We start from the raw sequence: 72,089 nt of genomic DNA on the forward strand, positions 1-72,089 counted from the left end.
CAGTGACAGGCAGAGGATGAGCTGAGCTAGGGCATGACTAACCATGCAGAAGGGAAAGGCAGGAAAAAAACTTTTGCACGGATAGAGATTTCCTTATTTATTATTCATTGGGAAAAAATGCAGTGTCAAGAAGCTGTGGATTCTTGGCTGACTGCAGTGCTTTGAATCAAATGAAACAGAGTTTGCTCCAGGTAAGTTATAGCCAGAAACAACTGTCTGCCTTTGTCATCATGTCGTGTGAGTAAGTACAGAATCAAACAATGATAACAAATGGAGGAGAGAGAAGGGACCAAGATTTTTCCTATAACAGAGCATCTGGTACAAATGGGTAAAAGCTAGGGGTGGGGACAGGAAGAAGTAAAGCAGGAAAGGAAATATGTTCATTCTATCATCTATCTATCTATCTATCTATCTATCTATCTATCTATCTGTCTGTCTGTCTGTCTGTCTGTCTGTCTGTCTGTCTGTCTGTCTGTCTGTCTGCCTGTCTGTCTGTCTGTCTACCTACCTCTATATCTGTCTATCTATGTATGTCATTTATCTATCTCTTATCTATCTGTCTGTCCACCATATTGTTCAGTCATTTTTCAGTTGTGTCTCACTCTTTGAGGCCTCATTTTGGGACTTTCTTGGCTCTACTGGAGTAGTCTGCCATTTTCTTCTCCAGCTCATTTTACAGATAAGAAAACTTAGGTAAACAGGGTTAAGTGACTTGCCCAAGATCACACAGCTAGTAAGTGACTGACGCCAGATTTGAAATCAGTAGCATGAATCTTTCTGACTCCAGGCTTGGCACTATACTGTGCAACTTATGTGCCTAGATAAATAGATGGATCTACATAAACATCTGTATTAATATTGGAAACAAAGCTTTATATTCATACAAGTCCAGAGGCAAAACTACACTGCCACCAAAACTTATACTGAGAGGATGAGGTAGTTTCTGGCTTCTAAAGCTAGGCTTGTATTTGAAGCTCAATTTTAGAAAGTGTTCCAGGACCTATGAAATTAATCTAATCCCCAAATTAATATAGTAAAACTGTCTCAGTTATTCTCTTTGAGCCATAAAACTGATGTGACATTTGGAATTGGCAAACAGTCTTTGCCAGAGAAAGAACAAAATTCACTATACACTTCTCTATCTCCTCCATTCCTCTGATATCTTTTCATAGAGCATCAGGGCATATGGATAACCCTGAGCTTTCAAAGATCACATCAACTGAGCATGAGTTTTGGCAACCCCTGCCAAAGCTGAAGAGGCTTTGTTTATGAATCCAAGGAGACCCTGCAGACCTTTTCTATAAAGACAGGTGTAGCTATGTTCAGAAGAGCTTATCCGCAGGTTGGCCACAGATTGATGATTTTTTAAAACATGTATTAAGTTGTAGAGGTTTCTAATTTGTGTTGGTGGAAAGTCCTACCCTGAATCTGAAGGAGGACAGACTGAATTAACAAAGGGCTTCAAAACCATGCTTTATAAAAATCAATTCCAAAGATTAGAGATACACATGAAACTGAGGTTGTGTCTCAGGGAACTTGGACCAGACCTTTGCTGGCAATTTCTGGAGAGGCAAAAATCGGCAATTAAAGGACTCATTGTTTTGAAATGATAAAATAACCTCCTTTTTGGCCACTGATCAAGGAAAATTTATCATTTGGAGACCTTTAAAAAGGAATGGTTCCTCCTAAAGTGTCTTTCTGTCTTTCCATTGACTGAACATGACAGGGCCTTTAGGAGTTAATAGCACTTTATTTTTTTTCAATTCCATGCAATTACAATTACAAGTAGGATTTTGAGTTTCAAGTCATTTTTCTCCCTCCCTCTCCTTTCCCCTTTCCAAGATGGCAAACAATCTGATATAGACTATGCATATATAATCATATTAAACCTATTTCCACACTAGTCTTGTTGTGAAAGAAGAATCAGAACAAAAAGGAAAAGTCACAAGACAAAAAAAAAACAAATGATAAAATAGTATGCTTTGATCTGCCTTGAGACTCCATAGTTCTTTCTCTGTATATGAACAACATTATCCATCATGAGTGTTTTGAAATTGTATGGCTGTTACTGTGTACAATAGTCTCCTGGTTCTGCGCACTTCACTTAGCATCAATTATTGTAAACCTTCCCAATTTTTTCTGCAATTCAGCTTATCATCAGTTCTTGTAACACATTAGTATTCCATCGCGTTCATATACCACAACTTGTTCAGTCATTCCCCAATTGATAGGCATCCCCTCAATATCCAATTTTTTACCACCACCAAAAGAGCTTCTCTAAACATTTCTGTACATGTGGATTCTTTTCCCTTTTTTGATTATCTTTTTGGGATACAGACCTACTAGTGGTAACTGCTGGGTACACAGAGTCTTATAGCCCTTTGGGCACAGCTCTAAATTATTCTCCAAAATGGTTGGGCCAGTTCACAATGCCATGAACAATGCATTATGCTCACATCTTCTGCAATATTTATCATTTTCCTTTTTTTTTGTCATATTAGTCAATCTGATAGAGGTGAGATGGTACCTCAGAGTTGTTTCAATTTGCGTTTCTCTAATCAATAGTGATTAAGAGCATTTTTCATGTGATTATAGCTTTTAGTTTTTTCATCTGAGAATGCCTGTTCATATCCTTGGACTGTTTATCAATTGGAGAATTACTTGTGTTCTTATAAACTTGATTTATTTCTCTACAAATTTTAGAAATGAGGCCTTTATCAGAGACAGTGGATGTAGAACATGTTTCCTAGCTTTCTGATTGTCTTCTATCTTGGTTGCATTGGCTTTGTTTGCACTTAGGACTTTCATCTGTTGCGGGCAGGGGGAGGAGATGAAGCTGGGATCAGTGCCCCAGCAGAATGGAGGCTGTGAACACATGGCAGCTACAGTAAACACCTGCATTGGTCTGAGCCTGACTTGGAGGTTGTCTCTTCTAATGTATTTCATTTCCTGAGGATTAAGGACTGAACAGAGTCACTGTGATGGGTGTTTTCAGCCTTGGAAGCAACTGGCGACTTCAAGAGGACCTGAGATACCAGGTCCCTTACTAAGATCTGCCTGATTTCTGGTAGGGGCTTCCACAATTTTCCTAGGCTTTCTTGAAGAAGAAAACCCCTGGCAAGAAGAAGAATACAGCTTGACTTTTCAGAAAACTTATTTCTGAGGGGAATTGTTTGGTGAAAGCTGAAGTGAACTGGAAAGTGCCACTTGAGCAATCCCACAAAATGCCTTACACAAGAATATCCCAAAGGAATTTGTGCAGTTTTAGTTATTAAAATTTAAAACTACACTAAGATTTGTGGGATGCCCTCTATTTTGGTGGCTTGAAGTCTTGGAATACTGTAAAATAACAACAGAGATTACAAATTACTGTAGTCTATTTAAGTTCTATTTTCACATATGATTGTTAGCCTTTTTAGCTTAATATGTCACTTGTGTGAAGGAAATCAATAGCCATTCTATATTTGATTTATTTTGCATATTGTATAATTTTTTTCTCCAAGCTTCTGGGGACACTCTAGACATGAACTTAAAGTCTTTCATAATTTTCCCTGGGGCTCCAAGGTGGGGATGGATATCAAAAGTCCAAGGATACAAGGCTCTATCCTTGTCTTTTGAGGTCAGAATTCCCTAGGATTGCACCTAGTCTATGTGTTTCTGGTTCTAGAGTGGAGAACCCCCTTAGTGGAGAAGAAGATTGTGAGCACCCTATCCTCCTACAACCACCAACACCAGTCAGCATTGTTAGATAGATAAGAAAAGTCAGAGGAGACATGAAAGCTTCTGTTAAATATTAGAAAAGTTGAAGGTAGAAAAGAGATATATTCTGCTTGTCCTAGAGGATAGAAATGGTTGAAAGTTTCAATGTAGAAAACTTGATCCTGATGTCAGCAAAATCTTCCTAAGAGGGCTAATTAAAAGAGGAATGTGCTATTTCTTGAGATAAAGGGATCACTGAATTGGAGGTCTGCAAGAAAAGACCGAATGACCACTTGGAGGGTATGTTGTATCATCTGTCTACTTGTTTTAGCTGAAGCACACTTAGAGTAGGTTCCTGATTTTTAAATGCACATGATAATCCCTGTGATCACTAATCCAAACCCACCATTGGTCACCAACCCACAGAGCATACATGTTTCCATCATTCTATAGAATCGAAAACTACTTTGCAGGCAACAGGAATCCAGGCATTTGTCATTCTGCAGTGCTGAAGCCCAGCAGCCAGGGTGCCCCACTCTGACTCTCAGGGTGGCCTGCCTAGTATAATTAGCACACAGCTTGTTTGGGGACTGCTGAGCAATCCTGCTGTCCCATTCCTATGGAGTGCACCAGGAGGCCCAGCTCCCCAGTAGCGCACCCGATGGTATAGTCAGTGGGATATTCAGGCCCCTAGGGGAAACAATCCCACTCAAACAGGCAAGTACCATCTGGAAAGGGTTTGTAAGTGGGACAGAAAGAATCTTAAAGAGACAGTGTTAGAATGGAGGCAAGAAGCTTACTGTGTAGTATTTGGCATGGTGTTATCATGGAGTCTTGGGCTGGAAATGGCTTTCGTACATATAATATCAAATATTAGTGGTAAAACTGATTTAGAAAATAGAATGTTAAAGCTGGAAAGGACCTTAAAATATAAGATGTTAGACATGGAAGGGATTGTAAAGACCACCCTTTTGTTGATGAGAAAAATGTAGCTTTGAGGAATGAAATGACATTAAGAACATCAGTTGAATTGAAAAACATGATATACACATTTGTATGTAATATATACATATATGTACCTGTGGATATATATACACATATGAGCATATACATACATGCATACATACAAACAAGCAGTATATATGGAAAAGGATGATATCTGAAAATCAAATTTTAACAAGAAGTAGTGGAGACCAAAAGAATATGCCCAGGAGTCTGGGAGGGTAAAGGGGAAGTAGGTTTGTCATCAAAACCAAACACCAACATGACCCCATTTTACCAATGACCAGCTCTTCATATCTTCGTACATAGTGAGGAAGACTGCCGAAATCAGTGGTAATCACTCTCACATTGGATTTTCATTTCTGTCTTAGCTTTGTTTATGCTTCTCTGAGAGACAAATATTAAACCCAGGTTTGATGGACATCATTCTCTCCCTGCACTGACAATGAATGCTCCTTGGAAAGAACCTTGCTCTAAGAGGGTCAGAAGACCAGGGAGCTATCACTAGCTAGATTCATGACCCTGGGGAAGTCACATCACTTCACCAGTCCTCGGAGCCCCCCCTTCCTATTGGAGTTCAGCCTCACAGTTCACAGTTCCTTCCTATTTGTGATTCCTGATACATTCTCTAAAATCAATATGCAAAGCAGAACATGTTCATTCCATTTTCTAACTGCTGTTGGGTTATATTTCTTATCTTTATGGCTGCTCCCATGAGAAAGAGTAATTCATTATGGGAATTGTTTTTTTTTTTTAATTTTTATTTAATTTTTTTAGTTAAGCTCATTGCTTCAGTGTTGTTTTTTTTTTTAAACAAAAGTAACTCCCCAAGTCCCTTTCATCACTAATCTGTCATCTCAGCACACTTGTCAAGGATTTTTCTTAGCTCACACGTCAGAGTCTACACCCAATCCTTACTTAAGTGAAGTTAAGCTCAGATCAATATTTCCAAACTTTAATCACATCCTGTGTGTGCCATGACCACGATAATGAAACACTCCTAGGGTGAACAAGTTCATACTTGTCTTGATGAACATAAAACTGTTTTCTGGGATTTTAATGTTTTCTCTGAGTAATGAAAGAACTTCTCAGTGCTAATATAAGAGGAATGGGGATCAGATAATCACACTGCTGCATGATTTGTTACAGAGAGATATACACATACATATATACAGCTATATGTATCTATGTTTTGCATGTGTGCACACAAATATGTACACATACAAATGTACACCACTCACACACACATACATACACACACACACACATATATATATTTGGACATGCAGGTAGATATGTATATACGTCCTTGTGTAATTAAGCTTTAATAGTTTAAAATTTCACTAAGACTTTTAAAATAACCTGCACATATAATTAATAATAATGATAACTGACATCTATGTAGTTTGTATTACATGGCAGGCACCGTGCTAAGTGCTTCACAATCATAGTCATCTCATTTGATATTAATAACAACCCTGGGAAATAGGTACTATCATTTTTCTTATTTTACAGATCAGGAAATTGAGGCAAAGAGAGGTTAGTGACTTGCCTAGGCTCACACAGCAGGTGAAATGTTTGAGGCTAGATTTGAACATGGGTCTTCCTGACTCAAGGCCTGGTACTCCATCCCTTGTACCATCTCACTGCTGCTTTGTGCGTCAGTGTTGCTTTAAACATATGTGCGTATATCTGTGTATGTATACACACACCCATATATAATGTGTACATATATTTAAATACACAGGCCTTTAAGGTTTACAAAGTACTTTTATCCTTTAACTCAATCATTCATCACAACAATGCTGTGAGGTCATTCACGCAAGTATGATTATTCCTGTTTTAGAGATGATGAAATTTAGAGTCAGAGAGTTTAAAGGATGAATGAAGAAAAGCTCTTTTTACACGGTATGCTAAGCTCTAGAGATACAAATGCAGACACACACAAAAAATAATCCTTGTTCTTAAGAAGCTTACATTCTATTAAAGAGAGAAAATACCTATAAGGGGGTGGGAATAAACATTGTTGGTGAATGAACATGTTGGAAAGGGAGTGGGAGGGGAGGAGAGAACAGGCATTTATTAAGCACCTGCCATATTCCAGGCACTGGGCACTTTTAACAATTGTATCTGTTCTGTGCAACAACCATGAGAGGTAGATATTATTATTACAACTGGAGAAAATGAGGCAGAAGTTAAGTGACTTGCCCAGGGTCACACTGCTAGTAGGTATCTGAGGCTAGATTTGCCCTCAGTGCTTCCTGACTCCAGACCTTTATGCCTCTAACTGCTTCTAGAGAGTGGACTGATACAGAATCAATTTGATGATGGAAAAGGGATGGAGGACAGGTCAACGGCAGAAGCATGGTGACTAGTCATGTTTTGGGGATGGAAATGAAACATGTCTAGAGCCAGCCATAGAGACTGTGAAAAAGTTAAGCAATTGCCAGTCAGAATACTAGGGCTCCAGTGTAAGAGTTCTAGGTGTGAAAATGTTAGATATTTAAAGACTTAGTCTCGGTCAAAGCATTGGCCATACTACTATGCGACAAGTAAGTGTTAGAGGGAGAAACCAGATGGCATGGTTGATAGAGTACTGGGCCTGAAGTTGGTAAATATGATCTTGCTGTGTTCAAATCCAGCCTCAGATACTTACCAGCTGTGTGTCTCCAGGCAAGTCACGTAGCCCTGTTTGCTTCAGTTTTCTCATCTGTAAAGTGAGCTGGTGAAGGATATGGCAAACCACTCCAGTATCTTTGCCAAGAAAACCTCAAAGGAAGACTCAGACATGAATGACAATGATTAAATAACAAGAATGATTTTAGATGTGGATTTGAAGCCAAGGTCATTTTTTATTCCAAATTCAACATTCTTGCTAATAAACTGTTTTGTCCTTTAACTTAGAATATTAGACTGATATTCTGAGTCAACATTCAATAAATTGGAGTTCATTGTTTCTTTTGATGAGCTCTATGATAAAAATATTTTCTAATTTTCTCCATTTTTAGGTTAAAATATTGTTATCCAAACCAATGAATACATTTTGATAAAGACTGGATAGAACATTTCTTAGGTAGACTTTTGGTTAGCTTCTTGTCTGTCAACTTTGTTGATGTTTATCTCAAAGTGGCCCAACTAGATTCTTGTCCAGTAGCTTTTTGTCCTTTTAAAGAAATAATTCTGCATGCTGATTCATCTTTCATAAGATTTGGTCCAAGTTTCTTTGGTAAGATCTTGTGGGTTTTTAGATTCTCTTTTAGTCTTTATACATTATGTGGAAGAAAATCTCCTGGAGATATAAAGAGGCAACTATTGTCACTTTTATCCATTCACCATAGCTATCATCTTTGTGTCTAGTGTTCTGACACTTATACTCTAAGAAACTTAAGGACTAACCTTGGCATACACGTATTGATAGTGGTAACCATAGAGTGGCAGCTAGGTGGTGCAGTGGATAGACTGCTGGGCCTGGAATCAGGAAGACCTGAGTTCAAATCAGATGTCACTTAACTAGCTGTCTGATCCTGGGCCAGTCACTTAACCGCTTTTGGCTTAATTTCCTCATCTGTAAAATGAGTTGAAGAAGGAAATGCCAAACCACTCCAGTATTTTTGCCAAGAAAACTCCAAATGGGGTCATGAAGAGTTGGACACAACTGAAATGACTGAACAACAGTAAAATGTATGTTTTCTTTAATGTATCATTAAATGTATTTAATGCACAATACATAAATAATCTATATTTAATGTATTTTTAATGTATGGGTAACTCGTAGTTACTTGTGTATGTGTAGTGGGGGTCACTTACTTTATAAGCACTGCCCTTCTGACTGCGGACTTCTGAAGCAGTCCCTCTACTCTTAATATAAGGTCAGAAAACTTTTCTTCTTTTTGGAAGGCATCAAAGAACCTGACATTGCTGCCCTGTGTATTCTCAGCATGACCAAACTGACCGTCTAGCAACTCAAAACAAATGAGTGCCTTAACCCTGGAATACTGAATCTTCAAAAAATATATAAGATTAAAGGCATGTCCCTTGACACTTTCCATTACTTTTTTATGTTTCTTTGCCTCAGTCTCTCCTGTCACTTCTGAACCCCATCTATGACTAGTCAAGATGAAATGTTCCTTATTTGATGGAAGGAATTAGAATCCCTTGAGCAGGAGAATGATGGAGTGTAAGGGTCAGGGGAACATGACGAAAAACTGTAGCTTTTTTTATCTTATCCTTTTAATAGTACTGATTGGAGGACAACCTGCCCCCTGAGACTAGCTACTGCTGCTGGTACACTTGGTCCCTGGATGTGAAGAAACATTTTTCCATTTTGTAGATCTTTACATTGTCCTGAGTCCATCCTGTTCTTTCTACCACGGTGGTTTTAAAATCTTTAACAAGCCCCTACCTAGCCTCACAGGGCTTAATAAAGGACTTCCAGGCTCCCCTCTTAGTGGTTTTCTGTTTGAGACTCTGCAAAGGTCCCTGGCCATCATAGTTTCATACAGCTCACACAGAGCATCTACTGCAACATTCACCTTCCTATATGCTCAGGTCAAGTATTAATATTCTGTCCAAAAATAAAGCTTTGTGTAAAGTCCTTTCAGTATCCTTATTATTGAAGTCAGTGGACTACCTTCTAAAGTCACTTCAAGTGTCTCCTTTGAAAGAGGCCTTTTCTTATTCAGATCTTCAGAACACATCATGCCCAGGTGCAGCTATCTTCTCCCCACATACTCTGCTTTTCAGCTCCCTTTTATGTGTTGTTTTCTCCCCTTTGAATATAAGCTCCTTGAGACCAGGGAATGCCTTTCTCTTTGTATTTATATCACCTGAATTTACTTCGTAGTATGTGCTTAATGAATTCTCATTGCCTTCATACTTGATTCCCCCAGCTGTTGTCCCCCACTAAAAAAAGTTACCTTGTACTTATTTCATATATATTTTGAAAACATTTAGACATGATATATTATCTCCTGATTAGAATATAAGCTCCTTGAGGGCAGAAACTTTTCAAAAAAATATTCCTGGTGCCTAATACAATGCCTAGCATGCAATAGTTGTTTAATTAACACTGATTGATTGGTTAAAAAAAAATTTGGTCACCACAGGCCCTTGTAGCTCGTAGCTGTTCATTCCGACTTCCCTTATAGGATCCATTATGTTTAGAGTAGTAGAAAATACCTAGTTTACAAGTACTCAGTGACTTCTGTGTAATCCAGGGGTGAGAATATTTATCCTCATTTTACAGAAGCTATACAGTGCTATAGAAAAAGCACTGGGTTTGGTTTCAAGTGACCAGTGTTTGAATCTTTGATCTGTGATTTGCCCACTGCGGGAGCTTATCTTACACAAGGCATTTGACTTCCCAGAACCTTAAATAGGTATCTTCAAGCTTCAGGATCCCTGAGGTCTCTTTTGGCACTAAATCCATGAAACTCTGAGTATCTACTGTGTATCTAATGTTGTGTGGAAGGTCAAACAGCTATGCATGGGTAACTTTCTAAGGGAAAAAAGATTCTGTCCTTGGGACAGAACATATTATTGTCTCCTATTTTATACTGAATCATAGATTCTTAGTTTTATAAATTGTCTAAAAAAGTAATTATTTCTGCCCCCACTTCCAACCCTACTGGATAAAAACCAATGGTCATATCCCCAACAACTGGTAGTTCAACTTCTTTCTAGTTAATCTTCAAAGATGTTGTTGATCTTGAATCATTTCAATCATGCGTAACTCTTTGTGACCCCTTTTGGGGTTTTCTTGGCAAAGGTATTGGAGTGGTTTGCCATTTCCTTCTCCAGCTCATTTTACGGATAAGGAAACAGGCAAACAGGGTGAAGTGGTGTGCCCAGGGTCATAAAGCTAGTAAATGCCTAAGGCCAGGTTTGAAATAAGGAAGATGAGTCATTCTAACTCTTGACACAGCATTCTATCTACTGAGTGACCTAGTCATCAGTGACTGTTATTACCTCAATTTTATAGATGAAGAAACTGAAGCAAGGGCGACTTGCCAAGGGTCACACAGCTAGTAAGTGTCTGAGGCCAGATCTGAATTCAGAAAGATGAGTTTTTCTGAATCCATTCCCTGTGCTCTATCCATTGCACCAATTGGCTACCCAATACCTCCAGTGATAGAGAAATAACATTTCCTGAAGCAGCCTTAAGGGTACTGTTTAAGAATCAGTCAGGTCTCCTAGCCAGGTCTTCTACAACCAATGTTCTTTCCATGATTGTGAGCCAACTAATCAATTTTGTCCTTAATTTCCTTACCTATAAAATGTGAGACTTGGATAAGATGATTTCCAAGACTGATTCTAACTCTAAAACTTGAATCCTCAAATAAAAGTATGGAAGGGATGCTCATTCTATAAGGCTGAAAAGCTGGTAGAGATGCCTTTGATGATTGGTAGCGGATAGAGTAGATGGCTAGGTGGTGTAGTGGATAGAGCACTGGGCTTGGTTTCAGGAAACTCATTTTCCTTGTATAACCTCACTTATATTGATATGTCTTATCTTTTCCATGAGGATAAGCTCCTTGAGGATAGGGAATGCTTCATTTTGATCTTTGTACTTCCAACAATTAGTACAGTGTTGGTCACATGATGGATGCTTTTTTATCAAGTCCATCAATTGGCCTCCTTGCCATTTCAGAAATACGTCCTCCCTAGATGTCTGAATTTGTTGTACATCTCCGGCTGTCATCCAATCTTTGATGTCTGGTGATTATTTTATGTTCATGATCCTAGAGAGAACAGAGAACCCAGAGAGGTCATGGATCTTAAAAAAAAATGTAACGTTAGATCTCAAAGGAACTTGGGGATCACCTAACTCAACTGGGTTCATTTTGGAAATTGAATTCCTACACTCCTCTGGTTCCATGTGGTCCAATTCAGGGAGTGCCAGCCCTTTTGAATCAGAAATTTCCTTGTCTAGTTGTTTGAGCAACAGAGTCACATGAATATTGTGACGTCACTGCTTATAATCAGACACATAGGATGTGCCCATATGGAACTAAAGCTCAGATACCCATTAGAGATTAAATTATATCTTTAGTTTCAAAGGGAGAGGCTTGTTAAGTCATGAAGTAACAAATGTGTTGGGAAAGATCCAAGCTAAATCCAGGTCTGCTTGGGAAATCACAGGTCAGTACAAGAAGGTCAATAGATTTGATCAAAATCAAGAATCCTGAGCTGGGTACTTTAGAGGATTATGAGTTCTTCATTCTTCTCCTGGTGACTTAAACTCCTATTTCTGGGCACTAGAAAACATCAGACAAGATATCTGCAACAGTTGTTCCAGGCAGTGATAAATAACACAATCTGTTCCAGGGGGAATACAACAATAAATGAGACCCAGAAAGAGAAAGTGATTTGTCCTATGGCTCTAAACTTATGAAGGAAAGCTATGGCAAATTTGGATGGTATACTAACAAAGTAGAGACATCACCTCACCAGCAAAGGTCCGTATGGTCAAAGCTATGGTTTTTTCAATAGCAATTTATGACTGTGAGAGTTGGACTGTGAAGAAAGCTGAATATCACAGAATCAATTCTTTTGAATTATAGTACTTGAGAAGAGTTTTGAGAGTCCTTTGGATAGCAAGGAGATCAAATCAGTTAATACTTAAGGAATTTAATTCAAATCATTCATTGGAAGGCCAAATAATGAAGTTGAAGCTTAAATACTTGGGCCAAATAATGAGAAGACAGGACTCATTGAAAAAGACTGATGTTGGGAAAGATTGAAGGCAAAAGGAAAAGGGGATGGCAGAGGAAGTGATAGATAAATAGTATCATGGAAGCAAAAAACATAAGCTTGGACAGACTTAGGGAGATAATGGAGGACAGAAGGGCTTGGCATGTGATGGTCCATGGGGCCATAAAGAGTCAGACATGATTGAAAGACTGAAGAAAAGTGAAAAAAGCAACACTGGATTTGTGAAACTTAGAGCCAGAGGCCAGAGCCAGTTCTTTCAATTAAAATAAACAAACAAAACTTAATAAAAGATGAGACAAAGTGTGGCCAAGATATTTTCCGAAAAAACTTCTGAGGATTTTAACATACTACAAGCTCAATGTGAAGTCAACAGTGTGATAAAACTAATGCCACTTTAGAAAGCATTTAGAAATACAGCTTCTAAGAATAAGAATACAATAGTCCCACTGTGCTCAGACTTGGAAAAGATTGTACCCTGAATGGCACCTTCGGTTCTGGGCCTCACATAGTAGGAATAACTTTTATAATTGGAAGAGTTTTCAAAGAAAGATAACCAAAATCTGGAAATGTCTCAAGTGTGTGCCATTGACTAAAGGAACTTGGAGTCTTTAGAATGAAGAAGTATGTGCGCACGTGCTTGCGTGCATGGGTGCGTGCATGAGTGTGCACGTGTGTGTGTGTGTGTGTGTGTGTGTGTGTGTGTGTGTGTGTAAGTGGGGTGTGGTTAGTGTCTGTTCTCAAGTATTTTGAAGGGTTCTAATGGGGAAAGGGTATTAGGTTTGCTCTGCTTGACCTTAGAAGGCAGAACTGGTAGAAATGAGTAGAAGCTGCAAAGATACAAGTTTAGACAGAAAAAAACATTCTGACAATTACAGGTGTAAAAAAGTCAGTTTAATGGGTATTGGGCACCAGCTCAGTGGAGTTCTTCAAGCAAAGACTGAATGACCACTTGTTGGTTATTATTTTGGGGTGAGGGTGTCATTTAGATCTGGGTAGGACCAGATGATCTCTAAAATTCCCTTCCAACTCTGAACTTCTGTGACTCCTGATGCAGTCATCCTGATGTGGTACTACATATCACATCTGATGTTAGGTTCCTAATCCAGGCTAATTACTTTCTTTCTTAATCCTATGTTATGATTCTTTTCTGTTATGCACTCTGTGATTCCCCAGCTGAGCTAGTCCCTTAACCTTTTCTAGCAACTGAATTCCATGAGAGGACATCAATCCCATTCTAGGAAAGCTGAATTATAACTGATAATGCTTGAGAACCGCTGCTGGGAGAGTTCCATTGTACTCTGGGGGAAGAGAAAAAGAAAGATAAGGGGAGAAATTGTACGGGAGGGGATAAATTTTCATTAAGTTGAATTTCAGTAGTAAAATGAGGAGTCATGAAAACATAGACTAAGAAAACTCCAGAACCCTCATCACAGTTGTTATAAGGAGATTAGGACAGACCTGTTGACAAACTGGGTTAAGCTCCAAGTGTGGCAAGAGGGCTGGCAGATATTTTAGTCAGACTTTTGTCTAAAAGGAACCAATTTCAATCAGACTGACCACAATATCTTTTTGCTCAGTGAGTCATAGATGGCTTGATTTCATCTTTTGAAACTGCTCACCAATTAACTATTATTTAAATGAATCAAGGAAACTGGGGTGTGGGATCTCATTGATATATTGAATTTGCTATGCTCCTTTCAGCCCTTCCTCAATGCCCAGGGATAGATAGACTTTCCCTTCTTCAGGAGAGATTACTTTAAAATCTTCAAGGGGGGTGACAGAGTAGCAGGATCTCAGAGTTGGAAGGAATCTCAGAAGCCAGTCAACCAGTCCAATCATACCTGAACAGAAAACCACTCTGTTCATTCTTGATAGCTCATTCCTCTTTTGGGGCACCTCTAGTTATTAGGAAGTTTTTCCTTACATAGTATTATAACTTACACCAATTGTGCTGTGTCCTCTGGGACCTAAGCAGAACACATTTTTATCCCTTTTCTGTGGGACAACCCTTCAGATAATCAAAGGTATCTATCTCCAGCAGCCCCCTAAAGTCTTTCCTTCTCCAGGCTAAACACCCAAATTCCTACAACCAATTGTCCAATATCATGATTTCCTTACCATCCTAGATGAGCTCCATTTTGTCAATGTCTTTTCTAAAATGTGACATCCACAATTCAGTATAATTAATAATAATAATAATAATAATAATAATAATAATAATAATAATGATAATATTTTGTCTGATCAAGGGAGAAAGTACAGGGCTGTCACCTCCATCATTCTAGACCATCTCTCTATTAATGCATCCTGAATTCACATTAGAAGTTTTAGCTGCCATAGTCACTGTTCATAAGATCATAGGTTTAGACCTAAGGAACCTTAGATGTCACCTAAGACAATCTTCTTATTTTTACAGATGAGAAAACTTGGGAAAAGATTAAACAAATGACCCAAAATCACATAGGTAGTTAATGTCAGGATTTGAACCTGGGTCCTCTGACTTCAAATCCAACACTTTTTCCATTACTTAATGATTCTTTTTTGAGTTTTTAGTTCACAAATACTTCCCCTTCCTGGCAGATACTTCTCATGACTACTACTTATATTTACCCATCCTGTGTCCTTGGGAAGTTGTTTTTGTTTTTTTTTTTCTCCTCAAGAGTAGAATTTTACATTTATCCCTACTAAATTCCTTATCAGATATTATCTATTGAAAATAAGATTGCGTGACAATGCCATGCAAGAACTGGTTGTTCAAGAGAACTTTGGTTTTTGCACCAACTGTAGAGCTGTCTCAGCAGCTTTGTGGGTCAAGTCAACAAACATTTATTAAATACCTACTATGTGCCAGGTACTGCGCTCAATTGTTAAATGATTTGATTACTTCAAATAATCTCTGCAGAAGAAAAATTAATAGAAGTCTCCATCCTTTTTCCATAAGCAATTTGCCTGAATTTCTGTGGATACAAGAAATTGATGGAAGAGCACTTAGAACCTCAGTTCATCTCCATCCCTGGGGCTGTGTCATCACATGCAGGGAATTTTGTCTCTCTAGGTCTTACTTTTTTCTCTCCTAGAAAGATAAGTCCCAAAGTCTCTTCCAGGTCCAAGGCATCATAAATCTATCACTGAAAAGTATCTTTGGCACCATCAAAGCCAACTCCCTCACATTTTAAGTATGAGACGACTGAGGTTAAGTAAAGTTAATGACTTAGGCAGTGCCACACAGCTATTTGAAGACTTTCCTGAGTCAGAATTCAAACTCAAGTCTTGATTTTAAGTCTAGGTTCCTATTGACTCTGTCATATAGCTTTATAGCAGATACAGGAGCTCTTTTAATTTTAGAACAATAAGATTTATTGTAATTGTAGGGAAGGGGGAAAGGAACAATTATTTATTAAGTGCCTATGAGGTCCCAGGCATTGTGCTGAACACTTTACAAATATAATTTCATTTGTTCCTCAAAGCAACTCTGGGAAGTAAGTGCTATTATTTTTCCCATTTTGTGGTTGGGGAAATTGAGGCAAACAGAGGTTAAGTGACTTGCACCAGGTCATGCAGCTAGTAGGTGTTTAGGTCAGATTTGAACTCAAGTGTTCCTACCTCCAGGACCATTGTGCCACCTAGCTGTAATTCTTTCGAATCTTTCCAGGTCTAGGACCTCAGTCCCCTGACACGAGGGTCTTTCCCATTCTACTATGCTAATATCAGTCTTTTTTTTAAGTTTGCTTGAAGTAGAGTAGATAGTTAAAGTATGTTCTAGGCAGAAGTCTGACATAGCCACGTTTGGGATGTTCCTTACTACTTACACTGGCATGCTCATCAAACATCTATCTACATGAGGTGGTTTAAGGAAAAGAAATCATCTTCCTGTAGTAAAATCTTCTTCTGATGTCTCCACCAGGGCAGAGATGGCTGTGGATTCTCAAAGTCAGGACAGCAGAGGTCCAGGCTTGACAGGTGCCATCAAGCTAGAAAGTCGTCAAGCACGACAATGGTGACAGACAATTTATGTGTGGATGAACAATGAGACAGGTCCCAAAGGGTTCTTCACCTGGTTTGCTACAAGCACAGTCAACACTTGAACCATAAATACTCCTGAAGAGTATTGCCTGAATTGCAGAGAGATCCCAATTTCCCTCAGGGAAAGTGATGGCATTATTCACAGAGACACAAGAACAGATTTTTGAGGTGCAGACACCATTGCTTAGAGTTCATTCTCAACCAGAGTCAGAGAAGGTGTATGCCAGAAATCAATATTTTTCCAATGAGAACATCCCCTTCCTCTTTAAGCCAAATGGAAATGAAACAACAGAAAAGAGTGTACTTTGGGGGTCCTACTAATTAGTATTTTAGACCTCAGGGCTTCATTTCTACGAAAATTTACATTTGTAAAGTCACATATTTCTTAAGTTCCCATTTCCTTTCAAGTACCAGGGAGGAGGAGAGTCCCTCAGAGAATAAAAGAAGTTTCTGAAATAGATCTGTAGGAAGCACTTCAAGGCTATTTGAATAACATTAATAGTGGTGCAAATTTATACAAAGCATACATAATATGCCATAGGTTTACATCAAAGTCCTATACAATGTCTTTCATATCAGTAGGATTAAAAAAAAAGTGTCTGAACAGCCAGAACCTTTTTTATATTTTTTTTCTTCCTCGTTAAGTATCAAGTAAACTCGCTGAGTAAGTTTGAGAAATTATTGCTTGGCTCTCTGCAATTCCACAACTTCTTAATGCACCTGAGCTCTTATCATGATTAGCTGGCTTCCTTTTCTCTAGTTATCTCCCTGGAATGGGTCCTGATAATATGTGACTTATTAACTGGCAGGGCAGCTATATTGCTCTCCTATCTTCCACTTTATTAAGTTACTTCTCAGGCTTTAGTTGCTCCAAAATCAGCTGCTTTTTCCTTTTATTTCCCAGGGCCCTTTGGAAAGTCTCACCCCCCATTTTTTTCCCCTTAATATTTCCACAGTGTAACTGATATTGAAATTATATTATTTACTTATTTGCCTCAACTATATAAACACATCCCTAGTACCTTCATTTTACACACACACATACACACACACACCACATCACTCACACACACACACACCTGGACAGGAGCAGACTCTTCTTTACTCTGGTATTGTTGATGGTCATGGTCACTTTCTTTTGGTGAATGTCCTCAGGTAGCAAACTGTTCCTGAAGTTCTCTGATTAAAATTCTATAGATAGTCTTCACTTCTTCCACCCTTTAAAATAGCAGAGCAGAAACTCAGGGAGAGCCTATTAAGCTGAGCAGGCACGCTTAGAAGACAAAGTCCTCTCCAGGTTGACCACAGACAGATGGATGGTTGAACCATATTGACTCTGGAAGACTGTCTCATCGGGCATGAAGAGGTCACAGTCTTTGTCAATAGAGATGTCTACCCTGATAGAAATCAAAGATCCCCAAAGTCATTTATTTCTTTGATTTCTTAGTGAAAGAGTTATTAGAACACTAGCTCTGATGAATGAATGATTGAATGAATGAATGAATGAGTGAATGAATGAAAAAAATTTTCAAATACTTAGCATTATGCTAAGCACTAGTAATAGTAATATAAAACCGTAAGAAGCTGAGATAATCTCTGCCCTTATAGAGTGCTAGATGTAAAAGAAAGGAACTTACATTTGAATAGGGGAAATGACACATACAGGGCATCTCAGAAGGGAGGTTTGATTTTGTATTCATCAGTATGACCAGTTGATCCATAGGGAAATCAATTGATATAACCTTTCTAAAAGCAATGATACTTTTGGTGTGATTATGAAGGAGAAGAGAGAAAACTAAAACAGAATAAGAAAAAAATACCCTAAAGACAGTGTGGTGAAACAAAAAAACAAAAAACAAAAAACCTCCAATAATAATAATGTCATAGTTGTAGGAGTATCAAGATTTAGAGGCCGCTCCATCCTCTCCTCCCTATTCAAATCATTAGAAAACAGAGGTGGAGCAGCTGATCTTTGAGTTCGTTCTATGAGTTGATGACGCTGTGAAGAGGACTGAATAACATAGTTGAGATTTTTAGCAGATATGGCTTGTATTCCACATGTGTTATCGAACACTTATTGTATTCTGAAAAAGAACCAATAATATTTGTTTGCCTAAGAGATGCCATTCCACTTTTGCTGGCAGTTAGCATCACTGGGGTTTTTGTGACTTTCCTGGGAAGGTTTTTTATTCATTCATTACCTGTTGTAGGTTATTCTGGTGAAGGAAAATCATTCCACCTAGGTGACCTGCCCCAATGATGAATGAATACTAATATTCTATCCCTCTGATTATTAAGGACTTAGGTCATTGAGGGTGTCTTCCACTAAGCCAATAGTTAATGAAATATGAATAAAATAAACCCACAAATTAACCTCTGATGTAATGTATACATGCACACACACGCATACGGTGCCTTCTTTGCAAGGTACTTCGTAAAATAGCAACGAATATTGTGACATGTCCTTAGTAGACACTCATAAATATTAATTAGTAATAAAGGGAATGAGTAGGGAAAGCTATCAAGGGCAGTGTACAATGGTGATTTGTATCATTGAGAGCTCTTAAAAATCCACTTCAGTTGCAATAATAATTTGACTAAAGTTGGAAGCAAATGCAAGACCTTGGGCCAAATTCAGAGCTGAGGTGCTTGTGAATATTGTTATTTTTTTTAATCAGTAAGAAGCACTGAGGCTATATCTGCCATGACAGTGAGGTTACTTTCACATCTATTGAACCAATAAAGTTATGAACGGTGGTGTTTTGCAGCAAAACTCAACTAGTTAATTGATTAGGGAACCAACTGCTCCATCAAGGAGGATATCTATATGTGATCATATAACTGGGTTTTTGTTCATTTCCTTCCTTCCCTTTTTTACTGAATTTTAATTTAGAGACAGAAACAGATGCTTTATTCTCTGTGTCTAAATTCCTTTCCACATTTCCAACTTTTCATATCTTACCCATCTTTTTAAGACCCAAAACAAATGTCACCTTCTTCAGTAAGCTTTCCCAGATCCTCACAGTTGAATGTGATTTCTCCATCATTTGATCTCATAGGATTTTGTACTTACAGGGTTTCTGTTGCTATGAGAAAAGGAGATTCAGAGAAAATCCAGATGAGCCAGTATATTTGGAAAGCAACAGGTCATATCATTTGGCAGGTTTGGATGGAGGTCACTGGAGACACTGGGAGCACAGAGAAGGAATCAGGGACAACAGGGCAAAGGGAAGTATAGTAGGGAAGCACCCTTTTATGTCTAAAACAGCAACTGATGCATTCAAAACTAGGGTCAAATACTGACCCCCCCAAGAATGAGCCTGAGAGTTACCCCTTAATTCTAAACCATGGAGGAAGACTTATAGAAGGGACACTACCAAAGATTATCACCAGAGAACTGTGGGCATGAACATCTTCATTCTCTGGCAAGAATAAAGATAGTATAATGGTTTTATACGAATTTGTTGAATGGGTGGTTAGGTGAGACTGTAGGTTCATCTTCACCCCATCCATAATGGCAATTCAAGGAAACTGAAAAGGTCCAAGTGGCATGGTTCTACTCTGGTGTGTTGGATTGACTTCCATATACACATACATACATGTATGTATGCATGCAAGCATATACGTATATGTAGGCATACAGGCACATGTATGACTGCAAGTGTATATGTATACACACACATATGCATACACATACATACATATATACATGCACATACACACTATATTTGCATATGTATATGTATATACATACACATATATATGTAAAACAAGGAAAGGGGTGCCAAATAGCTAGGAAGTTAGATATTTCTAACCTGAAAGACTGCAGAAAAGGGGCAGAGTGAGGATAACAGGAAGGCAAAGGGGTTATTTCTAGAGCAAAGATTCTTGCTTGAGTTCTTACGGTAGTCTGATGAAGCCTATGGATTTTTTCTTAGAATAATGTTTTTAAATATGTGAAAAGGAAAAAAATACATATGATTGCAAAGGAAACCATGGCAATTAAAATAGAGTTATAAAAATACTTTTAAAACAAGTTCATGGGCACAAATCTAGAGCAAAGACAGCCTGTTTTCAGAAAGGCTAGTATGAAAAAACAAAAAGCACAAAAACAAAAACCCTCAGCTACAGTGGTACTTTTATTCTTTTGTCACACTTTAACTTGATCAAACTTCTCTGCTCAAATTTCTCATCCCCTCTTTTTCTCCGCCCTTCAACTATATAACCCCATCCATAAGTCCATATTCAACCCTGAATTTCAAGATCCTTGGAGGTGGGATTCATTTCTTTCTTATTTTTATATCTCCTCCAGTACCAAGAATATTACTTAAAAGCCTGTTGAATAAATGACTCTTAAATGAAGCTAGCAGACCCCGCACATCACTTATCTCAGAGCTTTAATGTGATGTTCAGTGCTAAGTCTGACCCATTCTCTTATATCTATGGATGAAACTTGTGGCTTCAATAAAAGTCAAAATATCAGCCTCTCAAGATAACATGATTTGAACTAAATAGCTTTTAGAAATCCATTGAAATTTAAAAACACAATTTTACCACATTATTCCTCTTCTCCTTCCACCTGCTGGTTCCACTGGCCTCCTTCAATACTCAGCTTGAATCCCACTTTCAGAGAGGGGCCTGTTCTGACCACAACTTTCTCCATCCTCCTTCTAATGTCTTTCCTCCAAGATGACCTCCCATGAATACTACATATATATATATATATATATATATATATATATATATATATATATATATATATATATATATATATATCTTGAAGGCACATGGTTGTTGGCATGTTACCTCTTCAGAGGTAGCTGCTTCTGGGCCTTGAGTCATGGAGAACTGAGTTCAGTCCAGCCTTTGCCACTGTGATCTTGGACAAGTGCTACGGTTACGGTATAGCTTACCGAGAGGGGCAAGTCTTATGCCTGGCCAGCAGGCTGCTCGTCCTCCTGTGGAGCTCGCGAGTAAAAGAATGAGGCGGGAGAGCGGGTCAGTGAAGCAACTCCAATTTATTCAAGCAAGCACTCTGATTATATAGTCTCTGCCAGCTAGCCCAGTGAACCATGGTAACACACATAAATAAACCCAAAACTATAGAAATGAACACAAGCTGGAACTATAGTGACAACTACAAACCAGGGGTGGGGCCATCCCTTCCAGCACAATCTTGTTCACCCTTCCCTGCTCCGGACTCAGTTCACCTGATGTCTGTCAGTGTGGCGTCCCAGATGGTGTGGCGGTCAGCGCCCCTTACAGACAAGTGCCTTATTTGTCTCAACTATAAAATGGACATGATAATCGCACTTCCTTTGGAGGGTTGTTATGAAGAACAAAGACAATATTTGTCAAAAGTGTTTAGCACAATGTTATTCCATTCTCTCTCCTTCTTCTCACTGAAATGTGGGCTTCTTGAGGGGTAGGGACTGTGTTTTTGCTTTTCTTTGTATTTCTAGGCTTTTTTCTATTATCTGACACATGTTGCTATTCAATCACATCCGCCTCCACATGAACCCACAGGGTTTTCTTGGCAAAGATACTGGAGTGGTTCACTATTTCCTTTCTGAGCGTGGCCCCATTTTACAAATGAGGAACTGAGGTAAATAGGGTTCAAGTGACTTGTTCAGGGTCACAAGCTTGTATCTGAGTGCACATCTGAACCTAGATCTTGGCTTCAAGACCAGGTGTCTATGCATTGTACCACTTACCTGGCCCCCACTTGGCACATAGTAAGTCTTTAATCAATACTTGTTGACTGACTGATTGATATCAAGGAAGGAATCATTTCTTGACATTAAAAAGAATCCTCACACTAAAGAATGAGCCATTTTGGAAGTGCTGCCTAATGTTAGGTCTCAGTCTCTCAGTATATAGACACTGTAAGATAGAGAAGGTAACCTGCTTGCAAAAATGAAAATTGAATTACTTAGCATAAAATAATTTACAAAGAGTAAAGTATTATAAAAGAGTTATCTGACCCAAATAATTCTCTCTCTCTCTCTCTCTCTCTCTCTCTTTCTCTCTCTCTCTCTGATTACTGTCTATATAAACCCAACCTCCTTATTTATGGCCATTCAAAATATGACTCCAATTGACCTTTCCAGCCCTATCTCATACTCTTCCCCATCCACCTATTTCATGTTCTAGACAAAGTGACATCAGCGTCAATGTTCTGCATTTGTTCATTTTTGACTTTTTTTTTGAGTTTTCCCTTTCTGGAATACCCTCTGCACTCCACCTCTTGTCCAGTGAACTCCTTCTATGCATGAATTTCATGAATCTCTGAGTTAGAAGGGTCCTCAGGAGTCACTTAGTTCAACCCCAACCCTGAAAAGAATTAGCTGTCTGTCAGTACTCACAAAGAATCACTCAATCATTGTTTAAAGCCTTATGATTTCACAAGGTAGCCTGGTTCACTTTTGGATCATTAAAAATCATTAAAATTTTTTTTTACCCTTTACATCAAGCCAAAACCTTCCACTTTGCAACTTTTATCTATCCTTACAAATTCTATGTTCTGTGGACATGTACAACAAATATTTCCCTTTCTATATGTGACTGTCCTTGAACTTGACAGCAACTATTACATCCTCCCAAAGTATTTTCTTCTGTGGGCCAAGCATCCTATCTCTTTTTTATGTTTTTATATTCTTTCCTTTAAGTCATGTTCATGTGGCATGATCTGGAGGACTTTAACTATGCTTCTCACCATCCTTTGGAACACTCATCAAAAGTACTTCCTAAAACAAGGAAGGGAAAATGAAAACGATGCTCACAATAGGAAGAGTTAAGGAGTACGATCTCTCTCATTCTTTGTAGTATGCATCATCTAATAAAAAGTAAGATTGAATTAGATGGTGGTAGTGATTGTTTATGTTGTTGTTGCTGCTGCTGCAATATCCCAGTGCTGTCTCATTTGGAGCTTATCATCCTAAGAAATCCTGACATTTCTATATTTCCCCATTTCACATATGTGAAGTTGATTTTTTAAAATCAAAATGTATGATTTTACATTCATATCTATTTCATGCTATCATATTTGAATTGGCCCAATGTTACAAACTGTCAAAATATTTCTGAATTTTGTCTTTGCCATCCAATGTATCCAAACTTTGTAGCATGTGAAAACTATACAAAACCAAGCACAGATTCCTGAGACACTCCGCTGGAGGTCTTTCAAGTTAACACCAAACCACTGATAAATACTCTTTGGATCTGATCTCTCTAGCAATTCCAAACTCATCTAACTATGTCTTCATCTCATCATTTTGCCCACAAAATTTATGTGAAACACTTTTAAAAATATTTTTTATGAAATTTAGGTAGACCACATAATATTCTCTATTCAATCTCTTTTATTCTGTTTTTTTTCTATTTTTAAAATTTATTTATTTTAGTTTTCAATATTTATTTCCACAAGATTTTGAGTTTCACATCTCCTCTCCATCTCTCTTCCTGCCCACCTGAGGCAGGACTCATTCTGATTACCCCTTCCCCCAATCTACCCTCCCTTCTGTCACACCCCTCCCTTCCCTTAACCCTATCTCCTCTATTTTCTTTTAGGACAAGATAGATTTCTATATCCCATTACCTGTTTATCTTATTTCCCAATTGCATGTAAAAACAATTTTTAACATTTGTTTTTAAAACTTTCAGTTCCAACATCTCTCCCTTCTTCATGTCCACCCATCCCCACTGTGAAGGCACGCAATTCAATACAGGTTATACATGTGTAGTTATGCAAAACACTTCCATAGCAGTCATATTGTGAAAAACTAATTATATTTCCCTCCATCTTATCCTACCCCACAATGGTTCTATTCTCTCTTTAGACCCTATTCCTCCCCAAAAGTGTTTACTTCTACTTACTCCCTCCTCCCATTTGCCCTTCCTTTTATCATCCCCTTACACTCTGTTTATCTCCTTCTCCCCTACTTTCCTGTAGTGTAAGATAGATTTTCATACCAAATTGAGTGTGCATGTTATTCCCTCCTTAAGCCAAATGTGATGAGAGCAAGATTCACTTTTTCACTCTTACCACCCTCCTCTTCTCCATTGAAAAAGCCTTTTTTGCCTCTTTTATGTGAGAGATAATTTGCTCCATTCTATTTCTCCCTTTCTCCTTCCAATATATTCCTCTTTCTCCCTTTAATCTTATTTTTTAGACACCATCCCTTTCTATTCAACTCACCCTTGCTCTCTGTGTATATGTATATAATCCCTGCAACTATTCTAATATTGAAAAAAGTCTCAGGAGTTACAAATATTATATTTCCATGCTGGAATGTAAGCAGTTCAACTTTATTGAGTCGCTTATGATTTTTCTTTTCTGCTTACCTTTTTTATGCTTCTCTCTATTCTTGTTTTTGAAAGTCAAATTTTCTATTCAGTTCTGGTTTTTTCATCAAGAATTCTTGAAAGTCCTTTATTTCATTGAATGACCATTTTTTCCTCTCAAGGATTATACTCAGTTTTGCTGGGTAGGTGATTCTTGATTTTAATCCTAGTTCCTTTGCCCTCTGGAATATCATGTTCCAAGCCCATCGATCCCTTACTGTAGAAGCTGCTAAATCTTGTGTTATCCTGATTGTATTTCCATAATACTCAAATTACTTCTTTCTGGCTGCTTGCAATATTTTCGCCTTGACCTAGGAGCTCTGGAAATTGGCTACAACATTCTTAGGAATTTTCCTTTCGGGATCTCTTTCAGATTGTATTCAGTGGTTTCTTTCAGTATTTATTTTGCCTTATGGTTCTAGAATATCAGGGTAGTTTTCCTTGATAATTTCTTGAAAGATGATGTCTAGGCTTTTGTTTTGGTCACAACTTTCAAGTAGTCCCATAATTTTTAAATCATCTCTCATGGATCTATTTTCCAGATCAGTTTTTTTCCAATGAGATATTTCACAATGTTTGGTATTTTTTCATTCCTTTCGTTATGTTTTATAATTTCTTGATTTTTCATAAAGTTATTAGCTTCCATCTACTCCTTTCTAATCTTTAAGGAATTATTTTCTTCAGTGAGCTTTTAGACCTCCTTTTCCATCTGGCCAATTCTGCTTTTCAGGGCATTCTTTTCCTCATTGTTTTTTTTGATCTCTTTTGTCATTTGGGTTAATGTATTTTTTTAGAGTGGTGTTTTCTTCAGCATTCTTTTGGTTCTCCTTTAGCAAGCTGTTGACTTGTTTTTCATGATTTTCTTGCATCACTCATTTCTCTTTTCATTTTTTCCCCTACTTCTCTTACTTGATTTTCAAAATCCTTTTTGAGCTCTTCCATGGCCTAAGAACAATTCATATTTTTCTTGAAGGCTTTGGATGGAGAAGCTTTGACTTGGTTTTCTTCTGTTTGTGTACTTTGGTCTTCCTTGTAACCAAAGTAAGATTCTATATTCTGATCCTTTTTCCAGTTTTTGGTCATTTCCCCAGGCGCTTACTTGACTTTTGAGCTCTTTGTCAAGGTAGTTATCTGATTCCAGTAGGGTTGGGGGGTGTACTGTCAGCAGCTTGATCCCTCCACCATCTGTGGGTCTAGAACTCCAGAAACAGTGGCTGCAGCTGCCCCTGCTGCTGCTGTGGTCACCATGGATTCCTCCACCCCTTTCTCTGTCTGCCTCCCTGGGTCTGGGGCCCAACCACTCTCTTACAACTGTCCCACAGCTTTTTTTCACTGACCTTCCAATTTGTCCTCAGCGTTTTTGGGTCATGAAGTCTGGAAGCTGCCACAGGTGCCCAACATTCAGTTCCCTGAAGCTTGCTCAAGTCTCCTTTATTCCAGCATGGCCCACATTGAACTGCGCTCTGCTACCAGCGTGGTACAATGCACACTTCCCGGTGACCTTTCAGGCTATATTGGGCTAGAGATTTTTTTTCACTCTGTCATTTTGTGGGTTCCACAGTTTCAGAATTTGTTTAGAGTCATTTTTGCAGGTATTTATCTGGGCTTGGGGGGAGCGCCCTAGAATGTCTGTGCTCTTACTCTGCCATCTTGGCTCCTCCCCCTCCCTGTTTTATTGTTGGTACTCAGTGGTATCTAACTGTCTGTGACCCCATTTGAGGTTTTCTTGGCAAAGATACTAGATTGATTTGGTATTTCCTTCTCCAGCTTATTTTATAGATGAGAAAACTGAGGCAAACATGGCTAAATAGCTTTTCCAGGTTCACATAGTGAATAAGTTCCTGAGACTTGATATGAACTCAAGAAAATGAATCTTTCTGACTCCAGGCCCAATATTCTATCCACTGTGTCTGTAGCTTGCCTACCTGTTTTATAATCCTGTCAAAAAATTAAATTAGTTTAATATTATATAATATGTTCTTGAACTTGACTGTATGCTTTCTATTTGAAATTACTGTTTCCTTTCAATTAACTGACATTTAAGAGCCTACTGTGTGCCAGAAGGTGACTTCAAGGCAGTCAACTGTCTTATACTTCCCCCCCGCCCCCTTTAAGTTATAATCAGTTTAATAGCATTTGTTCTTTATTCAGGGATAACTTGGGCTAAGAGGGTAAGAATATCTTTACAAATATTTTTATCTCTCCTGGCCCCTAATAGCTTTATACTTTGCAAAGTGATTTAGACATATTATCTCATTTAATCCTCACAGAACCTTGGGAGATAATGTAATTATTATACCCATTTTAGAGATGAGGAAACTGAGACAGACAGAAATTAAATGATTTGCCAAGGATCATAAAGCCACTAAGTGTCTCAGGTTGAATTTAAATACAGATCTTTCTTACTCCAGGTCCAACATTACAATTTAACATTGCATCACCTAGATACCTAAGTACTTAACACTAATTAACAACTAAATAAAAGTTGGTCTAATTACTTTTCACAAAACTAATAGTATATCTAATACATTTAGAGTAGAGGAAAGGAAGAGTATATCTTTATTAGGTAGATAATTGGAAATAAGGTAAAGGGTGAAACAGAAAACCAGAGACAAACTCTTTTACCAAATATGTTTAGTTAAGTCTGGGGATCATGACTTATTGTAAAGGAATCATATTTCATGAATTCTAAGGAACTAAGAGATTAATATAGTATAAAATAATGATATTCAGTGTCCATGTTAGGTATGAAAATGCACTAGATAAGTACTTGTTGAATTGAAATGAATTTAGAGATAACTAATAGAACTGACAGAAACTTTGTTCCACTTCTTGCTTTGTCCAGATATTATGATAATCTTGGCAGAAGATTTAACAAATCTATACTCTAAAGTGCGTGCTGGTTTTAATTTTTTTTCCAATATCAGTAAAAATTAATTTTTAAATAATTGCAAAACTTCCTGTTTGACTTTAATTTCACCCCTAATGTCCATTTAATAACTATATTGTGAAATCATGACCTTTTCCATGGGTATGTGTGTGTGTGTGTGTGTGTGTGTGTATTGTTCACATCTCTACCACTTAGAAAGACAAAAGAGAAAATCATATTTTGTATATCTGCTGCTTTTCCCCTCTTTGCCTATTCTGTTATGTGTGAGGTAGAGAACTTTGGCTACCTGAAGGCATCTATTTTGTGGCAGAAGAGAAGAATTCTCATAGAGATTGAATGCTTCATGTAAGCAGTTGACAATACTGCTTTAGTAGCTCTCCCTTGGAACTAACTGATGAGGTACAGACTCAATTTAATCTAGAAAAATATTAAAATTTTCTCCCCTTTGTGATCATAGAGGGCACATCTTCTAGTAGTCATCCAATATTTTGGATAGATATATCTTGAGGTAGCTTCTGGGGCAGAATAATGGCTAGAGAGACTGTGGAACACAGGGAGATTTGTGAGTCTCACTTCTAACACACACTGAATCAAGGTCCATCCCCTGCCCTGCTACAACCTAGCCTTCTTTACTTACAACTGTGGCATAGAGAGTCTTGAAACTGGCACCATTATGGGAAATTCACACATGCACAGTTTCTCTTCAGTGAGAACAACTGTTCTGCCATTCTGGAGGGCAATATTAAACTATGCCCAAAGGGCAGACTGTGTGTACCCTTTGATCCAGCAATACCACTAATAGGTCTGTATCTCACAGAGATCATAAAAATTGAAAAAAAATACATACATGTACAAAAATATTTATAGCAGTTCTTTTTGTGGTGGCAAAGAACTGAAAATTGAGGGAAGACCCATCAATTGGGGAATGACTGAATAAGTTGTGGTATACGAATGTAGTGGAATAAAATTGTGCTATAAGAAATTATGTTCAAGTGGATTTCAGAAAAACCTGGAAAGGCTTACATGAACTGATGTCGAGTGAAATGAACAGAATCAGGAAACATTATATATAGTAATAGCAACATCGTCCAATGATCAACACTGAAAGACTTAGCTCTTCTCAGCAATTTAGTGATCCAAGACAATTCTAAAAGACTCATGCTTTCTATATCCAGAGAAAGAATTATGGAGCCTGAAGGCAGATTGAAGCATACTATTTTTATTTTTTTAAATGGTTTTTCACTTTTGTTCTGTTTTTTTCTTTCACAGTATGATTAATGTGAAAATGTTAAACATGATTGCATATGTATAACCTATATCAGATTGCTTACTGTCTTGGGGACCGTGGAGGAGAGGTAGGGAGAAAAATTGGAACTCAAAATCTTATAAGAATTAATGTTGAAAACTATCTTTACCTATAATTGGGAAAAAATAAAATACTATTTACACACACACACACACACACACAAGCATACACATACACACAGAGACAAATAAATTGATCTTTACAACAAGTAAAAAGAACAATTGTTCCTATGGAGTTCTTTGCAAGTTTAAGGTCTAACATGTTTTGAGGTTAGTCCCTATGTGCAATAGGTTCTTTGTTCATTTTGTGAATGCTGTAATTATATATTGCATATGCAAAGCAAGAAAAAATATATAGGAAACAAAGTTATTCACTTTTTTTTTTTTTTTTTTACTTAACGATAATATGACTTTCCAAACTTTGTGACAATGCTTGAAGACTTCAAACCATACTAGTGGTCAATGACATCAGCTTTGAGAACCACTGAGTCAAACTTTAGTAATACATACACATGCAAGTAAAACTCTGTCAAAAAGCAGAGGTATTTATTATTTAGTAAGTCATGAGAATTGATTAGAGGAAAGTATAGTTCGACACACAACTAAAAGTCCATCCTAAAAGGATGTAGTAGTAAGTACCATCGCATACACAGGAATGCCTGCTGTATAGGTTCTTAGATCTGCTTTTCTAAAAGGAAAGCAGATTTGAGGGATCAACAATCATTTTAATCAAGCACATATATCATTCACTTAGCTCAGGGGAAAAAGTCAGCACCCTGAACTTCAGAGAAAATACAGAGAAATAAAGACCAACAGACAGGGCTTCCAATTATCTAAACGTAAGCAACACATGCATCATATTTGGACCTCTTTTGCCATTTGAGTTAGTCTATTTTTAAAAGTATTATTTTCTTCAGCATTTCTTTGGATCTCCTTTAGCAAGCTGTTGACTTGCTTTTCATGATTTTCTTGCATCACTCTCATTTCTATTCCCAATTTTTCTTTCACCTCTTTTACTTGATCTTCAAAATCCTTTTTGAGCTCTTCCATGCCTTAAGAACATTTCATTTTTTTTGGAGGCTTTGACCTTGCTGTCTTCCTCCAGTTGTATCCATAGATCATCTTCTGGTTATATGCTTTGATCTTCCTCATCTGAAAGGATGAAAGAAAATACCTTTTCACCAAGAAAGTAACCTTCTATAGTTTTATTTTTTCCACCCTTCTGGGATAGTTTCCCAGTCAATTACTAGACTTTTGAGTCTTTTGTCAAGTGGAGGATATATATCTCAGGCTTCAGAGGATTTGTGCAGTTCTTCTCCAAGATATCTAAGTTTCTCCAAAGTGGCATAGTCATGAGAGAGGCGTTTATTCCTTTCCTGGTCTGTGAGAAATTGCAAGCACTCTTTTCTGCCTAGGAACTGTGAGTAGGATTCCCTCTCTGAAGCTGCCACCACCTTTGCCATGCTAGCACTCTTTCTCATCCCAGGACTATCACTCAGGACTGAGACCTAGATCAGCTGCTTGAAACCCCCACCATCTGTAGGCTGAGAACTCCAGAAGTGACTGCTGAGGCAGTGGCTGCTGCCATCCTGAATTTGGGGTTGAAGTCAGACCATGTTCCCCTCTCAACTAGGTGAGCTAGTTTTCTCACTAACCTTTGAAGCTGTCTTTAGCATTTGTGGGTTGAAAAATCTGGAACCTGCAGCAGCTTCCTGTGATTCCGTACCCTGAAACCTGCTTCAGTGAGATCTGCCAGTGCAGACCACACAGAGCTGTGCTCCTCTCTGAGTCTAGTGCAATAGACCCTTCCTGTCAACCTTCCAGGTTGTCTTGGGCTGGAAATCTGTTTCACTCTGTCATTTTGTGACTTCTGCTTCTCTAGAATTTGTTTAGAGTCATTTTTTAAGGTATTTTAAGGGCTTTGGGAGGAGAGCTCAAGCAGGTCTATGTTTTTAGTCTGCCATGTTGTCTCTGTCCCAATTAAATAACTTTTTAACTCTTTGTTAAGATAGGATTCTGTGTCCAGTGTGGAGGGTATACTGTCCCAAGCTTCAGGGCTTTTTGTGCAGCTGTTTTCAGAGATACTTTTAGGGGACTGTAAATTTTCAGTTCTTCCAAGGCAGTATGATCTAAGGAGAGGTGTTTCTTGCTTTCCTGACTTGTGCCCTGATCTGTGGGTTGCCACAAGCACCCTTTTCTGCCTTGGAACTGTGAAGAGGATTCCCTCTCCACTACCACAAGTTCCTCCATGGCAGTACTTCTCCTCACCCGAGGACTGCCACCCAGGACAGTGACCCAGATCCAAGCACAGGCAAAGCAAGAGAATCCTGCTTTGGCACTAGCAAAGAAATACCTTCAATCCACTTCTGATGAGTCACTGGATCTCCCCCCCCTCCTTCCCCCCCCCCCAATGTCTGTTGGCTGAGAGCTCTTGAAGGAGCTGCTGCTACCTCTGCAACCAGATGGAGTTCCTCTCTCACCCAGGTCAGACAGACCTTTCCTACTGACCTTCTAAGCTGTCTTTGACATTTGTGTGTTGAGGAGTCTAGAAACTACCACAGCTGCCAATGATTCAGTCCCCTGAGGCCTGCTCTGGGTTTGCTAGGGCCCATCCTGTGTTGGCACATTTTAGGCTGGACTGTGCTTGTCTTTCAGACTGGTACAATAGACCTTTCCGGTTGATCTTCCAGGTTGTCTTTGCCTGGAAATTTGTTTCACTCTGCAATTTTGTGTTCTGCTGCTCTAAAATTTGTTTAGAATCATTTTTTTTTTACAGGTGTTTGTAGAAGTTTAGGGGAGAGCTCAAGCAATTACTTGCTTGGCTCCACTCCTCTAAACCATCCTTATTATTAGAGATGCCTGGAAGTAGGATGGTCAGTTTCTAGAGGCAGCAGATTAGCATAGTGGTTGATACATCATGGACACTTAATAAATACTTGTTCACTTGACCTAATATTAGCTGTTTCTAACCATAAACTGGATTGCTGCTTCTCAGGAATATTGTAAAGAAGATCTTTATTTAAGAATGCTTTGGAGGAAATGACCTCTAAGGTAACTCTGGGCTTTTTTTGTCCATCAATAGTAATAAAATGTTCTTGTATATCTAAAAAGACAAGTTCCCTACCTTTATATCATTTTACAAATGAAGAAACTGGGACTCAAATGATTTAAATGACTCTTCCAGAGAACCAAGATTAATAACCCTGAGTCAGGATTGGAACCTAACTCTTTTGACATTTAAGTCCTATGTGTTTTCTTACTCTATATCATATGACAGGTTCACCTGAATTTCCAGTTTCACCGGAGCTAATTTTATAGGCAGGGATAGAGGGTGGGGTTGTGGTGCATTCTTTGGTTGCTGCAGACTCCATTGACTTTCTAATTAGTGACTCAGAAGCTTCTCTGAAAGCAGTTTTATAGCAATGTCTCTGATAGCTGCATTAATAATAAGGATGTATAAAGGTAAACATGACTCATCTTTAGTTATGCAGGATATCAGGTCATCTATTAACTTTGAATTCAGTCTTAAACAATGGAAGGAAAAATACCATATGACTGTCATCAAGTGATCTTTCTTTTAAAAGACAAGGTCAGTAAAATAAAAATAAACATTTCCTTAGTACCCAGATTATGTGGTTCTTCCCGGTGTAACACCATATCTGGGCGACATAAAACTCTCTTCAGAAATATGCTAAGTAGATCATTCACTTGACTATGAGGCATCTTTATGATTAAGACATAATCACCTTTCCATTTACCTGTTAGTTGACCCATTACAGGCTCATGTGACATCAGTATCTTTTGCAAGTAGTTTGATGAGTGAAATCACTGATATGAGAAGGTACAGATCTTCAGGTTATAGTCTTAGCTCTTCCTTGTTACCTCATTCTACTTCCTCCCTTTCTTCTCAATTTCCCTTCTCCATGATTAGAGAGAAATAGGACTAAGCAGTCTGTCACCACATATTTATTGAGTGTTTACTGAATTAGAGACAATGCCTTATTAATTGTTGTTCCTCACATAGCACCTAATACTGTGCAGGGATATATAGTAGATACTCAAGAAATTCTTCCTGAAGTCAATGAATTAGAACCATATACATGGAATCTGTGAATGGATGATGGTGGATCCATGACAGTACTTTTGAGAGATAAAAAGTAAATAAAGGTCATGGTCTTGTCATAGATATAACTAAGCAAAGAATGGCAAAGGGTCATTAAAAAGAGTTATTAATTTGAAAGGATATACTGAACCTAGATGTTAGAATACTAGAAAAGCTGATCCAGGCTCAAGGTCCTTTGACTTTTAGGTTACTGCTAAATCACAACTCTTAAGTCCTCACCAATGTGTTAAGATTGACAAGTCAACCAATCAACCAGAGGACATTTGTTTAAAGTAAAGATAGCTACATTCCTGAAGAGAAGGACTCAGCATGCTACCTCCAAACCATGCCACCCCTCCCCACCCCGACTCAAAAAGTTGCCTCTAGGATGAATTACAAATAAAACAAAAACAAAACAAAGAATTCAACCCTCTGTTGGGGATTTAAATCTTTTTAGGATATGGTTCTAGCCTATATCTCCATATTAATTATACAAGACTTCCTGCCAAGCACTCTGTGTCCCCAGCCATGTTACCAAATTTGATGTTTACCATATACAATCCATTTTTTGCCTCCAGATTTTTTTAAAGACATACCCTATGTCTAGAATATTCTGCCTCCATCTTGGAAGTCCTTGTTTCCTTCAAAGATCAGCTAGCATGCTGATAGTATAGCTTGTATGAGAGGTCTTTCTGGATTCTCCCAATGTTAGTATTCCCCTCCCCCAAAGTACTTTGAATTTATTATATTTACACACACATACACACATTTATATAATATATGATGTTTCTATTTTGTAGCTGTTCAGTATTTTCAGTTGTTTTTGACTTTTTCTGATCCCATTTGGAGTTTTCTTAGCAAAGATAGAAGAGTGGTTTGCCATTTTTTCCTCCAGATCATTTTACAGACTAGGAAACTGAGGCAAGAAGTGTTAAGTATGCTCAGGGACACACAGCTAGTAAATATCTGAGACTGGATTTGAACTCAGATCTTCCTAACTCCAGGCCTTCTATTCACTGTGTCACCTACCTGCCCCTCTACATATGTCTCTTGAATATTAATGAGTATTTGTAGGTAGCATATGATACACATATATGTAGCAGAGAGATAAATACATAAATATAATGCAGTTGAATACACCACTTTTTGATGCCACATCATAGCCAGCCTCTTCAAGTGATGATGCACCTCAGACTGCACCTGAACTTTTTCTCTGAGTCTTCCATTTCCTGCTTGGTGCAGTGTATCCCCCGAAGAAAGGCTCTAGGGGCCAGACAAAGTACCTTCCATCAGCACCAAAGTAAGAACTTCTATCTGTACCATCACAAGGTATCTACCATTTCCTGCTGCCAGTCCAGTCTCCTAACCATAATGTGGAGAACCTCCAACATAAGAAAAGTGACCCTCCTCCTTTGAGGATAGAGAAGTGGTACCCTCTACTCAATGATGAACATTTTCACACCTGGTCATACTCTTTCATATCCCAGTGTCTCTGAATCATCCACACGCCATCTTCATCTCCTACCACCCAATTCGTTTGTCCCATTCCCCTTAATTCTCCCTCCCCCTCACCCCCCAGTGTCATCCTAACTTTACTCAGCTTTTCCATTCTGGCCTCTGGAATGCCTATTCCATAGGCAGCAAACTTCCCTTTATGTTAAATATTTTCCTCTCCCGTTCTTTCTGTCTACTAGCTCTTACTTAAATCTGTCTTCCCCATGATATAATAGTCTCCCTAGTCATCCTTTTTAGCTGATGAATCTCAGTTCTCCCTTTCCTGCTCCAATCTCTCTGCTGACCTCCAATCTTACATCTTCAACTACCTTTCAGACATCTCAAACTGGATGTTTAATAGACATCTGAAACTTGGACACTCTGTTTGGGCTGAGGGGATTGTAAAGTACTGTGACTTAGGGATGGAGTATGTTGTTCTCTGCTACTCCTGGGAATGTGCTGTGTTAGAGAAGACCTTGACCTGGGATCCCCTGATTGTATAAACATGCATGCTATGTTGTGTTGTGTGCTTTTGTGTCTGTTTAAGGCCATGTGGCCACCCTAGTAATAATTTGTTATGTTTTTATGAATTGTGAATGCTTTAGTTTCTTGAATAAGGTTTAGTTTTGAGGAAATAGTTTGCTATAGTTCATGATTCAATCCTGGAAATATATATATATATATACATACATACATATATACATACATATATACATGTGTGTGTGTATATGTGTGTGTATATTCATAGCAGCAGTCCTCAAGTGTGCCATCTTTTTCTTCTTTGTGTATCCATAGTGCTTACCACTGTGCTTGACATATAATAGTCACTTAATGTTTATTGATTGATATAATACACAAACATTCAATATGTGCACACATGTATATAGTATTATATATAATATGTATATATACATTAAATATGATATATTATATATAACTATATATAATATATAAAATGTATATGTAAAATATGTGTGTATATATGTACACATACATACATATACACACACACCCATATATGCATTTACTTGTCTGAGTACATATTAGATCTCATCTTTTGCCATATTACTTTAAGGGTATAAACTGTTTCATTTTTATCATTGTGGGACCACTGACTAATACAGTACCTGGCACTTAGAAGGTACTTAATAAATTCTTGATGATTGATGGATTGTTTGGTATAAATACATGGAAGGATTTCTTGTATAAAGAATCCACTTCCATTTCAATGTTTTGCCCAATATTATCCAAATGCTCTTGATGAGCATGTCTCTTTGTTTTATACCTTGCTAGATATCAATAATTAGATAGGAATGGTGCAAAAGTAGTAATCTCTCCCAATGTGAACTATTTTGCCTGCAAAGACAGTCATCTGCATAAGGTTCTGTTTACTTTCTAATATTATTATTTGATACCATATGGATTTGTGTGCGGAAATGCTTGGTTGTATTTCAGTTTTTTTCTGTTAGTTAGACACTTCCTGTGACTACATGAACCAATTTCATAGAGTTGTAAAAAACAAAGCAACGTTAAAAAAATAACACTGAGAAGCAACATGGTAGAGTGCACAGAGTTCTAACCTTGGAGCCAAAGATACTTGAGTTCAGCTCTTTCCTTAATGTATACAATGAATACCTTTTCACATCTCAGTGCCTCAGACACCTGTCTAAGAAAGGATTGTTTTCCTTTGTTTGGGGTGTGTGTGTGTGTGTGTGTGTGTGTGTGTGTGTGTGTGTGTGTGTGTGTGTGTGTGTGTGTGTGAGAGAGAGAGAGAGAGAGAGAGAGAGAGAGAGAGAGAGAGAGAGAGAGAGAGAGAGAGAGAGAATCTCTTTGAGAGTCAGGTGAATTCTACAGACTTCCTTCTCAGAATAATGTTTTTAAATGAGAAGAAGAAACCTTATAATTCAGGTAGAAGTTAGTGAAAATACATTTTCTTATTCAAGTTGATGGGCAATCTAAAATCTATTGATGATTTCCTTGGGGATTCCCAAACTCCTTGGGGAGGAAGGCAGAAGAAAGATAGTATGTTGTATATATATTATATGCTACATGTACACTTTAATATCTACTACTTAATGTATTGCTATACCAATTTGTATATAGAAACATACACATATGTATATACATACATGTAAATATACATACACACGAGGCAGATAAATAATGGTATTTATACATACATTATACAATAAAAGACAACATAATATAGAAGACAGAGATCCAGCTGCAAAACCAGGTGGACCTGGCCTCAAGTCCTCTTCTGACATATATTTGGCTCTGTGGTTCTGTATAAGTCTCTTGATTTGCGTTATTTAACAAGTCATTTTTAGTGCTCTAGGCAGCTCTTTAGGGATATAAATTGCAGTGGAGGTGCCAATCTGCTTTGAGAAAAACAATTCCTTCCCATCTACTTCTGGTAAAATCAAGTCTAGTCCCTAAATCTATAATACATACATATATATTTTGTATATAATATTTAGACATGTGTATATACATCCATATATACATATACTCATATTACATGGTGTAAAGTGATTGGATTATAAGAAATGAACAATTGTGCACTGGTAATCTATGGTGATCTGTGTACTTATAATTTGTGTTTATTATGGACAAGACATATTATGAAAAATGTTGACAGATTATCTTCTATCCATAGGATATTAACGAGGATGTGGAGGGATCTAGGTAGTTTTGTCATATGAAGAAAAATTGAAGGAAGAAGAAAGCTTAGGCTGAAGAAGGAAAAAAAATCAGAGAAGAAATGAGCATTATCATCAACTTTTTGAAGGAATATAAAGTAAAAAAGACAGTGTTAGACTTTCTCATTGTCGTCATTCTAGAGGGAGGTCTAAAGCATCGTCAATACAAGGAAGTCATTTCTAATAACCAAAAGTGTCCAACAATGGAACACGCTGCATCATAAAACAACATGGAATGGCAGACTAGTGGAGGTTCCTTCAAGCTTTAAAATTCTATGAATATGTAAGATCTAAATAAATGAAATTGCAATTAAGCATCAGAGGATCTCCATATCAAGTAAGTCAGCTGAGAAGTTGATTATTTTTGGCTAGGAAAAGTGGAACACAATGTTGATGGGGCAAATACCTTTTGTGCAATGAATCATCTAAGTAAAGACTGTGGAAAAGTTTCCTGACACTGTGCGTCCTACAACAAGAATTTATTATGATGCGAATGATTGATTATTATAAACCTCCTGCTGTGATTTCAGTCAATGTGAGGTGTAAATTATTTACAAAGTGTGTTCTTTCCCTAAGCAGTATAAAGTAACCACATTTTTCCCTTTCAGATAATAAAGAGAAGAGACTTTCAGATTAAACACTGGAACCTCAGTTATACTTGTTTTAAGATCTTCCACTCAGTGACTACGTCTAGAAATACAGAACAAATGAAGAGTTAATACATAGATATCTACATAATTCAAGGGGGAACATTTCAAATAGCATGATATATTGCTTGAATAAGGTTTGTTCTTTTTTTCTTTGAATGTGGAGAATCAGATGTCACTGGGTTCAAATTATTTAGCTCTCCTATTGTTTTACTGAAAAACCATATTGATCCTAAATATAACTAAACCTTCTTAAAAGCTATTTGTAGTTAAAAACATCATTATGAGTTTTCAAACATAATCTCTATATCCCTATCAGGATTCTGTATTAATCCACTTATTCTAATTTGATTTTTCTCTGTTATGGTTGAACTTAGTATGGATTCAGTTCTTTTGGTATGACTGGTCTTATTTGTTTTATTTCTTCAGCCTTATGTCAGCCTTACTAGATATGGGGTAATACATACTTGAAAGTCTTAATTTCCTGATTGTAATCCATTCAATTTATCTATCAGATTTATTTAGCCATTTTTCTTTTGAAGAACACTTAGTTTTCTTCCAATATTCCTGCTTTTTTTCCCTTTTCAATATTCCATTCTCTTTTATTTTATTCAAATCTATTATAAGATCATATCTCAGCGTGAAATACCATCCTATGTCATATTGCATTACATTGCATCATATTATATTGCCTTATGTTATGTTATATTATATTATACACATGTATGTAATGTTATAAGAATCTTTAGACAAACGATTTCTTTTTGTGCTTATTTCTGTGTATTTGTTTTTGCTTTTCTTGACGCTTCTAGTTATATTCCCAACTATGGAATTACTAGGTCAAAAAGTACTAAGAGATGGAGGATATCTAACAAAAAACTATTAAGAATATGTTTTTTGCTAGGTGTCTTGCCTAGCTAATCAAAGTGGCTTTAAAATGATAATACAAAAGTATAGAGGGGTTATTTATGTATAACTCCCCCCTCCCCAAATTAAATACCATAGAGTGTAGCTACAATGAATTCCCAGGGGAAAAAACTGAAAATAATATTTGGTATTAAAATTCTTTTCCTCAATTGTCTATATACACTATTGCCCAATGTTGGGCAACAACAATGCGGAATTAATGCTTCTAACACAAAAAGGCAATTTGATCTCATGTGAGTCACTGAGCCTTTGCGTGCCAACACTTAGATGTAACTTAATTAACAAAGAAAAAGAGGTCTTTTATTTTAACTTCTGCATGAAGAACATTTAATCCCTTTCTTTACTCATTTGATGCCTTTTCACACATATGAAGACATAACCAGAAATGTTTTCACACTTACAACGAAGGAAATGTTTTAAAAATTATTTTTGTATAAACACATTTAGATGCTGTAGACTTTACATGAACAATCAGATGATGATGATTTCTGTGCTATGTAATAGAGGTACAAATAAAAGAAGATTAATCCTCAAAAAAGATTTTTTTCTTAATTAGGTAGGAACAAAGAAGCTCTGTCAATCTCTTGGCTAATTAAATTCAAAATTCAGCAAATAATTATTAGGTGCCCACTTTATGTAAAGTCTATGGTTTAGAAATGGATCAACAAATTCCATATTCTCAAGTAACTTGTGATTATTACTTTTGTTGTTGTAAATATGATAATGATTACTCATTTCTATAGCACTTCAAGATTTATAAACAATTTTCTTATGTCATTGCTTTGAGGTAGGCAACACATCACTTCTATCACCATGGTAATGATGAAGGAACTGCCCTGGATAGAGATGAAATGACTTGTCCATGGTTTTATAAATAGAGTCAGAGCTGATATTTGGATCCAGGTTTCTATACTACAAATCCAGAGGTTTTTCCACTCTTCTATACTTAAATGTATGTATGTGTGTGTGTGTGTGTGTGTGTGTGTGTGTGTGCACGTGTGAAAGGGTCAGGTAGATAACTATATATATCATGTAGAATGTGACTGGGACAAAGAGAGAACTTGGATCAAGTGAGGATCTTTCAGCTTGGGGGTGTAGGGGAGAAACAGGGCAGATAGTCATCGACCATTCAAGAAGTTGCATGTCAACTGGATGTTGACAGATATTTTTTTTTAACATGGGAGGAGGAAAATGTTCAAGACATACACAAATTCTTGGAGGCAGAAAAGTTCAGATTGAAGTATGAGAATGTGCAATTGCTAGTTGCCGGTTTTTATAGAACATAGAATATCTGAAACTGAGTAAAGTGAAATAGGTCTAGAAGGTAGGTAGGAGGAAGAAAATTCTTAAATTGAGGGTATGGACATAGACGAACACTGATTATTTTCAAGAAAAGACTGAAGCATGGAAGAAAATAATGAAATGAGGTTGTGGAAGTAGAATACCACTAGGTTATTCATATCCTATTGTGACATATGTGTTCTTCTGCTCTGGACCTTCACCCTTCTGGCTCTATAATCTTTCTTTAGTGATCTCATCAGTTCCCATGGATTCAGTAATCTCATCTATGATGACTATTCCCATATCTATATAAGAATGAATGGATGGTTGATAAAACATTTCTTAGTGTTTAGCATGTACCAAGCACTGTATTAGGCCCTGGGGATACAAAGAAAAAAACACAAGACAAAACTGAGAAAGATTTTGCCCTCAAGGAGCTCATACTCTGATTGGAGGAGAGAATGCATAAAAGAAAATTCAGCTTCAGGGCAAAGAGAATGGCTCTGAAATCTTAGAGACCCAGCACCAAGATGGATTTCAAGGCCTAGTAGCCCAGCTGTAATTTCTCTCTTGAAATTTAATCTTGTATCTCTAATTGTCTTCTGGACATTTCTCCGTGATTTTTCCCTAGGTCTTCCAAACTCAATATGTTCAAAACAGAATTTGGGATCTTTGCCCTTACATTCTCCCATCCTTTTCCATCTCCTTCCGGTACAAACATTCCTCAAATCTTTCAGGGTCATATCCTCCAAATCATCCTTGATTTTTCATTATCTCTTACCCCAGATATCCAGTTAGTTGCCAATCTTTTTCATTTCTGCTTTCACATCATCTATTCCCTTCTCTCAACTCAAAGTACAACCACTTGAAATCAGGTCATTGTCATCTCTTGCTTTAGTTATTTAAAAAAAAATGTATCCTGAGTATTTTCCCTAAATCAAGTCTCTCTCATCTTCTACCCATACCCTACATTTCAGTCAAATAAATCTTCCTAAAATATATGTATAGTCGTGTCCGTACCTCACTCAAAAAGTGTCAATGACTCCCTATTGTCTGTAGAAGAAAATTTGAGCTCCCTTGGCATTTAAATCCCTTCTCATTCTGGCCCCAGACTATTAATCTTTTAGGATGACTACTTTTTACTTGCCCTTACATACTTTATATGTCAGACCAACTACCTACTTATAGACTATGATCATTTAGTATAAAGACAAACAACCTTTGTATCCCCACCTCCCCTATTGGCATCTTTGTCTAGAAGAATTGTATGACAATCTCTGTTTGGAATTCTGACCTTAAGCCATCAAGAATAAGATGAATGGTGCTTCAAAAAAATCACTTGAAAAAGCCAGGGAGGTCGATATTAAATTCCACATTTTTTTTCTTAAAGATTTTTAGAGAAGTAAGTTTCAGTTATCTGGAAAAATCCACACATGCAGCTATTCACTTATGATGGATAACAAGAGAGGTATCACTCTCATTTGATGGAATCATATCTCTATTTTTTATCAAGAAGAACATGAATTTGAGTAAGTTAAGAATACAGAGGTTCTAATTTTCAAAAGTGGACTTATTTCGAAGGTTCATAATGGTGGCCTCTAATTGTATACTACAACACATCAGTGTGATCTTATTAAGTTGAACATGTTTTTTTCTCCATTGCTTCATATCATAGCCCACCCATGAATTTTTTTCTGTGTAACTCTTGTCTATGTTTTTCTGTAAATTTTCCATGGAGGAACTGCTCCATATATAAAGTTGGCCTTTAACAAACTTTTTATCATTCCATGAATGTAGCATATGGCTTGCTCTTGATATGAGCACCTCTCTCTTTTTCCTGTCAGTTTTTGTTTTCAATATTCTGAAGACAATGTTTCATTGCTCATAGGCAAACCATAATTGGCAATGTGGCTCAGCCTTCCTACATTGACCATGAATCTTTTTTATTCATTGTTCTTTGGATCAGTTATAATTCTCATTCTGCCAAGATCAGTGTGCTCCAGGATTCTCCACCACAAAGTTTCACTGAGAGAATATTAGTATTAGAAATGTGGGCTTCTCAGGCAGGGAGTCTCTGTAGCAAGCATTAAATTATACCCTTAAATCTTTGATCCTCATGTGTTCCCTTTGCCTCCCTTTAATAAACAGATAGAAGAGAAGATTAAATACAGTTTCTGTTCATATTTACATTCTATAAATGATCCAGTCTCAATCTAGCTCTCTAGTTTATAAATGCCAAGGAACATCTCTTCCCTAAACTACAGGCTCTATTGATCAGAATATTAGTCAACAAATTAGGATGTGTTTTTGAAATGTTCATTATGTATCCATCACTGTACCAGAGAGAATATATTTTAAAATTACAAGGACTTTTGGTTTTCTTGATATGGACAACTGTTTAATTACTTGTGAGATAGTCTTTGAGATTTACTATGTCCCCCTTCCTCTCCCAAAACAAAGAAAAAAAAAACAAAAACACCTCCTTGTCTTTTTTTATGTTGTGAAACATTAACTATATTTCCCCTCTATTTCTTATCCTACCCCTCCATTTACCATTCTTTCTGTTGACCCTGTCCCTTTTCAAAAGTGTTTGCTTCTGACTACCCCCTCCCCCAATCTATCCTACCTTCTATTATCCACCCCTCTTATCCCCTTCCCCCTACTTTCCTGTAGGGCAAGACACCCAATTGATTGTGTATGTTATTCCCTCCTTAAGCCAAATCCAATGAGAGTAAGGTTCACTCATTCCCTCTCACCTCCCCCTTCTTCTCTTTCATTGTAAAAGCTATTTCTTGCCTCTTTTATGTGAAATAATTTGCACCATTCTATCTCTCCCTTTTTCCTTCTCCCAATATATTCCCCTTTCACCACTTAATTTTATTTTTTAGATATCATCCCTTCATATTCAATTCATGCTGCAACCTCTGTCTATATATTCCTTCCAACTACCCTAATACTAAGAAAGATCTCATCATCTTTCTATGTAGGAATGTAAACAGTCCAACTTTAATAAGTTCCTTATGATTTCTATTTCCTGTTTGCCTTTTCATACTTCCCTTGATTCTTGTATTTGAAAATCAAATTTTCTATTCAGTTCTCATATTTTCATTAAGAATGCTTGAAAGTCCTCTATTTCATTAAATATCCATTTTCCCCTGAAGTATTATACTCAGTTTTGATGGGTAGGTAATTCGTGGTTTTAATCCTAGCTCTTTTGATCTCTGGAATATCATATTCCAAATCCTCTGGTCCTTTAATGTAGAAGCTGCTAGAACTTGTGTTATCCTGATTGTGTTTCCACAATACTTGAATTGTTTCTTTCTGGATGCTTGTAATATTTTCTCCTTGACCTGAGAACTCTGGAATTTGACGACAATATTCTTAGGAGCTTTCCTTTTGGGATCTCTTTCAAAAGGTGATCAGTGGATTCTTTCAATTTCTAATTTATCTTCTGGTTCTAGAATATCTTAGCAGTTTTCTTTGACAATATCATGGAAGATGACGTCTTGGCTCTTTTCTTGATCATGGCTTTCAGGTAGTCCAATAAGGTTTAAATTGTCTCTCCTGGATTTATTTTCCATGTCAGCAATTTTTCCAATGAGATATTTCACAAAGTCTTCTATTTTTTTCATTCTTTTGGTTTTGCTTGATAGTTTCTTGACTTCTCATGAAGTCATTAGTTTCCATTTGCTCCAATCTAAATTTTAAGGAATATTTTCTTCACTGGGTTTTTGAACTTCCTTTTCCATTCGGTCAGTTCTGCTTTTTGAGGCATTCTTTTCTTCCGTGGCTTTTTGGACTGCTTTTGTCATTTGGCTTAGACTATTTTTCAAAGTGTTATTTTCTTCAGTATTTTTTGAGTCTCTTTTAGCAAGCTATTGACTCATTTTTCATGATTTTCTTGTATCACTCTCATTTCTCTTCCCAAATTTTCCACTACTTTTCTTACCTGACTCTTCAAAATCCTTTTTGAGCTCTCCTATGGATTATAATCATTTTATATTTTTCTTGGAGCTTTTGGATGTAGGAGCTTTGACTTTCTTGTTTTCTGGTTGTATGTTTTGATCTTTTTTCACCAAAGTAAGATTCTGTAGTCTGAGTTGTTTTACCCTGTTTGCTCATTTTTTCCCAGTCAGATATTTGACTTTTAACTCTTTGTTAAAGTAGGTTTCCAGTGTATAGGGCATCCTGTCCCAAACTTCATGGCTGTTTTCAATGATATTTCTAGGGTCCTGTAAATTTTCAATTCTTTCAAGGTAGTATGACCAATAGGGAGGTGTTTACTCCTTTCCTGTCCTGTACTTTTATCTGTGAGTGACCAGAAATACTCTTTTCTGCCTTAGAACTGTAAGGAGGATTCACTCTCCATCACTGTCACAAACTCCACCCCACCAGCACTCCTCCTCACCCTAGGACCACCACCCAGCACTGTGACCCAGATCCAAGGAGGTCAAAGCAAGAGAATTCTGCCTCAGCACCAGCAAAGAGAACCCTGCAATCACCCTCTGCTCAGCAGTTAGATCCCCACATTGTATGTGGGCATAGAGCTCTGGAAACAGCCAATGCTGCTGCTGCTGCTGCTGCTGTTGCTCCACTGCCACCACCTCCGCTGCCCTCGGGGTAGGACCAGACTTTGCTCCTTTAGTGTTTGTTGGCTGAAAAGTCTGGAAATGGCCACAGCTGCCAGTGATTCAGTGTCCTGAGGCCTTCCCTGGCCTAGTGCAGCCCATGCCAAGCTAGACTCTGCTCCTTATCTGGTGTGATAGACCCTTCCTGTCAACTTTCCAGACTTTCTTGGGGTAGAGATTTCTTCCACTTCATCATTTTGTGGGTTCTACAGCTCTAGAATTTGTTTAGTTATTTTTTGTGGGTATTTGGAGGTGTTTGGGGGAGAGCTCAAGCAAGTTCCTGCTTTTACTCTGCCATTTTGGATATGCCCCCCACCTCGTAGTCTTTTGACCTATGTGCTGACGTGCCTGTCTAAACATCAACAGTCTAGTACTACCTCAGACTTAAGACTTGCAGTTCATCACTAAAATTATATATACTTAAGCCTTTCTAGCTTCTCAGGATGTTTGAGAGCTTGTGTTCTACTACTTTAGCTTTTGAGAATCAGAGCCATCTCAGTGTTACAATGATAATATTAGATGAGAACTTTAGAGGAGAACTTTTGAGTAGTATAATAGAAAGATTTGACATGATTCCTGATCTAAAAGGAGTTTCCATCTAATTAGGGAAATTATACTTGCATAGATAGTTATAAAAGACAGAATGTTGGAGAAGGGGGAAATGATAAAGATCTTCTAGTCCACCCCTTTCTTTGTACAACTGAGGAAAGTGTGACTCTAGTATGTAAAGCCACTTGTCCAAGGCAGCAGAACTAATTATTGTTAAAACCTGTTCTAGAATCAGTCTCATGATTTGCAGCCTTGGTCTTCTTATACTATACCACATAGGAAAAATAAAACAAGGTAAGATTCTATGTAATTAAGTACTCAATTTTTGAGTATTATAGAAGTCCAACAAAATGAAAAAGAATGCTGTATTTCTTAACTTAAAAAAAACCTGTAACTGAGCAGAATTATTTTTTGAGGTCATGAAGCAACACAAGACTCAATGTTTTCAGATGATATCTGTCTTGACCCTCCTCCTCCTCACTTTTCTTATATCCAGGTTCAAAGAATTTTTATTTAATTTTTTTACTCTTAAATGTGTAGCATTTAGATGAAAGATAACAGCACTGATCACTCCTAGAACTTGTGCCAGTCCTAGAGAAAACTATCTCAGGTCTCATATTTGGGATACTCTCTAATCTCAATAACTATGAGATTGCCTACCTACTAAAATTCAGACTCTTTAGCCTGACATTTGTGGCTAATCAGCTCAAATATTATCCAACCTCATGAAACTTTCTTTGATTCTGCCCTTCTCTACTGCTGAAAATTATATCCCCTTTCCTAAAATTCTGTGGTTAAAAAAAGCACATTATATAATTATAAACCTTTCTCTACTATCATTTTATTACTAGCTTTTTGAAAGCAGTGTCTATGTTGTATCTCTCTTTGTATCCTTTGTAGCATCAGACATGGCATATACATGGCAATCTGTTTATTTCTCTTTTTTTCTCTCTTTTTTTTAATACTCTAAGGATCTCTAACAGGAATTATCCACTTATAGTGTATCATTTTGCATTACAGTCATTCATGTATGTCCCTCTTAGGTCCTTCAAACAAAGGTGTGAATTTCATTATTTTATCAAGCACAATGCCTTGTAGTCTCAATTCGTGATATTTACTTAATAACTCCTTGTTGAATTGAACTGAACGCTCCACTTACACCTTCCTCTAATAGTCTGCTCTGATGCTTCCTTCATCATGGCATGCCGATAACCGTGGGTTCTCAAAGGTCAAACCAACGGAGCACGTATCAGTGATGTTGAGCCTTACTGGAAAAAAACAAAACAAAACAAAACAAGAAAACAACAACTGAGTTTTAAAGACCTGGATAAGGACTGTATCCATGGAGCAATTTGGTTAAGATGGGAGAAACTATTCAACAAAACTTAGCTAATGGGTGAATTACATTTTTTGTTTGTTTGTGTGTGCATGTGTGTGTGTGTGTGTGTGTGTGATAGCTATCACAAAAACTTGCTTACCAAGGCAAACTTTGTAGTTATCATAATTTATTTCAGTGTAAGAGGTACTGACACAGCAAAAAAAAAAAAAAATCTCACTCATTTTGAAGAATTCTTTGGACATGGAGGCTAGAATGAATTTTTTTTTTTTTTGTTTTTCATTTTCAAAAATAACTCTTCAACATATCTGTGCAATAGTGACAGGCACCAGTTAACAGATTTGCAGACTGTGTATGACAAGCGCCAATGTTTTCCATACAACTTCCCACAGATTTCTTCATCTGGCCGAATCAGTAAATGGTTTGCCAGTTGATTGCGTTTTTTTCCCAACATTGTGCAATAGCACTTTTGATATGTATTTTTTTGGACTTCCGTAGAAATATTTCAATATTGGGTTCCTTCTCTCTATGAGAATAAAGGACAGAATTCTTTCCTACATTTGGGCGAGCTTTCCCAGGAGTGAGAAAAACAGAGGGCCTAAAATCAGGAGAAAAAATTAAAAGATTTATAGTGGTGAGACTGCTGGATTTGGAGACAAGAGAGCTGAGTTCAAGTCCCAGCTGTGATACTAGCTATGAGATTGAGGGTAAGGCACCGTTATTGAGTGTGGCAGATACAAAGCAAATCACAAAACTTTCTTTCCCTCAAGAATCTTACATTCTAATGTGATATACATGCAACATAAATGCAGTGAGGCTGACAACTTTGCACAGCTCTGCCTCACTTAAATCCAATTTACTCCAGAGTCAAGACAACACCTTTATGATGCTTTTGATCCTTTTTGAGAATGAAGGATGAAAAACAACACTGGAGTTGGAAGAAAATCTTGGAGTAAAGACATTAGCACTACCACATGTTATCTTGGTTATGTAATAATCTTTCTGGGCCTTAGTTTTATCCATAAAACAGGGGTGTTGTACTAGAATGTAGATGATCTATGGCATCTCTTCCTGCACTAAATGTTCGATTCTATGATCTTACATAACTCCCCTATGTCAGCACAGATGTATGGATAAGACTTCTATAAAATACAGTCACTTCTGTTTGGGCATTTAAAACAGTTTACAATCTGTTCTGAATCTCTAGACTGATTGAACTTTGTTGCCATGCCATTCAATTATTTTCAGTTGTGTCTTTCTCTTTATGACCCCATTTGGGTTTTTCTTGGCAAAGATACTGGAGTGGTTCATCATTTGCTTCTCTGGCTCATTTTACAGATATGGAAAGTGAGACACACTGGGGTAAGTGACTTACTCAGAATCACACAGTGAGTAAGTGTCTGAAGCCAGATTTTAACTCAGGTCTTCCTGACTTGAGGCCTTTTGCTTTATCCACTGTGCCACTTGGCCGCAGTAATCTTCTTGGTTGAAGATTACTCCCTCTCATACATTTTATGTCCCAATCAAATCTATCTTAATTATCATCCCTCACATTAAACATTCTCTTGCCTACCTTCAAAAATTCACCTAGACAATCTTATGTAGTCTAGACTACTTTTCTTCCTCATATCTGCCTCTTGGAACCTTGAAATCCCTTCAAGACTGCTTAAGTTCCAATTTCCATTTTCTACAGGACATCTTCGTTAATAAATAATCCTTCTCCCATCCCGTTTCTTGTCTCCCCCATCTGGTTACTTGTATATATACTGATATGTGTATATATTGCATAGTTATCTCTTTCCCCAAAATAATTTAACTCTTAGAAAGGATGAACTATTCCATTTTTATTTTTATATCTCTATTACCTAGAATAATGCCTAGCACATAGTAGGTGCTTCAAACATGGGAATACTGAATTGAATTTCTACCTTATATTTGTATCATCCTGTCATCTCCATCGAAGGAGGTTTCAAACTTCTTAAGGACATGGACTACATCTTCCTTGTTTTTCTATTTTCTCAACATGATATCCAGTGCTCTGTCTAGAGAAATCACTGATACATATTTCTGAAATGAATGAATGTAATACATTAATAACATCATCCACAAGCATAAATATACAGAAACAAACACTCATGCACAAAGTTTCATTGCTCAGAGGATTGTAAGAGTATGAAGTATTGTGAGACGTTTCATAAATTGTTTGACCAGAATGGCTCAACAAATTCTCTTTTAGAAATTAACCCATGAGCTAGCAATTTCCTTTTGGTAACTAGAACTTTGCTCTTTTTTAATCCTTATTTGTTGAGAAATAACAACATAATCCACCAAAGTCCCTAAATCTGATAAAGACTGATGAAGGGAAAGCCTAGAATGCTGAGGGATGCAACTTTGAGCAAGTTGGAATTTGAATCTCTGCCTTCAGTCATAGATAAGTCTCTCTATCTCCGTCCTCCTCTCCCTAGCTTTTTCTCCCTCTCTTCACATTTTATTTACTAGAATAGAAAAAGAAACAGTTTTACTTCCATAGAGAAAAATGCCTACCTCATGCAGGAAATAAGAGAAGTTGGGTTTGCCATTCTAAGCTCAGCGATGTCTTTTTCAAAATTGGGACAGCCATCAAATCGCCATTCTGCTCTGGCCTCTGGAGAATTCTAGGTGTCAGTCAGCTCACTCTCTAATTGGGCAGCTTCAATGTCTTGGGCTGCTCATACAGATAGGTCTCCCACCCAATTAACTGAGTATTTATATTTTTAAATCTCAGATTTGTTTCCCCCTTTACAAATACCCCGGGGTCTGCCTTAAGCATGTTAACACAGGTGAAGAAAGCTATGGGAAGAAGTATCTATACCTAGGGAATACTTAACCAAAGTAGACACTGACTGAATGAGAAGTACCCAGTTTATACAGTTCTCTGTCTCTCTGTTTCAGGTTTTATCTCCCCCTCTGCTCTCTTTCTCACTTTTTCCCTCTGTCTTTCTCTTTCTGTTTTCTGCTCTATCCTTAACTCTGTCTTTATCTTTCTCTATCTCTCTGTCTTCCTGTCCTCTCTTTCTGTTTTTATGTGTTACTGTATATATCTCTTTCTGTGTCCTTCTCCCTTTTCTTCATGTCTCTTTTTTGTATCTTTCTGCCTTCTATTCTCAGTTTCTGCCTATCTTTGTATCTTTCTTTTTGGCTTTTCATTCTTTTTCTCCTTTTCCTTCCTTCCTTCCTTCCCTCCCTCTACTCTCTCTTACTCTCTGTTCCTTTCCTCTTTCCTTCCTACATTTTCTTTTGCCAACATTACATAATGACATAACCTAAAAATGATCTTGGAAGCAAACGTTTCATTTATTCATTTGTTTATTCATTATTCAATAAACATTTAATGAGGGAAAAGCAGCATGTACTAATGAAAAGAGCATTGAAGCGATAAGCAGAAGACCTGGGTTTATATTCTGACTTTGATGCATTGGCATGGAAGGTCACAGGAAAAGTTACCTAACTACTTCCTAAGAGCCTTGTTTTCCTCATAACTTTGGGTTCTCCCAAAGAGAAGTTGCTACACATTCTGGCAACTCCAGTCCCCTTTATTGATTGGGTGTGTATATGGAGTGGGGAACCAGGGAGCTTGGTTCATTTCTTTTATCTTGTTGTGGGTAGTTGTTTTTACTTTTACTGTTTCCTATGTTTTCGTTTTTTCTTATTATTTCTTTGTTCTTGGATGGTTGAGGCAGACCTCTACAGATACAAGATAGGAATTGACCTAGAGGAACTTTGCACAGTTATATACTAGGGGGGAGCATAATGCCCAGACCAATGCAGGGAGATCTGAAGCAGTAGGCAGGATTGTTCATTGCGGGAGTGTATAAGAATTTAAGAGTCGTGTCTCAAAGACAGCCTCCTTTTGTGAATGGAAGGCACTAGGAAACAGTATAACTGATGATTTGGTTGTTTCAGGCTGTTGTGGGTCAGAGAATTTGTAATAGGCCTTAAACCAAGAGTAGTCTTCTGGCAGGGATTACCCATTTTCTGTGTTTTTCCTTTTCTGTTTCCTTGTTGGAGAGAGCTAAGATTAGAACAGAGGGCAGTAAAGGTAAGAGTAAGTATATAGGAAAGGAGAGGAAGAGGGAAAAGGAAAGAAAGAAAAGAAAGGAACAGAGACTAAATAAGATTAGAGGGAGAGAATAAAGGAAAGAAGGAAGGAAGGAAGAAAGGAAGGAAGGAAGAAAAAGTAAGAGTAGGGGACTTAGATCTCAGGATGGGAAGTACAATGGGAAAACATAGATTTTACAGACTCCCATAACCCCAGGAAGCATTAATGGCTACCTTTGAACAGAAGTTTATTGCACCTTCACATTATCCTGTCCCTGTGTCCTGGGACCCAGAGGTGAGGAACCTGTGGTCTTGAGACCACATATAGTCCTCTAGGTCCTCAAATGGAACCCTTTGACTAAATCCAAACATCATAGAACAAATCCCTTCAATAAAATGCTTTATTTGATAAAACTTAGACTCATTCAAAAAGTCACTCTTGAGTGACTTAGACATAATTTAGATATAACCTATATTCTACCCACTTTTTGAAATATTCTAGAAGTATAGAAGTATGGGTCAAAGAAATATAACTTGGAAGGAGAGGAGGAGGTTGTGCCTGATTGACAATCTACTGGAAAGTCCATGTAGGCACAGAATCGTGGTTCTGAGCCTCCTACATCTTATATCCAAAATATGAGTCTGTTTTATACTATATAATAGTGAGAAAAAATGTGGTATAGTATAGGGGGAGCTGGCCTCAGAGTCAGAAAGATTTGACTTCAAGTTCTGGTGCTCCATGATCCACAAGTCTTTTAACTTCAGTGGTCCAGGCAAGTCTAGGAAACTCAGAGGCAGAGAGCATTGCAGTCTTCCTTGATAGATGAAGTTCCTCAATGAGAAATTCCTATACTGATAAAATCACAGGTTGAATAAACAACAAAAATACTTCTACCATCTCCCTCACAGGGATGATCATGTAGAAAATATTCTGTCAATTATAAAGCCTTAGAGATACATGGTCCTAGAATCAGAGTCTTAGATTTGGAAGAAATATCAGATATCTTTTAGTCCTCCATTCTTGACATGTACCCATTTCAGAGGTACCTACCTTCAAGGAGCTTACTGTCTAGCTTCAATAGAAGCCAAATAAACAATTATTCCCAACAACTGAAAAATGCTTTTTAATTTTCAAATACCTTCATATCCATTACTTCCCTTGACTTCCATAATTAACGCAGGAAACAGATGAGAAATGCACAATTATTCTCATTCGGCAGAAAATAAAACAAAGTCTAAGATAAGTAATTTAAGTATTTTACCCAAGGTCACTCAGCTAACAAACTGTGAAGCCCTTTTGCTTATTATACATTCCATCACACCATAGTACAAGGATTAAATGACACCAAGAGACTGTAGAAACTAGTGTGTGATTTCTTGTCAAAATAGGTGATAGAGATAGTAGTTATAAAGAAGCAATTGACCAAAGGTCATCTAGTAATTAATCGATTGATTTTTTTTTAATGCTAGGACTAGGAATAAAGAGCAGTGGGTGGAAGTCTTTCCTCTGCATTATCGTGGAAAAGTTAGTCCCTCTCTCTGAGCCTCAGTTTTTTTCTCCTTTACAAGGGAGTTGAGAAGCAAAGTGGCATGATGGATAGAGAATCAGATTTATCATCAAGAAGGCTTGAGTCCAATTTTTTTTCTTTGACACATATTAGCTATGAGAGGATGGACAAGTTACTTAACCTTTCGTTGCCCCAGGCAGCTTTCTAAGACTATGAGTTACAGGTGAGTTGAGTTGTCAATCTTCATATGTAGAAAGAGTTTCTATACTAGGTATCTCCTATACAAGAAATGTCAAACTCCCAAATGTTGGTGAACCAGATTAAAAGTAACTGGGAAAAGTTTAACCAAATAAATAAAGATACAATACAACACAGATAATGTTAACTTGATGTTTTCTAAGTCAATATGTGAACTGCAGGGTTCCATTTCAATTTGACCACTGACCTGCACCAAATGAAATCAATATCTGCTCTCTCATTTCTCTTCTCCCTCCCCTCAAAAAAGAGAGATAACTGATATTTATATACTGTTTTAAGTTTTGCCAAACTCTTTTGCAGTTCCTGAAATATAGTAAACATTTAATAAATGCTATTGACTTGACTTTATGTACATTATGTCATTGGAGAATCACAATAACCATTGGAAGGAAGCCCCAGGGCTTAATGTCTTCATTTTGCAAATGAATCTACTGAGACTATTGCCAGATCTGGAGTCAGGAAATCTCATCTTTTTGAGTTAAGATCTGACCACAGATACTTACTAGCTATGTCACCCTGGACATATCACTTAACCCCCTTTGCCTCAGTTTCCTCATCTATAAAATGAGCTGGAAAAGGAAATGGTAAACCATTCTAGCATCTTTGCCAAGAAAACCTCAAATGGGATCATGAAGAGTCAGACATGACTGAAAGTTAATGAACAACGAAAGAGAGATTAAGCAGTTTCTCCCTGATTAGGTAGGAGCAAGTTAGTTTCAGAGTTGGGACTAGAACTTACATTCCCTGATTCCCAGACCAATGTTCTTTTCATTCCATCATTCGGCTTCATACACCAAGTTTTGATGTCAAACATAGTCAACTGGCAATGCCCAATCATGGGGCTCATTCAGCTACAAAGGATGAGGAATATAGTATTAGGAAACTATTAAAAAACCTAGAATAGTCAACTCTGTGTGTGTGTATGTGTGCACATGCATGCATGAGAGAAAGATAGATAGATAGATAGAGAGAGAGAGAGAGAGAGAGAGAGAGAGAGAGAGAGAGAGAGACAGAGAGACAGAGAGAGACAGAGACAGAGAGACAGAGAGAGACAGAGAGACAGACAGAGAGACAGACAGAGAGAGACAGAGAGAGAAAGAGAGAGAAAGAGACAGAGAGACAGAGACAGAGAGACAGAGAGAGAGAAGTCAAGCTACCTTTCCCAGGAAATCATGAATATCCTCAGACATAGGCAGGGGATCTGAGTGATGCAGACAGTATTATTAAGTCTATAAGGGAGTAATGATTGAAAAGCACTTTGTTCCTGTGAAGTGCTATATAAATGCTAAATAATAGTGGTGCTCAAGGTTGGCTGTCCTATTAAAAGCAGTTAGACACTCCTATTTCTTTCCAATCTCTTTTATGCTCATGAAAAATAGTACATTAGCTATCTGCTGAGGAACATGGTGTACAGAGCTCTTGTTGACCAGAATGAATGCTTTTAGGGCATGAGGGATCTGACCCACTCAAGAGTAGGTATTACTCATTTGGCTTCTGTCAAGAGTTAGGTTGCAGAGATTTCCTTCTAGAATTTCTGAAAACTTTCCATGACCAACCATTTCTAAGAGTTACTCTGAAAAAAAAATTCTTGCTAGTTCATGGCATACATGAAAAGGCCATTTTTGTTTTGTTATTTAATAGAAAACAAACTTTAAAAGCTGCATTGCGGAGTGCTCAAACATCTCCCTCTTTCTCTAATCATGAAGAGTAGTCAACTGTGGTTTTAATAAGAAGGTGTCTTGTTTTCTCTGCTGGACTGTTGCTGAAGTGAACTATTCAAGGCAAGAATGAGGCTAAAATCTCAAAACTGTGGAAGAAACTGGTTTAGGATTTGGTGCAATAAAATTATGGAGCAGCAAATGGAGTCCTATGTATTTAGTGTGTGGTTTGATGGGAAAAGTAATTAACTTGAAGACAGGAGACCTGGGTTTGACATTTAACTCAGACACTTACTAACCATGTGTAAACCACTTCCCCTCAGTGGGCCTCACTTCCTACAGCAGCAAAATAAAGAATTTAGATGATCTTGTCCCTTCTAGATTTAATAATAGATAATGCTATGAATATTCGATTGATGATTGAGATCATTTTATTCATTGAAGAGCTTTATTTATTAGCATTCATTCATTTATTATAAGCATTTATTAATTTCCCATTCTACTCCAGGTATAAAAGGAGTTCAGGGCATGGACTAATAGAGACCATGGACTACATAAGACATTGCAGCATTACATATGGAATGTCAGAGCCAGAGGACATCTTAGATCTAGTCCTAAGCCCCCATTCTATAGTCAGGAGAGTAAAGTTTGAAAATGGGCTTGCCCACTGATGCAAGGCCAGTTAGCATGAGAACCTGAATTAGTATTTATATTTCCTCAAACCCAGTCCACTATACATTCCACTGCATCATCTTTTTTAGAGGGAAACTTCTAAACCAATTTATTCTATCACAGAGTCCACCTCCCCTACTTCCTAAAGGCCAAATATGTTACCTTTTACACATCATGCCCAGGATTCTTTGAAAGAATTTGGGGAGTATCAGATCTTTGCCACTGACTCCAATCTCTACCGATGATGTTTGCTCAGTTACAGGGATACATCTCCTGTAAGCCAATTCGATTTGGCCATTAATAGTCATATTAGCTTTTATAAACAAATATTTAATGCACATATACAAAATTTATTTTCTCACTTTGGTCCACCTCATGCTATGAGGAGGAGAAGGCGAGTAGGTTCACAACTTAACTCAATACCCATAGACCAAAATCCCAAGTTCCAAGGGCAAAATCCATCTCAGGCTTGAGTCCCAGGTACTTTGACTTCTTGGCCCTTCCTTGTAAAGCTGACTGGTTGTAACATTCTGGTTCCAAGGTCATCATAGCTTGACCTCCTAGTTTCAGTGGAGATTACAGCCTGTACCTGAAACTGAGAGGACAGAAAAGATCAGAAACATAAGTACCCCTGAGTCATGAGGTCTAAAAGGAGAGGTGAGAGGAAGTCATTCAGTTCACAGTTCCATCTCTTTGGGTGAACTGTATTCTAACTTCATCCTCAGGAACAGCAGAAAAGAGCCCAAAGAGAAGAGAAATACGGTGTCCTGTTATGGCAATTTTAAATATATAGCCTGTGTGCATTATGCAGCCAACTGAAGGAGGCTGCTCTTACCCATGGGGAGGTTAGATGGTGGAATGGATAGAATGTTGGACCTAGCTTCAGAAAGACCTGAGTTCAACTCTGCCTTTAGATTTTTACTAGCTGTCTGACCTTAGACAAATCACTTAGCCTTATTTGCCTCAGTTTCCCTTTCTACTAAATGTACTAGAGAAAGAAATGGAAAACCACTTTAGTATCTGTCAAGAAAACACAAAATGGAATCATGAAGAGTCTGACACAACTGAAAACTACTAAACAACAATAACAAAAATTTTACCCAAGTGGAAAGGAAATGCTGTGAAACAGGGTACCTCCATATTTGGTGAACTGGGCATTCTCCAAAACCTCATCACAGTATCAAAAGAAGATAAACTGGAAAAGAGTGACTGGAAATGTTAAACCAGAAGAATTGAAGAGTTGGAGACCAAAGAGGGAAGATAGCTATCTGAGGGGTTGTCATATGGAAGAGTAATGACTTAAACATCTCCCCTTTGGGCAGACTTAGCAGTGACTGGATGGGAGTTCCAGAGCCACATTTAAACTTAATATAGGGAGAAATTTTTTAAGGATTAGACTTAAAGATATCCAAATATAGAATACACTGTCTCCAATGATGATGAGTTTGCCCTCATTGCCTAGCTTCCATCAGGGGTTACATTGATTATTTAATGTAGATATTCTAGAGAGGATTCTTGGTCAGGCACCTATTGGAGTAAATGGCCTCTAGGCTTCCTTCAGACTCTGAAATTGACGATCTTATGAACTTTCAAATTCTTCATTATGCAGTCTTTTCCAAAACCTGTCATTATAAAATGTTGTACTGTTGTTTTCAGATGGCATATTTGCATACTTTGGCTGTTGATAATCTTGTTCCTGATTAAAGGGTTGATCACTGCCAATTCACCAAGAAAGCTGATGTCACCCTCGCCCACAGCAAGAGCTGGATAATCATTTTTTCTTATGCATCAAAGAAGGCACAAGAGGTTTCAATTCGTGATCATTTATATAAACATATACAAGCTGTAAATTTCGACTGATACAAATTAAACTGTGTTTTCCAAGTAATTATACTTTTAAAATTCTGCATTACAACTCCAAACAAAATTCTTGACACAAAAAATGATAATTTTATGTTTAGTGCCTATCAGTCTATATGTGTGTTGGCTAGCATTTGTTATTCCAAGAAATTATACTTCCTTTTCTTAATGAGCATGTTTGTTAATTCCGGTTCATATTTCTATAAGACTTTAGAGCATACAAAGTACTTTTTCATAATAACCCTATAAGATTGATAGGACAAGTATTTTTATTTCCATTTTAAAGGTAAAAGGGGATCAGAGGTAATGTGCCTTACTTAAGTTCATTCAACGAGGAAGTGTGAGATGTGGGTTTGGATCCCATTTTAAATTAAGTCTCTTTTCTATGGCATCAGGCCATTTCCTTTGGGGCACTTGTCTGAATATGAAATGCTTTGTTATTTTTGTCAAGTCATTCATATACTTCCTGGCACATAATGTGCACTTAATAAAGGCTGGTTGATTTTACTTTTCTTCCAGGAAAAAAAAAAAAAGAAAATTAAAAAAAATCAGTGATTAGAGATCTCTCTCTCCAGATCCTTGGTCATTAGCTTGGACATTCCTTTACTTTAAGAGTCATAGAATTCAAAAGAGGCTAATCTGATGTATCTACCTCTGATCATGGAAGTGATTTGGTTTCTTGTGTGTCTTTTATTTGTATGTGGTGAGGAACTGGAGTAGGAATATTGTACTTACTCCAGAGTTATAGAAGGGGCATGCTGCTTTTGGAGCCTTCTCCTTTAAGATTATCTTTCACATCCTCTGTATAGGACAATGTTTCCCTAGTTTTTTATCCCCAGTGCTTAGCACAATGCTTAACATGTCTCATAAGCACTTAATACATACTTGTTGATTGCTTAACTGATGACAAGGGGAAGAGGTCAGAAGTAAAGTTATCCAATGGAAACCAGAGAGCAGGAGTGCAAACTGGCTCGTTTAAATGGGTGTCAGTGTAGCTTCAGGGGTTGGAATAATGACAGATATACTGAGGTAAGCTGAGCTGAGAGGTCAGAAGCTGGGTAAACCATTGTGAATCCAGAAATTTTGCATAGTGTGCTCTCTGGAAAAGTATCCTTCTCACAGCATCTCAGAGAGAATGCATCTTAGAGGCCATCTAATCCATGAGTAGTCAGTTAGCAGAGCTGGGATATTCCTAGAACTACTGACTAAATGGGCACAAGGGAAAGGGCGACTTTCATCAGAGATTTAGGGCTGGAAGGGAGCTTAGAAAGTCTTTAGTCTAGTAGCATCAAACTCAGATAGAGATAGAGGCCCCTGAACCATACAGAAGTATCTCTGCAGTTCATATAGTGACTTAGAATACCACATATTAACATTATTTATGTTCCATTGTATTTTCATTATTTTTGTTAAGTATTGTCCAATTACATTTTAATCTGGCTCAGACTGCATCATTACTACATGTTTAATACATCTGATCTGGTCCAAACCCCTTATTTTTGAAAAGAGGAAAATGTAGCTGAGAAAAGCTATGTGACTTCCCCAGCATTCAATATAGGAGGTAGAATTTGAACTTGGATCCTCTGAGTTCAGTGACTACTCTTTCCTCTGTACTATGCTGCTTCCTATACGGTCTTTCCACTCTCACAGGCTACCTGATTAAAAAACATTGTTGTAAGAATATTTATACAGCCACACTGTGCAGGTTGGATTATATAATGAGGACTCTAGAGGCAGAGAGACTAGCTAGACAATTACAGTGACAGGATAGGTTTCATGTAATAAGGAGCTAGGAGAGGCTGGTGACTGTGGTAGCAAAAATGAGGATGGATTTGTATAGACAACATGAAGGGGAAAAAGGAGTCTTAAACCTCATAAAGATGACTGCAACAATCTAGACCCTTTGATTTTACCCCTGGGAAATCTGTGTTTCTCCAGCCTAGGTTTTAGCAGTTCAGATACATCCATTGTGTTCATCCTAAGTGCTGGCATCAAACAGAGCAGCAGCCAAAGGGCCCTTTTCGGCAACACTGGCAATTTGGAGAAACACAGGGGATTCACAAGACAACAGGCAAAGGCCTCCTGGAGCCAGTACAGACTGCGAGGCCGCTAGCAATGTTGGCACGCTTCAGAGAACAGATGAGCTCTTCAAAGATTCAAGTTTGGTTCAAAATTCACAACTCGTGAGCTCCAAATAGTTCTAAATTTGGCTGAGCATGCTGCTTTCCCAGAGCCGTGTTACTGCAGAATAAGGCTGAGTGACTTCATCAAGCTAGAAAAACAAAGGGCTGGTATTGTCTCCACGCAGAAATAAACATGATGAGGATGGAGGGAAAGCGCTGCAAATACTCAGGCACTGGACTCTTAATTTTGTGTGTTTTTTGTTCAAACTACTTCCTCTGGCACCAAATGACAAAGCCATTCATTGACAGAGCAATGCCTGTTACTGAGAGACATAGAAACAAAGAGGCAGTAAGTGAGTTATCTTTCAGCTTTGTTGAACAAGTAAATTATACAGCAAATTATATCACATTTTACTGTTCAGTTGGTGCCATACAATTAAAGAGTGTACTTTGGTGCAACCTTGCAGCTCTTAAATATTTTATGCCTTTAACATTCCAGTCACAATATAGCTAAATTTACCAAAAAAGATTTTGTATCTTTTTTTTTGGCAATATTTACAAACTCATCACCATAGTCCTTTTTGGAATTGAGTTGATCTAATGTCAAAATGACATGTCTTGTTTGTATATAGACTCCCACTTCTGGTTAATTATGACTTGCTTTGTTTGGATGTGGGCTGCCAATTCTGGTTAATTATTCAACCATAATGGGAAAGTGCCTCTGTCTCTAAAGTATTGTAGGGAAATAATTGAGTCAAAGGTACTTCAGAGTATCTCTTCTGTGTCTTATGCCCGCTGAGCCTAAGCCGAAACTAGGTTTCATTAGCAGGGCCTTAATCAGACCCATTGCCCAGGTTTCTCCTATTGCTCAAGATAGACATGAGGATCCTTCCAAAAGATTCCCCCAATGGGATACCTTTAACTACCAGTTTCTTTCAGACCTTGACAAAGGAAGAGTAGAAAGAATGAGCAGGGACACAGAAGATGTTGTCAAAGTCCTGGACTGTCAGTCATGAGTGTTTTGATAGTGTTGTCATAGCCCCACCTTTTGGTATCTGCTGAATCTTAAGGTCTTCATTAATTTATAGCATAATCAACCATCCCAGCCTTTTCCTAAGAATACACACATCACAGAGTAACATCTACGCATGCATGCACGCATGCACACAGACACACAGATAGTCAGATAACCAGACATCTCAGAGCTGCACTGCTTACCACAGAACTCTCACTTGGCTATCTGGCTCCCTTAATCTACCTCTAAAACCACAATCAGCTCTACAACATGAGAAACATTTTAGAAACGCTGGTTTAGGAACTTGGTCTAGTTCTGCTTGTATACCTCTTTGGGGTAAGCTCATTGGGGCAGAGAAGCTGGTGACTTTTTCATGATTATTAGAAAAAGCAGCTGCTTTCCAGTATGACAGATCCATTGCTTCTTTGATTGTGTTAAAATCCTCTTTTTCCCAGAAATACACAGAGAAAAAAAACAGTTCCCTGGAATTAGATATTAGATGCAAAATGATGGAATTTAAGCACTGGAAGAAATCATAACTGCCAGGTAGTCCTATCCATGCATAAGTGGAATGTTCACTATAACAAGCCTGGTAAGTGGGCATTTTCTTTTTCTTGAAGGAAGGGAGAACACACCAATCTTAAAGTAGCTCATTCTACTTTTGGATAGCTCGAATATTAGAGAGACATGGATGAGAAGGTTCTAAGCTGGAGAACAGACAAAATAGGAGGTTTCACTATGCTGCAGGTGAGGAACTCTTTGCTTCTGGCAGTCATTGGAGTTTTCCAGTTCTCTCTCTCTCTCTCTCTCTCTCTCTCTCTCTCTCTCTCTCTCTCTCTCTCTCTCTCTCTCTCTCTGTCTCTCTCTGTCTCTCTGTCTCTCTCTCTGTTTCTCTCACACACACACTCACACACACAGAGCTGTTTACTAAAAACCTATCCTGTTCATAGGGGGCATCTAGGTGGTACAGTGGATAGAGCACCAGTGCAGGAGTCAGGAGGACCTGAGGTCAAATCTCACCTCAGACACTTGACACTCACTAGCTGTGTGACCTTGGGCAATTACCTCATTCTGGGTCATCTCCAGTCATCCTGATGAATATCTGGTCACTGAATTCAGATGACTCTGAAGGAGAAGTGAGGCTGGTGACCTGCACAGTTCTCCCTCACTCAAAACAAAGTCAAGTGCAAGTCATGTCGTTATTTCTCTGATGGCATGGTCTTCTTCAGCAATAAAGGACCAACACACACTTCCTGTTCATACAGAATCAAGTAACCAAAACTTATGTCATTAGCACTAGGATTTGCCTATAACTGATTCTCTGCTAGCCTATAGAATGTAAGTCCTTTGAAGGCAAGGACTCTTGTTCTTGTATCACAAGAGACTAGGATAGAATTTGGCACTTAGAAAGTACATAATGTTTTCTTTTTCATGGATTGATTCATTGGTTGATTGAGGGAAAGAAGTTAGCTGCTGGCAATCCTCTACCAAGTACAGTCCTTTATCTATATTTCTTTCCTGACTTATTTCTTGATGACCTGTGCTTTCTTTATTGGTTTTTGAAATCCTTCTACTGTGTGGGTGGGAGATCTAGGTCATTGTACAGTGCTGATGTAAAAACAATCCTCACCATGTTTTTAGAGGCTTTAAAGACAAAGGAAGTTTCTTTTGTGAAAATTTATTTCCACTAAGTAAATTTAGAGACATTTCTACTTCAAATGTTCATGTGGACTATTTGTGCCTGACCTATGGCAGAGCTTTCTGAGCTCATATTGGTCTGATCAGCCACAGTCAGACACACTATACCTTGACTCCCAAGGAGTGATGGCATTTTGGTCCTCTCTGAGAATGAAGGACAACAACCACCCACCCACCCTACTAACCAACCAACTAGAAAGATAAAGCATGTATGTATTTTTTATTCAAGATTTAAAAAAATAAATGTAAAGAGGTAATACTCCTTTATATTTCTCTGAAATACTTGCTGTGCAGTAAAGAGTTGATTTTGGCATATTGACTCTTATTTAGAGCTCATTTCAAGGTACTTCATAGTTTTCACCAAGGCCATCCTGATTATGCATGAATAATAGTGATAATTCCAATAGCAATCTTTTCACAAACAATGGATTAATTCTCTAGTACTTTGAGTTACCTTTAGTTAGCTTGCAGTTTTGTTTTACTTTGTTTGATACATGTCCCAATCTTCTTGTTTGATCGTGAAAACCTTAGCTTCCTGCATAGCCTATCACAGTGCTCTGTAAGCAGTAATCATAACAGAGTACAGGCTCAGGAAGTCCTGATAAGCTGAAAAGACGTGAGTACAGGTTCAAAGACAGATTGTATATCTATTTACTAAGGTCCAGCCTAGCTAAGTCCAAAAAGGCTCATGACCAAAAAGTGGGCCATAGAGTGTTGAATTTTTAGGTTATTTTGATTAGGAAACAAAAAGTGCAAAATAATTTTCAGTCCTCTCTAAACCCATTCCACTTCTCCAGGGAGGGTGACATCACCCAACAATGTTGGAAAAAAGTTGACAGAGAGGGATGAGTCATATTTTTTAAACTAAGTTATTACAAAAAAAGTTGTTTCGTATCCAATAGAATATTATGATTGTGAATGCTGACACATATGAGATCACAGAACCATTGTTTTGCATGAGGAAATGAACAAGGATTTCAAAAATAGAGGACTTGCTTTAAAATTATGGATCTGTGATTTGATGGTTTGATTTCTTCACCTGTAAAAAAAGAAGGGATGGATTCAGTGACTAAGATCTTTTTCTAGCTCTAAATCTATGATTCTATGATGCTAATAAATTATTAAGTAAGAACATCTCTAGGTACAGGTAAGTTCTACCATATTGTTTAGTAATTACTTTTATCATCATCGCTGTTTTTGTTGTAATTGTCAATAAATTTGGGTGAATTTACATATCACTTTTTGACACAAATACTTTACATTATAGGTCAGTTTGCTTTGCACCCAAGAATACACTTGAGTTACTGGGATACCTAAGGAAGCCACCATAACTTCAGCAAACACAGATGTATGCTAATCTCTTGCTTAGGACACAAACTCCCTCAACTCATGGAGAAATTTGCACCTATTAGGTGAACTTAGCAGGAAATATAATGAAGTATTGTTGGTGTCTAATCTCCCTGCTAAATTGTAAAAGAAGAAATAGTACCTTAACTAAATAGTAGATTTCTCCCAAATCACTTCTCAAAGCCTTGATTTTCCTATCTATGAAAGGGATACCATGACACCTGCTCAGCCTACCTCATAGAGTTGAAGTGACAAGGACATGATATGCTGTATATGAAACAGCTTATTGGCCTTTGAAAGTAAATCATTATATGAAAGTAGCCAAAGTTTGGTATTAACAAGGACAAGGAAACCAGGCTCAGGGAATAAACCAAAGGCAGTAGGGGAAAGTGGTATGTTTTCCCAGCACCATGTGGTGTTATTTTTCCCTAGGATTGGTTTCTGTTTCTGCTTTCTGTTCCTGAGCAGGCAACAGAGACCAGCCTGGCAGGAATGAGGGCAAACCCTAATAGTTCAGCTGCACCACAGAAAAATGCACTGAATTTCTTGGATAACATCTTCTTGCTGTCAATATTATCAGCCATTGTCTCAAACACAAACAGATCTCCCTTCTAGTTGCTTTTGAGTGTACATTCCCAGAATGATTTCTCTTGAGCCAGGGCCCAAATATGACCGAACTTTGGCTCCAAAGCATTGGAGAGTCATCTAAGTGACAGGAAACACCTCAAGTCCAAAGGTAAGGCTTATATTTCCTTCCCCAAAGCAGCTATTAGAATTAATTGTGAGTGTTCATAGAGTGGGGAGAGTAGATAATAAACTTTCTTCTTTTTAAATTTTAATAATCTCTTAGAAGTTTATGAAAGGCCTTTGAAAGTCCCCAATAGAAGAAAAGTTCAGCAATGTGGACAAGTTTTGAGGAAAACAGGAAAAAGTTCTGCTGTGATGGAGGGAGAGAGAGAGAGAGAAAGAGAGACAGAGAGAGAGAGAGAGAGAGAGAGAGAGAGAGAGAGAGAGAGAGAGAGAGAGAGAGAGAGAGAGACAGACAGAGACAGAGACACAGACAGAGACACAGACAGAGAGAAACAGAGAGACAGAGACAGAGAGAGAGACAGAGAGAGAGACAGAGAGGGAGAGAGAGAGAGAGAGAGAGAGAGAGAGAGAGAGAGAGAGAGAGAGAGAGAGAGAGAGAGAGAGAGAGAGAGAGAGAGAGATTAAAAAGAGATGTGAGACTGAGGAAAAGAAAAAGGCCAAAAAAAGGGAAGAGAAGATCTGGGAGAGACAGTAATCCTCTAATAACTATGATAGTCAACCTCTTTGAGTCCTGGCTTTGATGTTTACTAACACTGTCACCTTGATATTTTGCAGACTTTCATCTTAGTTTCTTTATTTTAATATATTTTTTCATTAAATATGTCCTAATTATATACCCAACTTTTAACATTCATTTATTTAAATTTTGAGTTCCAAATTTTCTCCCTCCTTCTAGATTCTCACCAAACTCCTTTTAAGGAGGCAAGTAATAAGATATAGAGTATACATATAAAACCATATAAAACATTTCCATATGTTGCAAAAAACACACAATAACCCCAAGAAAAACTAAAGAAAGTAAAAACAAAACCAGAAACAAATATGCTTCAACCTTCATTCTGGTTCATCAGTTCTGGAGGCTGGTAGCATTTTTCATGAGTCTTTTGGCATTGTCTTGGATCATTGTCTTTAACAGAGTGGCTAAGTCTTTCACAGTTGATCAAAATATTACTATTTACTGTGCACAGCATTCACCTAGTTCTGCTCACTTCACTTTGTATCAGTTCTTATAAATCTTCTCAGGTTTTTCTGAAACCGTTTTGCTTATCATTTCTTATAGTAGAATAGTATTCCATCAAAATCATCTGTCATAACTTGTTTAACTATTCCCAGGTTGATGGACATACCCTGACTTTCCAATTCTTTGCCACAACAAAAGAGCTGCTGTAAATATTTCTCTAAGCATTGGACTTTTTCCTTTTCCCTTTCATATATATATATATATATATATATATATATATATATATATATATATATATATATATATATACTTGGGATAATGTTGGATATTGTTGGATCAAAGGGTATGTACGATTTTACAGCCTCAAGACAGAGTCCCAAATTGTCCTCCAGAATGAATACATAAGTTCACAATTCTACCAACAGTGCGTTAGCATCCTAATTTTTCCATATCCCCTCCAGCATTTGTAATTTTCCTTTTCTTTCATGTTAGTCAATCTGATAGGTGTAAGGTGATATCTTAGCATTGTTTAAATTTGTAATCTATCTTCAATAGAGATGTAGAGCATTTTTTCATGACTACAATTTTGATTTCTTCTGAAAATTTTCTATTCATATACTTTGACTGTGTGTGTGTAAATGTGTGTGTGAATGTGTGTGTGTGTGTGTGTGTGTTGCTCAGTTCCTTATATATATTTGAGAAATGAGGCTTTTAGAAGAGAAACTTTCTGGATTTCCCTTTCTGCCCCTAATTTCCTATTTTCTGCTAATCTTGGCTGCACTAGTTTTTAATTTGAGCAAAAACTTTTCAATGTAATTTATTCCAAATGATCAATTTTACATTCTTAAATGTATTCTATCGCTTTTTGTGGTCATAAATTCTTCCCTTATGCATAGATCTGACATGTAAAATATTCCTTGCTCCTCAAATTTAATTTTCTCCATTTTTCCTCTCCTTTTCCCCTTCTCCCAGGTCATCCTTCTTTTTCCCTCAACTATTTTTTAAACATTAGCTCAACATAATCTGTTGAATTCCATGCCCTCCATGCAGAATCCTTCTAAACGTTCTTATCATGAAGTTCTTAGAAGTTACATGTATAATCTTTTCATATAGAAATAGAAACAGTTTAACCTTATTAAGTCCCTTATGAATTCTCTTTCATGTTTATCTTTTTATGTTTCTCTTGAGTCTTGTATTTGAACATCAAAATTTCTGTTTATCTCTGGTCTCTTTCATCAGGAATACTCAAAAATCTACTATTTCATTAAATATTCATTTTTCCCTTGAAGGATTATACTCAGTTTTTCTGGGTGAGTTATTCTTTGTTGTAAACCTAACTGCTTTGCCTTCTGGAATATCGTACTCCAAGACTTTCACTCCTCTAATATAGAGACTATTAAATCTTGTGTGATCCTGATGGTGGCTTCACAGAATTGCTTTTTTCTAACTCCTTGAAGTAATTTCTATTTGATTTGGGAGCACTGGAGTGTGACTTTATTATTCCTGGAAGTTTTCATTTGGGGATTTCTTTCAGGTGGCAATGAGTGGATTCTTTTATCTATTTCACCCTCTGGTACTAGGATGTATTATTGTAGCTTTCCTTGATAATTTCTTGAAATATGATTTCCAAGCTCTTTGATCATGAGTTTTAGGTATTCCAATAATCACCAATTATCTCTCTTTGATCTTTTTTCCAAGGCAGTTGCTTTTCTGATAAGATATTCCACATTACCTTTATTTTCCCCATTCTTTTGACTTTTTTTTTCTGGATGTCTCATGGAGTCATGAGCTTCTACTTGCCCAATTCCAGTTTATAAAGAATTGCTTTTTTAGTGAGCTTTTGTGCCCCTTTTTTCTATCTGAGCAATTCTGTTTCTAAAGAATTATTTTTGTCAGTGAAGTTTTGTAGTCCCTTTTCCCATTTGGCCAATTCTGCTTTTTAAGGTTTTATTTTCTTCAGTATTTTTGTGCCTCTTTTTTTTTTTTTTTTTTTTTTTACTAAACTGTTGTCTTTTCCTAATTTTCTTCATTTGTTTCCATTTCTTTACTTAATTTTTTCTATCATTATTATTTGATTTGGAGGAAAAATCTTCCAGGAATTCTTATTAGACTTGTGCTTAATTCACATTTTTCTTTTGATGCATTTTGTAGTTGTTTAGTGTGTCTTAGTTTGTTTACTTATAAAATGGTAATTATTCTGTCCAACCTCAAAGGGTTGCTGTGAATTTCAGGTAAGATCATGGGTTAAAGTTTACCAAATACCTTTTTTTCATAAGTATCTCTTCCTTTCTATGGTACCTTTATGCTAGATCTATGGTATAGGCTATTCCTGGTGAGGGAACTCCTGGCATTCAGAATTGGAACTTCTTTGCAACTTATAGTCTTATAGACTTAGTTACCTGAGCACTGAGAAATGAAGCGATTTAGCTATGATCACACCACCACCAGTCTGAGAGGTAGGATTTTAACCTAGATCTTTCTGGTTCTGAGGTTAACTTTCTTTATTGGCTACCATGCTACCTCTCCTAAATCATTAGGAAAGTGGTCTTCTTTAATTCACAGTGATGAAAGTCAACATAAGATATCATCTAATCTAACCCTTTCATTTTGTGGATTAGGAAACCCATGCTTAGCCAAGAAAAGCAACTTGCCAAAAATATTGAAGTCAATAACAGACAAGACTGGTATTCAAACACGGGTCTCCTGACCTATAGTCCAGCGATCTTTATATTATACTGTTTATGGAATCATAATTTCTTTCTTTTTCTTTCTGTCTTTTCTCATTTACATTCAATAAATATTTGCCGACTGACTAATTGATATCTTCTTCCTCCATACCTAGAGTGGCTAGAACCCTCACTTACCCAATAGGGTTATAAGAGCAATGATTTACTAAAAGAATTGTTTAATAAATAAATAAATATGTGTGTGTGTGTGTGTGTGTGTATACACATATAGATATAAATACACACACATATGTATGTATGTATGTATGTATGTATATATGTATGTATGTATGTATGTACTCCCATATTGAAAAAGTACCATTCTGTCCCTAACAGATTTATTTTGGAAAGCAATTTGGAATTACAGGCCAAAGGGCTATAAAACTGCTTACCCTTTGGTCCAGTAATACCACTGCTAAGTCTGTACTCCAAAGAGACAAAAAAAAGGAACCGTGTGTACAAAAATATTTGTAGCAGCTCTTTTTTGTGTCGGCAAAAAGAAAATGGAAAATGAAGGGATGTCCATCCATTGGGGAATGACTGAACAAGTTGAGGTACATGATTGTGATGTAATAACATTGTGCTATAAGAAATGATGAACAGGATGCTTTCAGAAAAAAAAAATAATAACCTGGAAAGACTTATATGAACTGACACAAAGTAAAGCAAGCAGTCAAGAGATAATTGTACACATTAACTATAATATTGTATGATGATCAACCTGTGAATGACTTAACTCTTCTCAGAAATGAAATGATCTAAAACAATTCCAAAGAGCTTATTATGTAAATGCTACCCACCTCCAAAGAACTGATGGAGTCTTAATGCGTGTAAAAGCATATTTTTAAGACTTGATTTTTCCTTTGATTTTGAGGGTGTGTGTGTGTGTGTTCTCTATAGCTAATATGGAAATATGATTTACATGACTGCACATACAAAATTTTTATCAAAATGTTTGCATTTTGCTCAAGGTGTGGAGGGGATTTGAAATTCAAAAATTATAAAATGTGAATGTTAAAATTAGTTTTATATGTAATTGAGAAAATAAAATAAAAATTCTTTTGAAAATGTTTGTCTATTTAATCACATTTAATAACCATTTATAAAGTACTTATGTGCAAGGAACTGGGATAAACCGTAGGAAGTAAGAAAAAAATAAGCTGAAAAAACAAACAGAAAAGCAAAAACAAAACCTTGAAACAGCCCTAGTCCTCAGGAAGCTTATATTCTACTGATCTGCCTTTTTTTATCTGCACCTTTCCAGGCCTGACCTAATGGTACCTAGGCCTGTGATGGCACCTAGGTTTGGAAAGTCTTTTTCTGACATGTTGGTATGCTCTTGCTTTTGAGGGAAGTTCTTGAGGCTCTTCAAAGAATTTTCAAAGATGTATATGTTTTATCACTAAACCAATAAAAATGCAGTTGCTTTCAAGATATTGTATAGACATTTTCTTAGTGTATGCTTTTTAATGACATCTGAATATATAGTTACGTTGGTTTTAAAAATGCACTGAGCTCACATTAGTTGTATTGCTCTTTTCAAGATATGCCTGTTTAGTCTCTGGGCACTTGATTGATAACTGCCCACCATTAGAGCAGCAGCTCGGGCATGCTTTCTGGATGCTTCTTTTCCATACCATGCCTCTAACGTAACTGGGATTTGTGTTCTCTGGACTCTTCTCTAAACGAATGGGAGTTCTCTATTACTAGCCTTAGCTAGATCCAGCAGCCATGCTGCTTCTCCCACTAGACTCCCCTCCTTAATTTCCTCCAGCAATTCTAGGAACCATTATTCCTGGATAATTCCAATAGTCTCACTGACAATCACTGCAACTTACCATGACCACCTCTCCTTTATATGTGTTGTCTTGAATACATGATCCTTCAGAAAAGTGACAGTGTTTAGTACACACACACACACACACACACACACACAAACACACAAATTTTTCCATTCATTCATCTAATCAATCAATCAATAAGTAAGTATTCAGCATTTGGTTGAGCTCTGAAAGATCCTGTTGCTGGGAGACTAGGAGTGAGCTGCAGTGGTCCAAAGGTCTATGCAAGGGCAAAGCAGTTGAGGGGAGAGAGACAGAGAGAGACAGGGAGAGAGAGAGAGAGAGAGAGAGAGAGAGAGAGAGAGAGAGAGAGAGAGAGACAGACAGACAGACAGACAGACAGACAGACAGAGACAGACAGACAGACAAACAGTCACACACACAGACACACGGACAGGGAGAAAAGAAGAAGGAGGAGGAGGAGAAAGAGGAAGAGAAGGAGTAGGAAAAAGAGGAGGGAGGAGGAGTAGAAGGAGAAGAAGAGGAGGAGGAGGAGGGAAGGAAGGAAGGAGGGAAGGAAAGAAAGATGGTATTAGTTCCTGTACTCAACGAGCTTATATTCTTGGGATGGCAAGGGCAGCATGTATACAATATAATATCTACAAAGTATATAGAGTGACTACAAGTGAATAATTGGAAGCGGGGCACCAGCAGCTGGCAAAATCAAACAAGATTTCATCTAAAAGGCAGAGCTAGAGCCGAGCTTTGAAGGAAGCTAAAACTTCTAAGAGGCAGAAGGGAGGAGTACAACTGGAGACCGAAGGATAGTCACTGTGAGATTATGATGGTGGGAGGCAGAACAGAGCACACATTTAGGAGATGTCATGGAATTAAAATCAATAGCATTTGGGATTTGATCAGATGTGGGAAATGTGGGAGAGTGAGAAAATGGTGATGCCTCCAAGATTGCAAACCTGAGGGCCAGGAAGATTGCTAGTGGGGTGGGGTTTGGGGAGGAGTTGAGTAACTCCTCTCAACTTTCTTGTTTCTGTGGAGGGTACTACCACCCTCTCAATAATCCAGATTAGACATTCAGAGTGATTCTTCAGCTTTTTTTTCCCTCTCTCCCTGTCTCCTCTCATCCAATCAGTTGCTTCACCCTGTCCTTTCACATCTAATCAGTTCCCAAGTCTAGTCAAATATCCTCCATCTCTCCAATCATGCACACTGCCTGGACAACTATAATATAATGTTAATTTTTCTGTCTGCTTCCAGATTTTCACCTCTGTCATTCACTCTCCATACAGCTACCTAAATATTCTCCTAGGCCATGCTTTTGTTAAGAAACCTATGGAGACTCCTTCCTGTTTCTAGTGTGACAAACAAATTCTTCAGGTCATTCAGTTAAGGAACTACCTAATCTGATTCTTGTCTACCATTCCAATTTTATTTTTATTATATCCGTACATATATTCTAGTTCTAAACAAAGCAGACTCCAAGCCTTGGCATTCCATTTTGTATCTCCAAGGAATCACACTTTGAATCATATTTGGAATCCTCAGCTCTACTCTTGAGAATCATTAATTTCATTAAAAGCTCAGTTCAGGTACCAGTTCCTCCAGGAAGCCTTCTCTTATAATTCAAGTTGTTAGTGAGCTGGCCCTCCTTAAATTATATTATATTTACACATTTGGTTCCAGCACATCCCTGCTTCCTGAATTAAGTACTATGACCCTGTGATTTATATCATTGACTGATGAAACAGGCAGTTCAATTATTATTCCCCCTATTTAATGAGAAGGAAAGAGACCCAGGGATGACATGAAGACACATGTCCATTGGAAATTGAGCCAAAAGAAGGGTGCCAGTTGATTTCTTTTTAGAGAAGAGGAAAGAAAAGAAAAGATTCTCATCATCCCAGGAACCAATAAAACTAGTTTCATATTTAGAACAGGAATACTTTACCATACACAATTTTTCAAGCTAAAAACTGACTTTTTATGCCCTAAAGCATTCTGTTCTGAGTCTGCTAAAATTTTGTTTAATGTCCATGTTTTTGTCATATACCAGTATGTCTGTGCATGGCAATGGCTGTTCATATGCTTTGTGGATGCATACTAAAAAGAGGAAGCAGGGTGGGATGGATGGAGGATTGGCTTTGGTGTCAAGATAATCTTGGTTCCTATCCTGTCTCTGACGCACATTGATTTTGTGCTCAGTGAATGTAATTTTCTAAAATTTAAGTTACAGATGAGTGGCTGATTTGCTTTCTTAAAGGATTTTTCCCACTAGAAGACTCCTATCTAGGAATTTCAGTTTCTGACTTTTCCCACCCCCTCATAGTTCTTTAGTGCCTGTATGAATGCATGTACACATGTACACACTTATGCAACATTTTTTTTATGTGGGAAGATAAAGTAGAAAAGATGAAGGTGCAGAGGGAGAGATGAAAGAAGAGAAAATAAAATAAAAGGCATCTAGGGAAGGGAAGAAGGAAGGAGAAAAGGAGAAGGAGAGAGACACATTCATTTGAAGACTACAGTGCCCAAGGCATCTTGTCTCTCCTCCAGAAGCAGACAGACTTAGGTTATTTCATGTCCTTAGAGCTGGCAAAGCAGCTGCTCACCTGTGACACATTAGCACTCAGGGCAAGACAGCTGGCAGGGAGAAAAGATTGCAGGCAGAGATAATTCCCCATGTTGCCTTAGTAGTCAAGATAAGCACAACCTCATCCCACTGGGAACTCCTTCCATCAGGTATGCTTCTCCATGTACTACTTGGGGAGCATTTGAAAATGATGAGAAATTGGCTCTGCCACCCTTTCAAACAACTCTGGAGGAGGAAGGGGGTTGTGATGCTTCTAGGGAGCAAAACTCCCTTATACTCTTCCATACAAAGCTGTTCTTTCAAAGACGCCTCCACAGGGAGAGGATGTTTTCCCTTCGGAGCTCCT

The 72,089-nt window shown here is 37.5% G+C and overlaps 1 long non-coding RNA gene across 1 annotated transcript; it reads right to left on the minus strand.

The window, feature by feature from the left end:
• Positions 1-8,376: 8,376 nt before the first annotated feature.
• On the minus strand, positions 8,377-21,433 carry LOC140511219 (uncharacterized). Its single transcript, XR_011969470.1, has 4 exons — positions 21,351-21,433; positions 19,400-19,523; positions 17,517-17,655; positions 8,377-11,441 (listed from the first exon to the last, which is right to left on the minus strand). It is a non-coding gene; the product is annotated as an uncharacterized lncRNA (long non-coding RNA).
• Between the last annotated feature and the right edge of the window lie 50,656 nt (positions 21,434-72,089).

Source organism: Notamacropus eugenii, chromosome 6 (assembly GCF_028372415.1).
Source record: "Notamacropus eugenii isolate mMacEug1 chromosome 6, mMacEug1.pri_v2, whole genome shotgun sequence".
NCBI lineage: Eukaryota > Metazoa > Chordata > Mammalia > Diprotodontia > Macropodidae > Notamacropus > Notamacropus eugenii.